Source organism: Mustela putorius, unplaced genomic scaffold (genome assembly GCF_011764305.1).
Source record: "Mustela putorius furo isolate JIRA1106 unplaced genomic scaffold, ASM1176430v1.1 tig00003850_pilon_pilon_pilon, whole genome shotgun sequence".
In the NCBI taxonomy this organism is placed as follows: domain Eukaryota; kingdom Metazoa; phylum Chordata; class Mammalia; order Carnivora; family Mustelidae; genus Mustela; species Mustela putorius.
Genome location: NW_025422002.1, coordinates 10002219 through 10063166, shown reverse-complemented (window position 1 = coordinate 10063166; position 60948 = coordinate 10002219). Strand labels below are relative to the sequence as shown.

At 46.5% G+C, this 60948-nt stretch overlaps 3 protein-coding genes across 21 annotated transcripts in view; 1 reads left to right on the top strand and 2 right to left on the bottom strand.

Moving 5' to 3' along the window:
* Nucleotides 1-688: 688 nt before the first annotated feature.
* On the bottom strand, nt 689-12556 carry LOC106005449 (DNA oxidative demethylase ALKBH2-like). The gene is made up of 3 exons (XM_045063274.1): nt 12119-12556; nt 10512-10711; nt 689-1392 (listed from the first exon to the last, which is right to left on the bottom strand). Exons 2-3 carry the CDS (start codon nt 10514-10516, stop codon nt 1086-1088), a joined length of 312 nt encoding a protein of 103 aa, XP_044919209.1. The 5' UTR covers nt 10517-10711; nt 12119-12556; the 3' UTR covers nt 689-1085.
* An 8-nt stretch (nt 12557-12564) lies between these two features.
* On the top strand, nt 12565-42119 carry LHFPL4 (LHFPL tetraspan subfamily member 4). 2 transcript variants are annotated; one of them, XM_045063273.1, is made up of 4 exons: nt 12565-12793; nt 13695-14194; nt 37301-37537; nt 40047-42119. In XM_045063273.1, the coding sequence occupies exons 2-4, from the start codon at nt 13789-13791 to the stop codon at nt 40145-40147; spliced, it is 744 nt and encodes a 247-aa protein (XP_044919208.1). In that variant the 5' UTR covers nt 12565-12793; nt 13695-13788; the 3' UTR covers nt 40148-42119. The 2 variants fall into 2 exon arrangements, with proteins under 2 accessions (XP_044919208.1, XP_004738748.2); XM_004738691.2 differs by lacking the exon at nt 12565-12793 and having other exon boundaries at nt 12870-14194.
* Nucleotides 42120-57188: 15069 nt separating this feature from the next.
* SETD5 (SET domain containing 5) overlaps nt 57189-60948 on the bottom strand; it is an 84311-nt gene continuing 80551 nt past the window's right edge. For all 18 annotated transcript variants that reach the window (XM_045063256.1, XM_045063254.1, XM_045063262.1 and 15 more), the window contains 3 exons: nt 60854-60948; nt 60258-60346; nt 57189-59871 (listed from right to left, as the gene is read on the bottom strand). The exon at nt 60854-60948 is cut by the window's right edge and continues 39 nt beyond it. In XM_045063256.1, the coding sequence (XP_044919191.1) occupies nt 59263-59871; nt 60258-60346; nt 60854-60948 (793 nt within the window). In that variant the 3' untranslated portion in view covers nt 57189-59262. The remainder of the gene's footprint in view (nt 59872-60257; nt 60347-60853) is intronic.

Here is a 60948-nt window from a genome sequence, read left to right as displayed (position 1 = left end):
AGTCCTGGATGGCCTCTTCTTCCAGGAGAAGTCTGTTTCATCTGCATTGGAAATTTGTTAGGTGCAGCCGCCTTCATTCATGATCTCAGCAAGATCTCCTGGAGCACTTGCTGCAGCTTCTGTATCAGCACTTGCGTCACCTTGTACTTTTATGTTAAGGAGACAGCTTCTTCCCTTAATCCTCACAAACCACCCCTGCCGGCTTCACACTTCTCTTCTGCAGCTTCCGCACCTCTCTCAGCCTTCACAGAATTGAAGTGAGTGGGGTCTTGTTCTGGATTAGGCTTTGGTTTAAAAAATGTTGTGACTGGTTTGGTCTTCTACCCAGACCACTAAAGCTTTCCTCGTATCAACAATAAGGCTGTTTCACTTTCTTATCATTCATGTGTTCACTGGAGTAGGACTTTTCTTCAAAAATTTTTCCTTTGCATCCACAACTGTTGGGTATAAAATGCCTAGCTTTTTGGCCTGCCTTGGCTTTTGACATGCCTTCCTCCCTAACTGAATCATTTCTAGCTTTTGATTTAAAGTGAGATGTGTGACTCTTCCTTTCATTTAAACACTTTAAAGTCTTTGTATAGTTATTAATTGGCCTAATTTCAATATTGTTGTGTCTCAGGGAACAGGGAGGCCTGAGTAGAGGGAGAGGGATGGGGAATGGCCAGTTGATGAAGCAGTCCAAAACACATACAACATTTGTTGATTAGGTTTATTGTCTTAAAGGTTCTTAGTTCATTGGTGCTAAAACAGTTACAGTTGTAACACCAAAGATCACTGATTTTAGGTCACTGTAACAAATATAATAATGAAAGAGTTTGAAATATTGTGAGAACTAGCAAACTGTGACATAGACACATGAAGCAAGCAAATGCTGGTGGAAAAATGGTGCCAATAGAGTTGCTCAAAGGGTTGCCACAAATTTTCAGTTTGTAAAAAATGCATTATCTACAAGGTGCCATTAAGCAAAGTACAATAAAACAAGACATGCCTGTACTTAATATCCAAATCCTACTAGTAAATTTTATTCTCTATTGGCTTTATTTTTAAGATTTATTTATTTATTTATTTATTATTTATTTATTTTTTTACTTTTTAGCAGGCAGAATTTTGCGAAATGTCAGATTGACCCGTGGAGCTAGAATCTTCTTTCGTATGGGGAGACTGTGGTACCAGTGAGTGTTGGTCGGGTGGTTCATCATGAGCAAACTCCCGTGCGCCAGCTGAAGCCGAACCACCTCTACCTTCCGGGTGGGCTTTTTCCCCCGGGAATCCTTATGCCGGAAGAAGAAGTCTCTGCAGGCCCCGAAGGAGACAGAGGCTATGGGGCTCCCAGGAGCCAGTTCTCGTTCATCGTCTCTTTGCTCCCTGATGTGGTCACGGCCGTCCTTGTACCTGTTGACAAGCACAAAGTTGAAGGTCTCTCCTGTCACCACAGAGATCACAAGTAGGCAGAGAGGCAGGCAGAGAGGAGGAAACAGGCTCCCCGCTGAGCAGAGAGCCCGCTGAGCAGAGAGCCCGATGCGGGACTCGATCCCAGGACCCTGAGATCATGACCTGAGCCGAAAGCGGCTTAACCCACTGAGCCACCCAGGCACCCTCTCTATTGGCTTTTACATGTAACTATCCATCCCTCTGTCTTTCTATCCATGGATTAACCCATCTTATTTTTTATGCATTCCAAAGTAATTTGTAATCAGTTTCCTTTCCCTTAAAGACTTTATTAACTGAAGTTGACTAACTAGTTGCAAGTTTTTCTTTTGAAATAAATTTTGCAGGCAATAAAATGCACAAATCTTTAGTGTACATTTGCTGAGTAACCAACTTATGTAACCAAGATTCTCAGCAAGATATAGAATGTTCCCATCACTCCATTAAGTTCTTTCATGTCCTTTCACAATCAGTCATAATGAGAGATTTTAATATACTTCTCAGACAAAAAAAAATACTAATGATTTATAAAATGTGAACAAGACAATTAATAGGCTATAGCTAATAAACATACAGAGAATTTTCTTCCATTAACTGAGAATGCACATTCTTTGCAAGCACACAGAGAACATTTATGAAAATAGACCATGTACAAGGCTACAAAGGGATTTTTCATGAATTTCAAAATATGAGTATTCCACAGATTATATTATATATAATAGATATCTGTGATATCTATAAAGATATATAAATATCTTTATATATATATAAACAAAGACATTTATTTATTTATTTATCTATCTGACAGAGAGAGGGGTTTATTTATTTATTTTAGAGAGATAGAAAGAGAGTACAAACAGGGGTAGGGGGAGAGGGAGAGAATCTCAAGCAGACTCTGCACTAAGTGCAGAGCCCAACACAGTACTCAATCTCATCACCCTAAGATTATGACCTGAGCCAAAATCAAGAGTCAGAAGCTTAACCAACTGAGACACCCAGGTGCCCCAAGATATGGTTTTTATGAGGATTATTGCAGGAGGGAACATTGGAGAGAAAGCTAATTCATACCATTGTAAACAAAAAAGCAGCCGGGGGCGGTATTTGGGGCACTTGGGTGGCTCAGAAGGTGAAGCCTCTGCCTTTGGTTCAGGTCATGATCCCAGAGTCCTAGAATGGAGCTGTCTGTCAGGGTCCCTTCTCAGAAATAAATAAAATCTTTAAAAAAAAAAAAAAAAAAAGATGCTGCCTTTAGGTTGAACATGGTCACATTCACCATCCCACTGGGGAGCCTGAGAAAAGTAAGGCCAGGGACACCCGGGAGGCTCAGTTGGTTAAAACTAATGATGTACTGTATGGTGAATAACCTAACACAATAAAAAAAAAATAAATAAAGAGAAAAAATAAAAGTAACTTGCAAATTAAAAAATATTTTAGGGGGTGCCTGTGTTCCTTAATGGGTTAAAGCCTCTGCCTTCAGCTTGGGTCAAGATCCTGGGGTTCTGGAATCGAGCCCCGCATCGGGCTCTCTGCTCGGCAGGGAGCCTCCTTCCTCCTCTCTCTCTCTCTCTCTGCCTGCCTCTCTGCCTACTTGTGATCTCTGTCTGTCAAATAAATAAATAAATAAAATCTTAAAAAAAATTTTTATTTATCTGAGAGAGAGAGAATGAAAGAGAAAGCATGAGAGGGGGGAGGGTCAGAGGGAGAAGCAGACTCCCTGCTGAGCAGGGAGCCCAATGTGGGACTTGATCCTGGAACTCCAGGATCATGACCTGAGCCAAAGGTAGTCACTTAACCAACTGAGCCACCCAGGCACCCAAAAGGTAGCATCTTTACAGTGTATGATCCAAGGAAGGGAGAACCAAACATCTTTTTCTGTCTCTCTGACCACCCCCATTCCCCCATCTCTACTTCCCCAGGGAATACCTTTGACCAGACTAGGTTCAGTTGCCCATCCTGAGGCAAAATCATTAAAGCTTGCTGGGTGGGGCAGTATTATGGACTTTATGTTTGCTTTCCCATCCAAATTCATATATTGAGACCCTAACCTCCAAAAGTGGGGTCTTTTGGAGGTAATTACATTTAGATGAGGTCATGAGGGTAGAGCCCTTGCGATAGGATTAGTGTCCTTCTAAAAAGAGACTACCCCTCACTCTCTCTCTCTGCCACATGTGGAAACAGAAAGAAGGTGGCTATTTGTAATTCAGGAGGAGAGTCCTCACCAGAACCCGACCATGCGGGCACCCTGATCTTCAGCCTCCAAAACTGAGAAAGAAATGTTTCATGTTTAAGCCACAGAGTCTATGGTATCTTGTAATACCAGTCTGAGCTGACTAAAAACAGACAGTATAATTGGCTGGCCTGGGACCCATATCTACTTCTGCCCAGAGAGGGGAGGAGAGGTAGTTTCTTAAAAGAAGCTGAATAGGGGCACCTGGGTGGCTCAGTGGGTTAAGCCTCTGCCTTTGGCTCAGGTTATGATCTCAGGGTCCTGAGTTCGAGCCCTGCATCAGGCTCTCTGCTCAGCAGGGATCCTGCTTCCTCCTCTCTCTCTGCCTGCCTCTCTGCCTACTTGTGATCTCTCTCTCTCTCTGTCAAATAAATAATCTTTAAAAAAAAAAAAGAAGCTGAATAATGGGGTGTCTGGATGGCTCAGTCAGTTAAGCATCGGCCTTTGGCTCAGATCATGATCCCAGGGTCCTGGGATCAAGTCCCACACCGAGCTCCTTGATTGGCTGGGAGCCGGCTTCTCCCTCTCCCTCTGCCTGCCACTCCCCCTGCTTGTGCTCCCTCTCAATTTCTGTCTAATAAATAAATTAAAAATCTCTTTAAAAAAAAAAAAAGAAGCTGAGTACTTTTATCAGAAAAAAGAAAAAGGGAATGCTGGACCGACTGAAAAACCCCACAGAGGGGCGCCTGGGAGGCTCAGTGGGTTAAAGCCTCTGCTTTCAGCTCAGGTCATGATCCCAGGGTCCTGGGATCTAGCCCTGAGACAGGACTCGATCTCTCTGAACTCCCTACTCAGGGAGCCTGCTTCCTCCTCTCTCTCTCTGCCTGCCTCTCTGCCTACTTGTGACCTCTCGTTGAATAAATAAAATCTTAAAAAAGAAAAAGAAAAACCCCACAGATTTTCCATTTTAGCTTTTCTTTTTCTTTCTTTCTTTTTTTAAAGTGAGCTCCACACCTGACATGGGGCTTGAATTCATCTCCCCGACGTCAAGAGTCACATGCCAGTTCTGAGTGAGCCAACCAGACACCCCTGGCTCCATTAAGCTTTATATACACATTTAAGGATTGACTGCTTAATTGACTGCTGAAGAGCTGACTATTTATTTTATTCTTTACAAGCATAAATTAACCTATTTTGTGTGGTAATGCTCTAGAGACTTTATTGATAAGTGAAGAGTAAATTCTACAAGTAAATATGAATTCTTTGCAATTTTCCACAGATCCCTCATTTTTAAAGGATTAGTAAGATTTTATTTTTTAATTTATATTTTAAAATTATTTTTCATTTTTTAATTCTTTATTTTATTTTATTTTTATTTATTTATTTGACAGAGCGACAGATCACAAGTAGGCAGAGAGGTAGGCGGGGGTGGGGGGGGCTCGGTGCAGGTTCCCTGCTGAGCAGAGAGCGGGATGTGGGGCTCCATCCCAGGACCCTGGGATCATGACCTGAGCCAAAGGCAGAGGCCTTAATCCACTGAGCCACCCAGGTGCCCCGGATTAGTAAGATTTTAAAGGCAGAAAGGTCTGAATATCTCCACATCTGAAAATGGACTTTATTTTTTCCTTTTCTTTAGTCTATCTCAGTTTTTTTTTTTTTTTTTTAAGATTTATTTATTAGGGCGCCTGGGTGGCTCAGTGGGTTAAGCCTCTGCCTTCGGCTCAGGTCATGATCCCAGGGTCCTGGGATCTGTCTGTCAAATAAAAAATTAAATCTTAAAAAAAAAACCTTTAAAGATTTATTTATTTATTTAACACAGAGAGAGATCACAAGTAGGCAGAGAGGCAGGCAGAGAGAGAGAGGAGGAAGCAGGCTCCCTGCTGAGCAGAGAGCCCAATGCAGGGCTCGATCCTAGGACCCCGAGATCATGACCTGAGCTGAAAGCAGAGACCTAACCCACCAAGCCACCCAGGCACCCCTCCATCTCAGTTTTTTGAAACTTTAGTGCCTAAGAACTATAGGATGGGGTGGTATACGTGAGAACTTGCTTATAGTACTTCATCGATAATTAAGGGATTTTTAAAGGGTAATTTACACCATATTTCTCCCCAACTGCATTTTTTCTAAAGGTTTTATTTTACTTATTTGAAGATTTTATTTATTTGACACAGAGAGGAAGAGAGAGAGAGAGCACAGGCAGGGGCAGGAGCAGAGGGAGAGAGGGAAGCAGACTCCTGGCCGAGCAGGGAGCCTGACCTTGACCTGAACTGAAGGGAGACACTTAACCAACTGAGCCATGCAGGCACCTCTCTAAAGATTTTATGCAACATGGGGCTTGAGCTCCCAACCCTGAAATCAAGAGTTGTACGCTCTTCCTACTGAGCCAGCCAGGTGCCATCACCCGACCACCACCACCAAACTGCACTTGTTTTAGAATCTAATCTCCTACAAAAGATGAAATCCTCTCTACTAATGTTTATGAGCATCTATTAAGAGACCGACACCCTACATATTTTATCTCAGTTAAAACATGTGAGGCTGGGGCAACTCAGTGGGTTAAGCCTCTGCCTTCAGCTCAGGTCATGATCTCAGGGTCCTTGTATTGAGCCCCTCGTTGGGCTCTCTGCTCAGCGGGGAGCCTGCTTCTACCCCCCCCACCCCACCCCCGCCTGCCTCTCTGCCTACTTGTGATCACTCTCTCTCTGTCGAATAAATGGGTAAAATCTTAAAAACAAAAAGAAAAACAAAAACATGTGAGGCTAAGGGGCGCCTGCGTGGCTCAGTGGGTTAAGCTTCTGCCTTTAGCTCAGGTGGGGGGGGGGTCTCTGCTCAGCAGGGAGCCTGCTTCCCGTCCTCTCTCTCTGCTGGCCTCTCTGCCTACTTGTGATCTCTGTCTGTCAAATAAATAAATAAAATCTTTTTTAAAAAATGTGAGGCTAAGGAGTTATTCAGTTTTATAGACTAGTAAAATGAGGTTCAAGGAATTTACATAACATACTACTCAAACCCACACAGCTATTGGGTATCAGGGTTAGAGTACAACTACCCATTGTCTGACTCCATAGTTCTGGTGCCTCTCTGCAGGTACTCAGGAACTTTGGATAGTTCAATGCGAGTGTTAAATGCATGAGTATTGACCAAGGTAGTCCCAGGTTTGAATCCTGAAACTCCCACTTTTTTGCTATGCGGTAATAATGACAAATCACTTTTGAATGTTCTGCAAGTGATCAGCACTTTTTGTGCACAATATCTCGTTCAAGACTCCTGAAAACTCTCAGAGGGAGAATCTACTATTATCATCATCCCCATTTTACAGATGAGGAAACTGATTAAGAATCTGGGCTCTGGAGCAGGACTTCTGAGGCGAAATCTCAGCTCTCTTAATTGTTAGAGGTGTGACTTTGGGCAAATTGCTCAACTTCAGTGTCCCCCTCTGTAAAATGGGCATATAATAGTACCTACCTGTATTAGTTTGTCAGGGCTGCCATAACAAAATACTACAGACTGAGTGCCTTAAACAAACAGATGAATTTTCTCACCATTCTGGTGGCTAGAAGTCCAAGATCAAGACATCAGAAAGTTTGGTTTCTTCTGAGGCCGCTCTCTTTGGCTTGTATATGGCCACTTTCTTGCTGTATCCTCCACGGTCATCCTGTGGTCTCTGTGTTGTCTGTGTCCCAATATCCTCTTATAAGGACACCAGTGATACTGGATTATGGTCTGCCTGTATGATCTAATTTTACCTTCATCACCTCTTGAAAGTTTTTTTTTATTCTTAAGTAATCTCTATACCCAGTGTGGGGCTCGAACTCATAACCCCAAGGTTAAGAATTGCATGTTCCTCCAACAGACTGAGCCAACCAGGTGCCCCTCCTTCATCACCACTTTATTTTTATTTTTTTTATAGATTTTATTTATTTATTTGAGAGAGACAGTGAGAGAGAGCATGAGCGAGGAGAACGTCAGAGAGCAAAGCAGACTCCCCATGGAGCTGGGAGCCTGATGCGGGACTCGATCCCGGGACTCCGGAATCATGACCTGAGCTGAAGGCTGTCGTCCAACCAACTGAGCCACCCAGGCGTCCCTTCATCACCACTTTAAAGTTGCTGTCTCAGGATGCCCGAGTGGCTCAGTAAGTTAAGCATCTGCCTTTGGCTTAGGTCATGATCCTGGGGTCCTGGTATCAAGCCCATGTCAGGCTTCCTGCTCAGTGGGGAGTCTACCTCTGCTTCCCCCACCATCACTCCCGTTGTTGCTTGGCCTCTCTCTCTCAAATAAAAAAAATAAAATCCTAGGGCGCCTGGGTGGCTCAGTGGGTTAAAGCCTCTGCCTTCGGCTCGGGTCATGGTCTCAGGGTCCTGGGATAGAGCCCTGCATCGGGCTCTCTGCTCAGCAGGGAGCCTGATTCCTCCCTCTCTCTCTGCCTGCCTCTCTGCCTACTTGTGATCTCTGTCTGTCAAATAAATAAGTAAAATCTTTATTTTTATTTTTTTTTAAAGATTTATTTATTTGTCAGAGAGAGAGCGAGCGAGAGCGAGCACAGGCAGACACAGTGGAAGGCAGAGTCAGAGGGAGAAGCAGGCTCCCTGCGGAGCAAGGAGCCCGATGTGGGACTCGATCCCAGGACGCTGGGATCATGACCTGAGCCGAAGGCAGCTGCTTAACCAACTGAGCCACCCAGGCGTCCCAATAAGTAAAATCTTTAAAAAAAAAAATCCAGGGGCACCTGGGTGGCTCAGTTGGTTAAAGCCTTTGCCTTCAGCTCAGGTCATGATCCCAGGGTCCTGGGATCAAGCTCTGCATCGGGCTCTTTGCTCAGCAGGGAGCCTGCTTGCTCCTCTCTCTCTGCCTGTCTCTCTGCCTACTTCTGATCTCTCTCTGTTAAATAAATAAAATCTTTAAAAAAAAAAATCCAAAAAAAAAAAAAAGTCTCCTGTCTCAAAAAAAAAAAAAAAAAAAAGATTCTGTCTCCCTTTGCTCCTCCCCTCCTCCCCTCCCATACATGTTTGCACTCTCTTTCTCTCTAAAAAAGAAATAAAATAATAATAATGACAGTTATCAAAATATCTAAAAAAAAAAATGAAGTCTCTGTCTCCAAATACAGTCACAATCTTAGGTACTGGAGGTTAGGACTTCAACATATGAATTTTGGGGGGAGAAGGGTATATAGTTCAGGTCGGGTCAAAACACTATGTCACAGGGCTATTGTGAAGATCGAATGAAACAATACATGTCAAGAAAGATCAGGAGACTTAGAATGTTGTAAGAGCTTATCCAACATTTGACATAATTGAACACTTAATTTGGGCATAAGAGTATCCAGTAAGTTATCTTTTCTTACTAGGATATTGGCTGGAAGTGCCCTGGGGTCTTCTCTTCTCATCCAGGTGCTCAGTCCAGCATCACCCTTGCCTTATAATCCATAGTCCTCATTTTACTCCCCCAGCTGTTCTATTCTGATCCGGCCCCTCCCTGGGGTCAAAGAGAGGTTCTTTCTGTAGAGCGTTCTCAATCTTTCTTTCTGTAACTGCTCCAAGGTTAGTTTTTAAAACAAGGAGACATTCTGTGCCACCTACTCACAGCTCAGCAAGTGCTTTTCCAATACTGCTGCTATTTCTAATCCTTGGGCAAGCCACTTATTAAAATTTAATGACAATCACTTACATTTATAAAGCCATGTTCAGTTTACAAAGCTCCTTTCCATCCATTACCTCTTTTAATTCTCAATACATCTGTAGGTAGGAAGTATGTTTTTCTCCATTTTACAAAGGAAGAAAATAAGGCTCTGAGGAGTAGCATCATCGTCCAGCAGCAGAGATGGGCCTCAAATTCTGGCTTTTTATTCCATTATGTCAGGAGTAGCTCCCCTATTCAGGCATCCTTCTACAATATAAGCAATCCATTAAACCAGCTCTGCTCTCTTTTGGGAGATATAGTTAAGTTATTTAGGACTATTTTGATTGGAAGGGACAAAACCCCAACTCAAACTGGCTTAAGCAAAACCTGAATGTATTGGCTCACCAGACAGAACAACCCGGAAGGAGGTCTTCAGGCATGGATGGATCCAGGTGTTCAAACTGTGTCATCAGAACCATCTCTCTCCATTTCTTACCTTCCTATTTGTTCACATTATTCTTAGACAAATTCTCTGCTTAGGGTGTCAAAGACAGCCCCCAGTAGCTGAAGCTTATCATTCTTTTAGCTCAACAAATTCAACAGAGAGACAACACCTCTTTCTTGCAAATTTAACAAATGACCAGATATCAATCTCAACTATTTGGGTTGGCTTCTGGGCCCACCTCTGAACCAATCATTGTGTTTAGAACAATGGAGTATTCTCATTGTCCAGGCCTGATCATTTGCCCCTCTCTGGGGAAGAGTATAATGGTGGTGGTGGGGTGAATCTCACCAAACATAGGGACTGAATGAGGGGAAAAGGAGTACCAATGTCAGAGGTGGTATGGATGGTGGACAGATCTCTACAGGGTGGCTTTGCTTTGCAGAGCTGGAATAGAGAAACCAGTGAGGAACTAAGGGCCCAACTCTGCAAGGATCCCAGTTCTTCCCTTGAGAGTGGTAAGTGGGCTTCTGTATAGGTCCCCCCCCCCCCGACTGCCTGGTTTCACAGAGCAAGATAGGAAAAAAAAAAAAGGTGATAATTCATGGCAGAGTAAGGAGAAAAGATGGAGCTTCTGGCTCCAGTAACTTAAGTTGAGAATAGTACCCAAACCAGGAGTATCCACAGAAGGAGACTTTGAGGATGACCCCTTCCCTGATCCCTCCTCCTAGCACCTTCTATCTCCCCCAAAAGTTGTGAGCTCCAGGAGGGGAGGGACCACATCTGTATTACCTACCATCTCATCCCAGGGCTAGCAGTGTTGAGCTGGTACATTACAGGAGACATTTCCTTACTTACTGCATGATGTACAAATGGATTAGGCTGATCAGTCTACTTGGCAGAATCAACACATCTTTGTTCAAGTCAGTCCCCTCTTTGGCCTCTGTTCTCCAGCTGCCAAGATGGGGTGGAGTGGGGGGAAGGTGGAGAATGATACTCTCTCCTCAGCCCCTTGATTCCAGGATCTTAGGATTCTCAGGAAACAGCCAGGATGCCCTCTGCAAGGAACCAGTGGAAGGGGAAACCAAATTTATTGAGAACTCTGTGCTCAGATGAGACGACTTCACATGGATCTGAGTTGCCCAAACTGTGGAGCCCATTTCATGAACCTCATAAGTTTGTTTTAAAATTTGAGAAGGAGAGATGGCAGTTTAGTAGGAGGAACCTAGACTAGCTTATCCTTCAAACAAAACTAGATAACTATCAAATCAGTCTGAATACCCAAGAAGTCAACTGGAGGACTGACAGAACAAACCTCCACAACTAGAAGGAGAGGCCACATCAAGGAAGGGAATTTATAGGAAAATATTGCTTTATGGAATAAACCCAAACTAAAATACATTTTATTTTAAATAAAAGTGGATATTTAATCTCATAGCTAAATTACTGATTATATATTTGCTGAGCTGACTTAAGGGTTCAGAAAATTGTATCAAGAGTTTTATTTTTTTACTTCAAAGCCTTCTTTTATTTATTTATTTATTTATTTGACAGAAACAGAGAGAGAGAGAGAGAGAGAGATCACAATTAGGCAGGTGGGGGTCAGGGTAAGCAGGCTCCCTGCTGAGCAGAGAGCCCGAGGTGGGGTTGGAAGGTTCGATCCTAGGACCTTGAGATCATGACCTGAGCCGAAGGTAGAGGCTTAACCCACTGAGCCACCCAAGTGCCCCACTTCAAAGCCTTCTTAATAAAGTCTTTTTACTAAAAAATAAAATAAAATTTGGGATGGAATTAACTCTGCTTATGTTTTATTGTGCCAAAATGAGGACATTAAAAAAAACACCCTATCATCAAACAAACTTAAGAAAAAATTAACTATCATCAACACTTCGTTAAAAAGGAATTTTTACACAGAAAGCAGGAAGCACACAGTCTCAGGGGGGAAAAAGAACAGTGTCTCTACCCCTGGAAAAGACATTTGGCAACTTTACATAGTTATTTTTTCAGAAGATACATGTACATTTCATCAGACCGGCCCCTGTGCAAGGTTCAGTATTTGGAACCTACTAACAGATTATTTTTCAACCCCACCCCTTGCATCCACGTGCCTGTGAAATGGGGCTTAATCTGCCCACTTTGCAGATGGGGAAACAAAGGTTCAGAGAGCCCCAGTGCAAGGTTACAGAGGTAGTAAACAGCAGTCAGAGTTTGTCTGAACGCCAACCCTCAGAGTCTTGGCAGATCCTAAGCCAAAAGTTATTCCCCTTCAGGGAAAGAAATGACCCACACTGGCTCCCTTGGAGTGCCCCCAGGGTGTTCTTGGCCTGACCTTGGGCCTGGACTTGTACGCTTTGTTCTTTAACACATCTTAATCATGTGCTCACTTCATGCCAGGCACTCCGGAAAGTCCAGGGAGGGAAACCAGCATGTTCCCAGCCACCTTCCCTCTTGTCCCGCATACTCACCCTGGGTCTTGTTCTCCAGGCCCAGCTCCTTCCGCTAGCGGGCAACGAATCCCTATTGCGGGCGTGGGATGCTAACAGTTTTGGGGGTTCCCTCTCCCAGGGGTGTTGGCAGTTTCCAAGGAGACTCTGGGAACCTTCAACGCCTCCAAGACCCAAAGGGCTGAAAGCGTAATGGTGTAACCCGAGGCACTGTGTTAGGTTATAGGAAAGGTAATACGGGAGCAAAGGATCAGTTCAAACCCTATCAAATAATACTCGGTTCGGTCCCTCCCCCATTCTCATGGGCTCTGCGGGGGCCCACAAGCCCCGCAGCTCAGGCTGGAAGAAGGGGGGGGACGCCCAAGCCAAAGGGCCTACTGTGTAAGGGGCTTATTGCTCCGGCTGGGGGACTCCTGGGACCGTGCCCACCCCTTCCCCTGACTGCCAGAACCTGGAGCGCCCCTCCCCCGTTTCGCCCCGCCCCGCACGCCCGAGACGGGAACGCGCCTCCGACAAGCCGCGCCGGTGCACGAGAGCGCGCGCCTCGGCGCGGGAGCGCGCCCCGGGGGAGAACCCGAGCAAGATGGAGGCCGCGCCGAGGCCGCCTCCTGGGCCGAGGCAGCAGCTGCTGGGAGCGCCGAGCCGGGGCGCCTAGGCCGTGCCAGTCCGGGACCCACTGCTCCGGACCGGGCCCAGGTTGGTCTCCCCGCACCCCGTCCCCGCGGCCGCAAGCTGCGCGCGCGTCCGGCCTGGGCGCGGGGCAGCCGCCCCCCACCCCCACCCTCGGCCCTACCCCTGCCCGGCTGCTCCCCAGCACTCGCGGGATAACCTCTGCCCACAGTCCGCCCCTCGAGGCCCGGGCTGCCTGCCGGCCCCAGTCCCTCGTACCCTTGGCCTGGAAAACCTCTCTCCTCAGCCCTGGCCCGCCAATCCTAGGCTTCCCCTAGCTTACATCCAGTCCTGTCTTCTGTGGGACCCCCCCCAGACCCCCGCTTGTGTTCAAACCCTGTAGTCCCGGCCCTCGACTCCCCGCTAGCCTTATCCTGATTCCTCCACTTCGCCCTCCCTGTCCCAGCCCCCATATCACCTTCCCAGTCCCCCAGTATCAGCCCCTCATATCCCCTTCCTATTCCCGCATAGAAGCACCAACCCCCCCTCTCCACAGCGCCTTTCTAGACGCCCAATACCAATCTTCTTTTACCCCTAATACCAGTTCCCAATTTCCTTTCCAAGCTCCATGTATACAGCCCCTCTGCTAATCCCCCAGTACCGGTCCTCAGCCTCCATTCCATCTACCCATGGTTCCTTACTACTCGCCCAGTTCTGGCCCCCAAACCCCTTCCCCAACACCCCTATGACCACTTTCTAGCTGGCCCCCACTTCCAGCTCCCATATTCACATCCCACCCCCCTCATCCCAGCCCCCCAACTTTCACAAGTCCCTTACCTAGGCCTCCAGTTGGAGATCTTTACTCCCCTCAGACACCGCCCCAACACTCAGGACCCCCTCCTGGTCCCTCCATACTACCCCCTAGATACCCCCAGCCCCTCCTTCGAGAGTTCCTTGGCTCAGGGCCGCTTCTCGCGTGCGTCCCCAGCTCCCGCCCGTCAGCCCGGCAGCCCGGCGGTCGGTCCCGGGCCGGCGGCCCCCGCCAGCCGCCGTCGCCGCCGCCGGCCCCGCCCCCGGGCACCATGCTGCCCTCGCAGGAGGCCTCCAAGCTCTACCACGAGCACTACATGCGGAACTCGCGGGCCATCGGCGTGCTATGGGCCATCTTCACCATCTGCTTCGCCATCATCAACGTGGTGGTCTTCATCCAGCCCTACTGGGTGGGCGACAGCGTGAGCACCCCCAAGCCTGGCTACTTCGGCCTCTTCCACTACTGTGTGGGCAGCGGGCTGGCGGGCCGCGAGCTCACCTGCCGAGGCTCCTTCACCGACTTCAGCACCATCCCGTCCGGCGCCTTCAAGGCAGCCGCCTTCTTCGTGCTGCTCTCCATGGTGCTGATCCTCGGCTGTATCACCTGCTTTGCGCTTTTCTTCTTCTGCAACACGGCCACGGTCTACAAGATCTGCGCCTGGATGCAGCTCTTGGCAGGTAGGGGAGGGGTGGGGGTGGGACCCCTAGAACAGGCTCCCAAGACTGGGCTTCTTCCTTCCAGGACCCCTTCTTGGAAGGGTCAGAGAGATTCTGCTCCTCTGTCTAAAGACACACCTCCTTGGCTGTCCCTCAGCAGCCATTGGGGAGGGGATTTATGAGAGAAACACCTTGGGGCAGGAGGCAGAGCCTTAGAGCTAGGTCTTTGAGTTTGTGTGCTTGGATATGGGCAGACTGTAGTTACTGATGGGTTAGTGTTATGTTAGACTGTCTGCGGGTCTCTGAGAGTCTCTTTTGGCTGTCTTAGGGGAAATAATTGCCTGAATGAGGAGTTACTTTAGGAATGAGCAATTTCTATTGTATCAAAAAGAGCATGAGTAGGGGGAATCAGGAGATCTGACTTTGACCTTTATCTTGCTGACATTATCAACTTGGGTGTTTCACTTTACTTCTCTGAGGCTAGGCTTCCACATCTGTAAAACAATGGAGAAGATTCCAAGAACAAATGAAAGAGTATCTTGTAAACTTTGAAGTTCTGTATTAAGATAAAGGAGCTTAGGAAGATATGCAAGTCTATAATGTCTATCCAGTGTTGAAATGTGGGTAGTGGACGGCATGGGGGTCTTGGGAGGGCAATTTCTCCACCTGATACCCCCCACCCAATACAGGAAGGGTTCTGGTGCTATGCCCAATGAGAATAAATCCCTGGAATCCTTTGAGATGTTTAGCTAGAACAGACATCTTGCTCTAAGAACCAGAGAAGGGACCTTTGGGTAAGAGAACTGCTGAGACTGTATTTCAGGATCCGTTAAAGTCCCTACCCCCACCTACCTTTCGATCGAAGGCAGATTTTGAAGATTCAGCAGCTTGGGCATTTGCCTAAGTGCAGGCAGGAGAGAGTTGGGCTGGGGAGAGTGAGGTCAGGATATAGCAGGAACAGGGGAGGAGGACTGGTGAGGTTAGGAAAAGTTTGGAGCCCTCCAGGAATGAGAAAAAGTAGGGAAAATGTGATGATCATATAGTAGAGATGGTTTTTCAAAATAAGCACCTCAGGGCATTCAACAAGTGTGGGCCTCTTCAAAGAGACTCCCTGCAGGAGGTGTTATATCACTTGCTGATGATTCCACTGCTCAAAACATTGTAGGAAATTGTCCTCGGAGAGTGGGGTGTGTTTTCTTGAACATCATCATTGAGGGAAACCTCCATCTTTTGAAGGAGGAATATGATTTTTCAGAAATGGCTGGAAGTCGCTTAGGACCAAGTGTAGAAAATACAATTGTGATCAAATTGAGAATTGTCACTTGGGATGAAAGCCAAGGTATGAGAGCAAAACCATGAGGCTGGTTTGCTTCCCCAAGAGGACCTTTACAAATACAGGGAGGAATTACTGTCCCACTGGAAGAATTTCTCAAAGTCTCAGAAGGACTACTTTGAAGAAAGTGTTAATTCAGATGAGGACATTGTAATGAGCTTGTTTCAAATCTATCTCACTCCGTCTACTTAGATGTGAGTTTTCTAGGATCTTTGAAGGTGAGAAAGGAGAATTGTAGAGTGTAGGGGGTATGTCTCCATATTTCTCTGTGGCACATAGAAGGTAATTTTATGTATTTCTATTCTATTCTTCCTCCAAAGACAAGCTAGAAGGAATATATACCTACCTGGAATCCTCAATCCCTCACCCTTAATTTGGAGTCTGCAGAAGGGATGCTTACCTCTTGGCCTTCCAATTCTCTGTAATTTATGTGGGTTTAATCTTAGGAATTTGATGAAGTGTCCAATAACCCCATGTAATTACAGAATTTCAGGGATCATAGAGATCAGCTCCTTCAAATCCCACCTTCCCCTCCCCCCATTTTAGAGAGAGGAGACTGAGACTAGAGAAAAGGTCTTACCCAAAGTCTCATTGCCAGGAAGGGAGTAAACTAGGTCTTGACTCCTGGCCTGGTGCTCTTTCCCTTGTGTTGTTGTCCTGAGAGCTGTGGAGTTCAGTTAGCAGAGTTGAGCAGTTTATTTCATTTTGGTTAGAGATTTCTGAGTTCTCTGGGTAAGTGAACAATTCACTTCGTTTAATGAAGTGACATTAGGACTGGAGCTAGAGCACTGGACTACGAGTCATGGAATGGGGTCTTGCTTGGCTGATTCTGCCTGAGTGATTCACCCTGCAGTAGTAAGCAATTGTTTTTAGCTTAAATCTCAGTTTTATCATTCTTACAGTGGGAGACTAATCAGTTACATTAGTGGATTCAAGGTATCTCTTTTAGCCTTGTGTGTCTCCTAAAACAGCTCTTTTGCCAAGATCATTCTGTCCAGAAGGTAAGAAATCAGTCATTCTCAGAGGAAATGCAGAGTGGCAAAGGACCTTGTTTATATCAGGAAAGAATTAGAATTCTTGTTCAAGTAAACTTTTATTCAAGTATTTTAGATTCTTCTAAGTGTAGAGCCCTGGACTATTGGGAAAATTCAGAGATACTTATTCCTCGATTTATTCTTTATCTGCTCTGTGATCATCCCTGTGCTAGGGGTGACAATACTGAGATAATCCTGATCCCCAAGGATTTAGGTCTATATGATGAGATCTGCACTCTCAGGAAGTTTACCATCTAGTTGGATCACTAAAAAATGTTCGGCATTTTTTCAGTGACAAGTGGCAGAAATCCAACTCAAAATGGCTTAAATAAATAAAAGTCAAATAAAATAGGGATGGTAGGGTTTTTGGCTCACATAAAGTATCTTTCTTTATGAGTATCTTGCTTCAGGGGTTCCTGGCTGACTCAGTCAGTGGAGTATGGTACTCTTGATCTCATGATTAAGTTTGAGCCCCGTGTTGTATGTAGAGATTACTTAAAAATAAATTTTCAAAAAAAAAAAAAGGTAACTTGCTTTAGGCATGGATGGATCCAGATACTCAAATAATGCTATTGAGAAAATGTCTATTGCCATTTCTTGGTTCCTCTGTGTCAGCTCATTTTTAAAGTCCACTTCTCTCCTAAAGGTGATAAATAAGGCTACTTACAGCTTGGAATTTACATTGCTTTAGCTTAGCAGTGCCTGTGGGAAAAGAACATCTGTTAGTCAGTGGTTCCAGCAAAAGTTCCAGGGCTGATTCTCATTGGCCCATGCTTTGGCCAAGGATTCACCTCTTAGTTATCAATATGACTTTGTCTAAGGCTTCAGCCATATTCCCATCCCTGGAACACATGGACCAACAGTGGAGAAAGGTCAGTTCCTGAAAAGAGAAATCAAGTGTAACCGCTGGTAGGACAGGTGCAGACAGAAAAGCCTCACTCTGGAGAGTCTAAGCACTAATATGTCCTGGCTGTAAGTGCTGGGGAAACCTGGGAGGTGGCCCCTTCACTGGGAGGTGAGGCTTGAGTGGGAGGTGCAGATGTGTATAGGTGCGAGGTGGGGGAGAGCATTCTGAATGGAGAGGAAGATCATGGGCAGAGACACGGAGGTGAGAAAACCACATGTGGCTTGGGGGTGACCTCCACCTAGGGGAGGAGGAGAGGAGAGGGGAGGAAGGAATGACGGAGGCTACAGGGTACAAGTCTCTGAATAGTAGGTAGGCATTTGAACTTTCATCAGCAGGCAGCTCAAAGCTACTACAACTCTTGTTATTATTCAGGAAAAACAGTTAATATTTTCTTAGCCTTTGCTGTATGCTAGACCATGTGCTAGACATGGACATGAGTACTATTACTTAATCCTCACAGTGATATGGAGTAGGTACCGTTATTACTCTTTTATAGAAGAGAACACTAAACCTCAGAGATGAGTCATTTGTCCAAGGTCATACAGAATGTAAGTGGGAGAACTAGGATTGTAACTTGGGCTGTCTGATTCGAAAGGCCAAGGATTTATGAAGGCATTATAGAGGGGCATTAGTGATGGGAGCAGTGTCAGGAGGTTTTAGGCATAACACTCAAATGTTAAGCAGAGAGGCTGAAAACCCAGGTGGCTCTTTGTGGAGTCAGGGGCCAGCTTCTCTGGGTACCTCTGCTACTCTGGACCTGGTCTTTCCCACTTAGTGAGAATACACAAGGTACCAGCTTTGACGTTAGACATTTCCATATTTGTTAGACAGTGCATGTTCATTTGTTAAAGTGACTTGACCAGGGGCACCTGGGTGGCTCAGTGGGTTAAAGCCTCTGCCTTCGGCTCGGGTCATGATCCCAGGGTCCTGGGATCGAGTCCCGCATCGGGCTCTCTGCTCAGCAGGGAACCTGCTTCCCCCTCTCTCTCTCTGTGCCTGCCTCTCTGCCCACTTGTGATCTGTCTGTCAGATAAATAAATGAAATCTTAAAAAAATAAAAATAAAAAAAAAATAAAGTGACTTGACCAAAGGTCACACATCTAGTGAAAGGTGAAGCTGAAACTTAAAACAAGTCTGAATGGATCTAGTTCTTGCTCTTACAACCAAATGAACCTGGGAGAGGATACACAAATCCCAGGACAGAGCCGTCAGCTGTCTGTGCTCAGTGTTCACCCATGGGCTCATGGGGTTAGCCAAGGGAAGGTTGCTGGCTGAAGTAGAGGTTCAAGCTGGAAGCCTGGTTGAGAGTCCGGGGGCATAATGTGGGGTAGGGGTTTAAGAGCAGAGGACTTAGAATTCTCTCTCTGCTCCTTCCCAGTTGTGTGGCCTTGGATAAGTGGGTTTTCCTCTCTAGGTCTCAGTTTCCTTATTGTAAAAGGGAGATTATTGCTATTGTTTTTAAAGATTTTATTTTATTATTTATTTATTTATTTATTAAGATTTTATTTATTTATTTGACAGAGAGAGATGACAAGCAGGCAGAGAGGCAGGCAGAGAGAGAGGAGGAAGCAGGCTCCCTGCCGAGCAGAGAGCCCGATTTGGGGCTCGATCCCAGGACCCTGCGATCATGACCCGAGCCCAAGACAGTGGCTTAACCCACTGAGCCACCCAGGCGTCCCAAAGATTTTATTTTTAAGTAGTCCTACATCCAACGAGGGGCTCAAACTCACAACCCTGAGTTCAAGAGTCCTGTGCTCTACTGACTTAGCCAGACAGGGGCCCAGGGGCGATTACTGTTGTATTTACTTCAAGTGGCAGAAAGAAACCAAATGATGGCTGTGAAAGCACCGAATGTGTTCATAGTGGACAGTGGGTATTCACTAAACAGTCACATCATCTCCGTGACACCGCCTAAGTGAAGAGCAGCTTGTGAGGAGCTCTTGCTGCTCAGGTGGGAGAGTTTGAATTTGCTGGGATGATCAAAGGCCTTGAGAAGTCAGAAACTGCCAACTGAAAAGGGTCTTGCCAATTAGCTGCCCAGCTGCCTCATTTTACAGAGGAAGAAAAAAATCTAGTCCTGGAGAGAAGAAACAAGTTCATGTCACAAAGTGAGGCTCTGCTTCCTACAGAAGGGAGATGATTCGGACCATAATTCATTCAGTACTGAGCACCTGCAGTAGGTCCGGCCCCGCTCGGTGGCTGGAGTCACAGCCCGGGACAGTACAGTGGGCGCTGAGGGAGACCAAATGTGGGGATGGTGGCGGGGGGGTTGGCGATCTGAGGACGAGTACCTTCCAGCCTTCCAGGTGTGTGCCTTCATCACCAGGGGTTTTCTGGGATGGGAGCAGCAAGGTCGCTGCAGGTCACCCTATTTTACCCACATTTCTCCCCATTTCTCTGGCGGTTTGTTTAGGATTTGGTTTGGGAGTCTGTTCACCCAGTGCATCTCTGTCGCATGGGCATGAGCTGCTGAGCACATCGAGGGGATTTCTTTCTTCCCCGGCTCCACTGTCTTTCTTCTTTCCCCACCTGTCCCCTCTTAACTTTTTTCCACTCTCCCTCCCTGCACCCTTCCTTTCTCACATCCGTCCTTTACTGACGGCCTCCTCTGTGTCGGGCACAGAGCTGGCTGGCCTCTGGCAATCCAGAGTAAGAGTCCCCGCTGCCACACAGCTCACAGGGTCATGGGAGAGGCAGGGAAGAAGTCAGATCTTCACTCCTGTGTGCATGGCATGTGAAATGACTGAATCAAGCCGAGAGTATTCTGGGGGCACAAAGGGAACACAGTTAAGGACAGCCAGGGAAGTCTTCCCAAAAGTTCCAGCATTTGAGCTGAGTCTTAGGAGGATGGGCCGGAAAGAGAAGGGCAGCCAGGCAGAAGAGACAGGCGTGAAGATAGAAAATAGCTTGGTGTGTTTTATGTTTTGGGGACTACCAACAATTAGGGCAGGGAGTGGTGAGTGTTCAGAATGGGAAGCTGGACCGTGGAGGCTTCTAAGCCACGGTCGGGAGTTTATGGACTTCATCTGCCAGCATGTATTTTTTTGAAGGTTTTTTGGGGGGAATAATTAATCAGGCACATGATACAAAATTCAAAAGGGAAGAAAGGTAGACAATCAGACCTCAGTCTTCCTTCCTGTCCTCGTTCCCCAGTGGTCCTCCCAGAGTTCTCTGGGGCAGCCACTGTCACCAGTGCCTTTAGTATCTCTTCCAAGAAAGCTCAGAAATAGACATGCAAATGCAAACACTTATTATTATTATTATTATTGCTAAAATGGCATATTAGTTATCTATAACTGTATAACAAATTACTCCAAAACTTAGTGGCTTAAAGCAACAGGCCATTATTTTTTCAGTTTCTGTGCGTCCCAGGAATTTGGGAGCAGCTCAGATGGGCAGTTGTGGTTCAAGGTTGCTCCTAAAGTTACAACCAAGACTGCAGCAGGGGCTGTGGTCATCTAAGAGCATCTGGGGCTGAAGAACCCACTTCTGAGCGCTTTCATGTGTTGGCAGGAGACCTCAGAATGAGTGACTAAGGAGAGAGAAAGGAAGATGCTACACTGCCCCGCTCTCCTTTTTTTTTTTTTTTTTTTGGTAGCGGTTTTATTGAGCTATAACTCTATGCCATATAGGTTATCCATATGAAGTGTATAATTTAGTGGTTTTCAGCATATTTATAGAGTTGTACAACCATTACCACAACCAGTTGTAAGATATTTTCATTACCTCAAGAAGCCTTATACCCTTTAGGTCTCACCCCGGCAAAGCTTTCCCACCCAACCTCCCCAGGCTCTACGCAGGCACTAACTGACTTTCTGTCTCTCTATCTTAGCCTGTTCTGGCCATTTCATAGAAATGAAATAATTCAAGGGCACCTGGCTGCCTCAGTCTGTGGAGCATGCAACTCTTGATCTGAGGGTTGTGGGTTCAAGCTCCGCGTTGGGTGTAGATTTTACTTAAAAATAAATTAAAAAAAATTTTTTTTTAAGATTTTAATTTATTTATTTACTTGAGAGAGAGTGAGAATGACAGAGTTCACAGAGGGACGGGAGAAGCAAACTCCCTGCTGAGCAGGGAGCCCAATATGGGTCTTGATCCCAGGACCTTGAGATCATGACCTGAGCCGAAGGCAGAAGCTTAACCGACTGAGCCACCCAGGAGCCCCTTAAAAATAAAATCTTAGGGACGCCTGGGTGGTTCAGTAGGTTAAGGGGCTGCCTTCTGCTTAGGTCATGATCCCGTCATCCTGGGATCGAGTCCCACATCGGGCTCCTTGCTCAGCGGGGAGCCTGCTTCTCCCTCTGCCTCTGCCTGCCTCTCTGTTTGTGTTCACTCTCTCTGACAAATAAATAAATAAAATCTTACCAAAAAAATAAAAATCTTAAAAAAAAAACAACCCAAAACCCAAACAAATGAAATCCTTCAACATGCAGTCCTTGCAGCTTCTTTCATTTCACAGGATGTTTCCAAGGTTCATTCATGTCGTAGCACCTGCCAGCACTTTATTCCAGTGTTGAAATGTATAGATAGACCACATTTTGTTGATTCATTCATGGGTTGATGGACATTTGGGTTGTTTCAACTTTTTGGCCGTTATAAATAGTGCTGCTGTGAACGCTGATGTACAACTTTCTGCATGGATGCACGTGGTCATCTCTCTTGGGTAGATACTTAGGAGTGGAATTGGTGGCTCAAATGGCAACTCTATATTTGACGTTTTGAGAAACTTCCAGGTTTTCCAAAGTGGCAGCAGTATTGTACATTTCCAGGAGCAGTGTATGAGGGTTCCTATTTCTTCATACCTCATCAGCACTGTTGTTACCAGATGTTTTTAAATTATAGACATCCTACCGGCTGTGGACTGGTGTCTCATTGTGGTTTTGATTTGTATTTCCCAAATGACTCATGGTGTTGAGGGTCTTTTCATGTGCTTATTGGCCATTTGTATATCTTCTTTGGAGAAACATCTATTTAGATCCTTTGCCCATTTTTTAAACTGGGTTATTTTTCTTTTTATTATTGAGTTAAGAGTTCTTTGTATATTTTTGATACAAGTCCCTTATCAGATATATGATTTGCAAATATTTTCTTCCATTCTGTGGCTGTCTTTTGTCTCTCTTGATAGTTTTCTTTGAAATACAAAAGTTTTTAATTTGTACAAAATCCGGTTTATCTCTTTTTTCCTTGTGTTGCTTGTGCTTTTGGTGGCATATCTAAGAATCTTTTACAAATCCAAAGGCACAAAAAAATTTTTTTTTAAAGATTTTATTTATCTATTTGAGAGAGAGAAAGCATGAGAGCTTGAGCCGGGGGAGGGGTAATGGGAGAGGGAGAAGCCGACACCCTGCTGAGCAGGGACCTAAAGCGGGGGGATGGGGAGGATGGGGGGTGGGGGGGATGGTGCTTAACTAACTGAGACACCCAGGCACCCCAACCGATGCAAAAAATGTACCTCTGTTTTTACCAAGGAATTTATAGTTTTACCTCTTACATTTAGGTGTCTGATCATTTGAGTTAATTTTTGTGTGTAGGGTAAGGTTGCATGTAGCTCCCCTATTGTCCCAGCACCATTTATGGAAAAGATGATTCTCTTTCAATTGAATAGTCTTGGCATCCTTGTCAAAACTCAGTTAACCATAGATGCATGGGTTTACTTCTGGACTCTGTTCTATTCCACTGATCTATATGTCTGTCCTTACGCAAGTACCAGAATATCCTGATGACTGCTGTTTTGTAGTGAGTTTTCAAATCAGGAAGTATGAGTCTTCCAACTGTGTTCTATTTTGAAGATTGTTTCGGCCATGACACTGCCTTTTATGTCCCAATCAAGATATCATATACCATCACGCCACCATACTCTGTTGTTTAGGATTGTTCCACTTTAGTGTATAAAGAGCTATTTTTTCTCAAGAGCTACAAAATACACTTTTGTATAGATTTGTCATCATTTATCTTATCAATACTTAAGTTGTTTACAGGGGCGCCTGGGTGGCTCAGTGGATTAAAGCCTCTGCCTTTGGCTCAGGTCATGATCTTGGGGTCCTGGGATCAAGCCCTGCATTGGGCTCTCTGCTCAGCAGGGAGCCTGCCTCCTCCTCTCTCTCTGCCTGCCTCTTTGCCTACTTGTGATCTCTGTCTGTCAAATAAATAAATAAAATCTTGAAAAAAAAATTAAAAAAAATACTTAAGTTGTTTATAATATTTTGCTATAAAAATATTTCAGTGGATAATGTTGTATATAAATAATTTGACACATATGTGCGTATAAGGACAAAATAAAGACCTAGAGCAGAATTACTGGATTAAATGGTCTGTATATGTACAATTTTGATAGATCCTGCCCTAGTCCCCTCTGTAGGAACTGTACAGAGTTACCCTCCCAGCAGCAATGTATAGAAGTACCTGTAACCCCACTCCCTTGTCAACGGAGTATGTTACCAGATATTTTATTTTTGCCAACCTGATGCGTAAAAAAATACTCTTAGAGTAGTAATTTGCCCTTCTCTAATTATGAGTGAAGTTGATCACCTTTTATATGTATCCTTTTCTAAAAACATTTTGTTTATTATTTGTCAGAGAGTAGAGAGATAGAGTGAGTGCACAAGCAGGGGAGAAGCAGGATCCCAGCTGAGAAGGGAGCCCGATGTGGAACTTGATCCCAGGACCCTGGGATTATAACCTGAGCCAAAGCCAGCTGCTTAACTGACTAAGCCACCCAGGTGTCCCTACATATATATCATTTATATAAACTGTCAGCCTATATATATATATTTTTTTAAATATATATATTTAGATATATATTTATATAACAAGAGGGAGGGGCAAAGGCAGGAGAGAATCTCAAGCAGACTCCACACCTAACACAGAGCCCAATGTATATATTTATAAATATATAAATATATATATTTAAATATATATATATATATTTATATATATTTATTTATTTCTATCAAGTTAATGGCATTTTCCCTCTTGGATATGTGAGAACTTCTTGTGGGGCACCTGGTTGGCTCAGTCAGTAGAGTGTGTGACTCTTGACCTTGGGCTTTTAAGTTTGAGCCTCATATTGGGTACTGAGATTCATTAAAAATGAAATCTTTAAAAAAAGGGATCTTTTTGTATATTAAGAAAGTTAACTCCTTGTCTGTGATGTGAGTTACAAATATTGTTCCCAGTTGATCTTTTGACTTTGTCTATGGATGTTTTCCCCATGGTGAAGCTTGTTTTTTCTCAACATATTCTCATCAATATCTCAAATTGTCAGTTCTGTCCTGGGTTTAGTGTGGTATCTAGAACAGCCTTGAAGTGTTTTGAGCTGGGTGGGGGGGTATATATCACATCTGGCTATCAGTGGAGAGAGTGATTTGGAGGAGTTGGAGGGGTCAAGAGAACAAGGACTAAAGTATTCTCGTTCTGAAACCTCTCATTTGTGTCTTTTTCTTCTCATCCCCATATTATGTTATTCATCATTATCAACCTTACTTTAATCCCAGAGAAGTTTAATGGTATAATGAGAGCCCTGGACCAGGAGTCTGTGCCTGGCATATAGTCGGTGCTTAATAAGTGTCTGTTGAATGAGTGAATGATGACATCTAATTTAAGTCCTAGCTCTACCCTCCACTCCTTTGGAGGCAGCATATTCAGTGGTCAGACAACCTGAGTTCGAATGCTAAGTGTGGCATTACCAGCTAAGTGTCTTTAAGAAGGTTACACAATTTCTGAGTCTCAGTTTTCTCATCTGTAAAATAGGGATAATAATAGTAACTACCTCAGGGGCTGTTGAAACATTGATTGTGAATATTGTACAGACTTGGCACAAAGGAGACCCTCAAGAGCTGTTAGCACTTATTATTAGCTGGTGTGTGACTTGGATCAAAAAACACTCTGGCTCCCTCATTCCATTGTCTGTGCTACAATAAGGGAGGACAGATGGAAGAGTGGGAAGACTGAGAAGATAAGCCTGAAGAGGCAGGTAGGGCTGGCTATGGAGAGCTTTCAAAGTTGCGTCGTGGAGTTTGGGTCTTATCCATATGTGATGGGCATTTGCTTTTATTCTTTGTTTTTAAAAAAGGATTTATTTATTAATTTATTTTGCTAGAGAGAGAGAGAAAACAAGAGGGAGGGGCAAAGGCAGAAGGAGAGAGAATCTCAAGCAGACTCCACACCTAGCACAGAGCCCAATGCTGGGCTCAATCTCATGATCCAGAGATCACAACCTGAGCCAAAAACCAAGAGCCAGATGCTTAACTGACTGAGCCACCCGGTGCTCTATGGGCATCCGCTTTCAGGCATGGGAGTCACCAGGCCCAGATGTTGGATTGGCCCAGAGTAAGATGACGGAGGTGGCTGCTGCAGGGGTGGACTAGATGGAGGCCTGATGGGAAGCAAGGAGCCTGTGGTCCTTGTGAGAGGTGCCAAGGCAGCAGGGAGAGAGGAGGAGGAGGAAGGTGGGAGACCTGTGTGGGAGACCAGCGGCTGTCCGGCAGGGAGGGCCAGGCAGGTGTTACAGATGACTCCAGGTTTCCTCCCTGGATGACTGGCTCCCTCGACTGATATTCCCAAACACGCAGGAGGTAGATCGGGTCAGTTTGGGAAATGTCGAGTTGGCAGAACCTCTGGTGTGCAAGAGGAAAGGTCTGACAAGCAACTGGTATTCAGGCTGAGAGCCCAGGGCACCGGTCTCCACTGGAGACAGAGATGTGAGGCACCATCGAAGGAGTCTAAGAGTGGGTGAAATTGCCCCGTGGAGAGTATGTGCTGGGAGAAGGGGAGAGTCTAGAAACACCGGCTTTTTCCAGAAAAGAAGCCAGAGCAGCTGCTCAGATTAGCAACTGAGAAACGGAGAAGGATGGCCTTGAGAAGGACACATGCCTGGAGGAAACAGAGGGAGACCCAGAGGGACATAGCCATCTGGGAGGGCCTGGTCTGAGCTGAGGGCACCAGACAGGCTATGGGGAGAGCAGCAGGAGACTTCTGACCAGACCAGAAAGAAGATGGGGCTGGGGGGAGCCAGGACAATGGGGATGCATGGATGGGGTGATTCAGAGGTTATTAAGAGGCTATGGGCTCCGCCGTAGGCTGGGCCTGGGGCTGGGGAAGTAAATACTGAATACAGTTCCCAAATGATAACCGCACAAAGTGATGGTAATCTGTGACACCAGATATAATTATTTGTCTTCTTTTTGGGGGGTAAATTTTATTTTAATTCCAATATAGTTGATGTACGGCGTTCTACTAGTTTCATGTGTGCAGTATAATGATGTGACAGTTCCATACATGACTCAGTGCTCCCTGCGATAAGTGTCCCCTTAATCCCCTTCACGGATTTCACCCATCCCACCCCCAATTATCTGTTTTCTGAATAGTCCCCCTCCTGAACTGTAGTGTCCTCAAGATCAGGAACCAGGAACTGGGGACTGGATTACATTGGAAGGGCTTCCCGGGAGGACGGAACAGTCCACACAAAGGCCTCCAGGTGGGGCTGAATTTGACAGGTCTTCAGGGACAGACAGGAAGCCAGTGTGGGCCAGAGTGTAGGGAGTGGAGGCCTAGTGGCCGGAGGGAAAGGTAGGCGGCCTGTGGCAGCGCTTTGTTCTGAGTGCCCGAGCTTTTGGAGGGCGCTGAGCAGGGGCGTGGCACCATCCATTTCTGAAAGTTCCCTGTGGATGCTGAGCAGAGAACCGCTGATAATGGGGTAATTGTGGGAGCTGAGAAGGAGTTAGGAGGCCACTCTGGTCCTCCAGAAGGGAGATCATGGCAGCTTGGACACATGGGTGCAGTGGAACTGGAGAGGAGAGGTCGGATCCTGGATATTTTTGGAGGTCAAGTTGGTTGACCTTGGGAATGGATTAGATGTGGGGGTGAGGGGAAAGGGGAGTCAGGGTGCCTCCTAGCCTCTGGGTGCTGGATGGGGGATGGTGAGCCCAGGCACAGGCGTTCCGATCCCCAGCATCCCGGGTTGGTACAGGCATTAAGGTTGGGCCTGGACCTTCAGTGAGTTGGAGGTGACTGTTAGGAGAGGCCCGGTCTCCCTTAGAAGAGCAGGGCCTGCCCTGGGGAAGTAGAGCCAGCACTCAGCCTTGGTAGTGAGGGGCCTGTAGACACCCTCCTTCCCTTAGCGGGGCTCAGCCTGTCAGAGGTTTTCCCTACAGCCCCCTAGGGCCAGGGGTGCTGGGGAAGCAGCGCCTTGGAAAGCGGTGGTTCCAGTGTGGACAGATTCTTCACTGGGCTCCCCTCAGCCCCACACGAAGCCTGATCCTTTCCTTAACCCGAGGGAGGGACTCACAGGGGACACAAGCAGCTGGCCATGAGTTCTGTGCTGCGTTACTGCTCTGTGTGCCCCCTCTTTTCTAAGACCTTTACTGCTTTGTAAAGTTATCATTGTTCTTTGTAGAAAAACTGGGGACTATAGATGAGCAAAATTATATCCATAATCTCACACTCCCAGAATCAGTCATTCTTAACTGCCTGGCCCACAGTCCGAACGGTGGAGAGTACTAGTTACCAGCAGATTCTGGAGCCAGGCTCACTGGGTTCAAACTTGCCAGCTGGTTTTGCAGCTTACCAGCTGTGTGACTTTGGATAACTGGGATAACTTCTCTGTGCCTCAGTGTCCTCATCTCTAAAAAGAAAATAATAATGCAGATTATTGTGTGGATGACATAAACTGAAGTACATAAAGTCCTATAGTGCCCAGCATGGTAAATGCTGTTTGACTGTTTGCTCTAACTGTGAGTGTTTTCTCCCTGAAGAGAAATTATATTGCACGTTAATTTTTACAGCCTCTGGAAACCTAACATAGCATAAGTATTTTCTGTATCATTAAAACTTCCTCAATGGCTACCTGAGGAGATTCATATTCCAAGTTTCAGAGCTGAGTGACATTCTGTGACAGGAAAGAACTGTATTCCCATATTGCTGGATATTAAATTGTTTCTTTCTTTCTTTCCATTCTTCCTTTATTATTTTTCCCTCTCCTCCTTTCTCTCTCTCTTTTAAAAATTTTTATTTTTAAGGAATATTTTATTTATTTATTTGAGAGAGTGAGCGAGAAAGCAAGAGCACAAGCAGGGAGCAGTAGAGGCAGAGGGAGAAGCAGACTCCCTGCTGAGCAGGGAGCCTGATGTGGGGCTCACGGGATCATGACGTGAGTGGAAGGCAGACTTTTAACTGACTGAGCTACCCAAGTACTCCCCTCTTTTTTTCTTTAAAGATTTTATTTATTTATTTGATGGACAGAGATCACAAGTAGGCAGAGAGGCAGGCAGAGAGAGAGGCAGGCAGAGGGAGAGGCAGGCAGAGAGAGAGGAAGGGAAGCAGGCTCCCGCCGAGCAGAGAGCCCCATGCGGTGCTTGATCCCAGGACTCTGAGATCGTGACCTGAGCCGAAGGCAGAGGCTTTAACTCACTGAGCCACCAGGCGCCCCACCCCTCTCTTTTTTAAAGATTTATTTTTATTTATTTTAGAGAGAGAAAGGGCATGCAGTGTGGAGGGACGGAAGGAGAGGGAGAGAGAGAGTCCCAAGCAAACTCCGTGCTGAGCACTGGGCTGGGGGGCGGCTATGGGGTGATCCCCCCTGAGATCTGAGAGTCACATGCTTAACTGACTGCTCCACCCAGGTGCCCCTCTTCTTTCTCTTATAAGTAATAATGTGACAGACATCCTTGTAGCTTGATCTGAGAGCATATCTGTGAGCATTTTCTTCAGATAAATCCCCGGAAATTGGCAAGGTCAGTCAAAAGGGGTTTTCATTTTTATGTTTTTGTGATTAAGCCATTATTTCTGAGAGTTACATTTGGCCTGTGCGTTGCCATTCTTTGTTGCTTTAATTATTTTCATTCCAAGTGAGTGAGAATCTCTAGTAATAGTCACCTGTTAGCAGACAACTCCCACCTACCTCACAGCTTTGATAGGTAACTCTTCACATGGTTCTGAATCCAAAATGTGCAGCAAGTTGTCAGTTTAGTGTCTCCTCCCCTCCTGTCCTCTTGCCACTCTGTCCCCCTCCTGGAAAGTAACCAGGGTTCTCAGGGTCTTGTAGGCCCTTCCAGAAATAGTTTGTGTCCATGCAAGAAAACAGTCCCCCTCACCAACCCCCGCACACACTCACACCCCCCCCCCCCCCCGCAAATGCTAGCATCATTTTGCATCTGTTGCCCGGGACCTTGCACTTCTCTTAGCACATCCATGCGCCATCCCACAGCAGCATGTAAAAGGGCTTCCTTCCTCCCTTCCACGACTGCTCAGCGTGCTATCCCGTGGCTGTGCTCTAACCAGTGATTTCTTGGTTATTCTGAGGTTTACTTCTTTTTTTTTTTTTTAAGATTTTATTTATTTATTTGACAGAGAGAGATCACAAGCAGGCAGAGAGGCAGGCAGAGAGAGAGAGGAGGAAGCAGGCTCCCTGCTGAGCAGAGAGCCCGATGCGGGGCTCGATCCCAGGACCCTGAGATCATGACCTGAGCCGAAGGCAGAGGCTTAACCCACTGAGCCACCCAGGTGCCCCTCTGAGGTTTACTTCTTACCCACTGTGGTATACAGCCTTTTATAAAGTCAGGTTTTATTGCAGTATAACACATTTAGAGAAAAGGACAGAAAATGTCCCCTCTGTGGCTCAGAGAATTTCCACAAAGCGAACCTGTCTGTGGAAATAGCATCCAGATCAGGAACCTCATGTCCCCTTCCAGTCACTACCCACAAAGGTAATCACCTGTCTGATTTTCCATCCTGTGGGTGAGTTTTGCCTGTCATTGAACTGTGGGATCACACTTTTTCTCAACTGTGTGGCTCTAAGATGCAGCAAATTTGTTCCTCCTCAGGCAAGATTCTGCGCTCTGAGTGTCCTCACCCAGCCTCAAAGAGGTGCCCTCTGGCTGTGTCCTGACCTGGTAGGGGTGCGAGGAGCAGGATCCCTGCTGTCTCCCCTTATAAGGGCACTAATCCCATAGTGAGGCCCTACCCTCAAGACCTCCCCAAACCCAAATTACCTTCCAAAGGGCCCACACCCAAATATAGGGCTTCAACACGTGAATTTCGTGGGGACACAATTCATTCTAGGGCAAACCTCTGTGGAGTCTGCCCAGGGACAGAAAGCCCTGAGGACACGCAGTCTGGCCCCCAGAAAAGGGTAACCACTGTGGTGTATCATGCATGAAGGGGGCAACTGAGCCAAAACAGAGGCCTCCCTCTTGGAGTGCCCAGCTTAGCAGATGTCCCTTGAGGATGGTGTAATAGTGTTACAGTGAAATGCTATTAAAAGAACTGAGCATAAAATGCATCATTAAAAACCTTTCTATAGGGGCCCCTGGGTGGCTCAGTGGGTTAATTGTCTAACTCTTGATTTCATTTCAGGTCATGATCTTGGGGTCGCAAGTTCAAGCCCCAAGTTGAGCTTCATGCCCAGCATGGAGCCTATTTAAAACAAAACTAAAGGGACGCCTGGGTGGCTCAGTTGGTTAAGCAGCTGCCTTCGGCTCAGGTCATGATCCCAGCGTCCTGGGATCGAGTCCCACATCAGGCTCCTTGCTCGGCAGGGAGCCTGCTTCTCCCTCTGCCTCTGCCTGCCATTCTGCCTGCCTGTGCTCGCTCTCTGCCCCTCTCTCTCTCTGATAAATAAATAAAATCTTTAAAAAAAAAAAACAACTAAAAAAGCTTTATACGAGGGTACATTTATAGCACAAGCTTTGAAGAAAATAAACACCTGAGTGTATCATACATATGCTCTTCTTAATGCTTCACTACTTCTGGTCTCACTCAAGTTTCATTCCCAAATTCAAGTATCGCTCTTCCTTTTAGTTTCTTAATTTTTAAGAAAAGCTCAAGAGGATTTCATGGCCTGAGATAGATGAAAAAGGATTGGACATAATAAAGGAGTTTTTGTTACAGAAGTAATATATGCAGATATTAGACACATTCAATAGCACAGGATGGCATAGACTACAAAGTGTCCCCAACCCCTCCCTTCCTGCCCACCTCCCAGTCCACACCTCAGAGGTATCCAGCATTAAACTGCTTCCCTATACTTCTAGAAGTGTTTACAGGTATGTAAGCTTCTATGTGTGTTCTTTTTTTTTTTTTTTTAAGATTGATTTGTTTATTTGACAGAGATCGCAAGTAGGCAGAGAGGCAGGCAGAGAGAGAGGAAGGGAAGCAGGCTCCCTGCTGAGCAGAGGGCCGGATGCTATGCGGGGCTCAACCCCAAGACCCCAGGATCATGAGCTGAGCCGAAGGCAGAGGGGTCAACCCACTGAGCCACCCAGGCGCCCCTATTGTATTCTTTGAAAAATGTTTTTAAATTTCATGAGTAGTATATGAAGACGTTCACTCTGAAAAGCTGAAACATTTAAAGGCTAAAGTCCTATCCCATCCCTGCCCAGAAGCCACCACTCTTATAAATTTAATTTCCATTTCCCCACAATCTTTTACATACATGTCCACAAGGCAGATATATCATGTCATTTTCTGTATTCCCCTTGCTGATTTTCTTTTTCCCTCTCCTTCTCTCATGGCAAAGTCCACATAACATAAAATGTGTCATTTTAGCCATTTCTCAAGTGCATGATGTTGTGTAGCACATCTATCTCCTCATCTTCCAGAACTCTTTTCATCTTTCAAAACTGAATTCCTGTCCCCTTTAAACAGTGACCCCCCCATACTCCTTCCCCAGGCCCTGGCAACCACCATCCTACTTTCTGTCTCCGTGAATTTGACTGCTCTAGGGACCTCATGTAAGTGGGATCCTACAGCCTTTGTCTTTCTGTGACTGGCACATTTCATTGAACATAGTGTGTCAGGTTTCCTCCATGTTGTAGCATGTGTCAGAATTCCTTTCCTTTTTAAGGCTGGATAAATAACATCCCACTGTATGTAGAGATCACCCCCCTGGAAAAAGGCTCATCTCTTTTGTCTAAGAATTCTTTTTCTCAAGAGCTGCCATAACCCATCCCCACTTCACCAGTTATAATTTAGGTTCCTCTTCTCACCTGCTAATTGATTCTCACAAAAGTACTATGAAATGAGTAGGATATCATGACCCCCATCTTACAGATGAAGAAACTGAGGCCCAGAAATGTAAGCTGACTTGGCCTAAAGCTGCACGGGGAAGAACGGGGGTTCCGCTTCCCATCGAGGCCGTGCATGGTGGCCAGTGTCTCATGGCTCCAGGGAGCAAGGCTCAGTTTGGTGCTAGTATATCTTGAACTCCTCTCACACTATTAAGTCTCTTAAACAGAGAGAGAGAGAGCTCAGAGCATTTGGCAGGCAAAAGTATCCAGCTAGAATCTAAGAACATTGTTTTGGTTTCATTATATTTATAGTTTCCTTCTATTTGTGGCAAATGATCCTGGTTTCCTTTTCTATGATAGTGATATAAAGCTTACTTTTTAAGTAAATGCCTCTAAGTTAAAAAGTGAGTCTATTAAAAGAAAAATGTTAAGTAAAGACCTGTCTGGGTTTAAATACAGATCCCACCACTGACTAGCTCTGTGACATGGGATATGAAAGCTGGTTCTTTGGAGCCCGTTTTCTCATCTGTAAAATGAGGATGATGACTTTTTTTGCGGTACAGATTCGTTAGAGCATTAAACCAGATCATGATGTCAGGAGCTCTGTACCCTGGCATGTACTTAAGCATGTCATGCTGTTTGTGAATGTTATTACCACAGCATGAATATTCATATTATTAATTTTGTCACAACCCTTTCAGTCAGTGGACTGTAGGGTGATGGATAGAGATGCCCCACCCAAGGGCCCCTTCCCCTAAACCAGTGGTTTTCAACCAGAGACACTTATGCCCCCCAGAGAACGTTTGGCAATGTCTGGAGACGGTCTTCATGATGACTGAGGGTGGTGGTGCCATGGGCATCTGGCAGGAAGAGGCGAGGCACGATACTGAACCTCCCGCCAGGCATAGGATAGTCCTCATTGTGAAGAATTCTAAGACCAAGTGTCAAAATTGCTTCCATTGAGGAGCCCTCCTCCACATGGCACCCTGCACCTGGGTCTCTGTCTTCCAAGAGAGACTTGAACTCAGACTCCAAAGATCTAAGCCTCAGGTTCCTCATGCAGGGCCTGGGGTTGCTGAAACCCACCTTGCCTGCAGTCAAGCATCTTCTGATGCTTGAACCTCAGCAAAGTCACTTCCTTGTCCTCTGCTGTCTCTGTAGTAATTGCTTTCTCTCTTCCTCCAGGTCCAGGGAAACCATCTGATAGGCTTCTTTTATTTGCTTGACTCCTGGGTGTTTCCCATTCCCCCAGTGGCCTCTGGAGCCCCATAGCCACCCAGTACTGGGCTGCAGAGCAGAGGAGGCAGAGTGAGTTAGAGATGGAGAGGCCCCACCTCCACCCTCTCCCTGCACGCGCTTCTTCTGGGTCTCAACCCCTAGTCCGCCTCCTGGCAAACACTCCTTGACATGCATAACTATTCTGTTTGTGTGTCGACTTGATTTTATTCCTCCCCACACGTCTCTTCTCCTGGGGACCACGCCTCCAGTTTCCCCAGCACCTGCACGGCGCACGCACATAACGCACTCAGGATTTACACGTGCAGTGTAGGAAGGGAGAGCCGGGGAGAGGAGAGGGCGAAGGGGCTAGATCCAGATCCAGGGAAGGAAGAGAAGCGAGAGAAGGAAGAGAGAAGAGAAGGGATGTTGAACGAATGTTAAATGCGGAGAGATCTAACTAGACAAGGGGAGGAGGCTCGAGGGAGACCCCCAAGCGCAATCGAGACAAGCCCGCGAGAGAGTAGGGCCGTAAAGAGACAGATGAAGAACGAGAAAGATAAAAAGGGTGGACCCGAGGAAGGCGCGGGGAGGCACGCGACTGGGGAGAGGCACGTGAGCGGTGAGCGCGAGAGTGCCCGCGAGAACGCGCGGGCGCAGGGCCACGGGAAGGAAACTCCGTGAGCGCTGAGCGGGGGCTGCGGAGCGGAGAGGCCCGCCCTCGGGAGCCTGGCCGCGCTGCTGCGAGCTGGGCATGCGGCGCAGTCTCCATGGAAACGGGGATGCTCCGGGAACGAGAGGAAACGCGGCACGCGGGGAGGGGAGGGGAGGCGGAGAGTCTGGCTGGGTTTGGCCCTTTCTTAGGCTCTTTTCCTCCCCCCAGACTCTCGCTGGAGAGGCGGGAGCGCGCGACCTGGGCAAGAGCCCTCGGACACCCAGGCGCTCCTTCTCTCTTCTCTCCCCTTCCCCTCTCCCCGGGAGTTTGACCCTCCTCCCGTCTGCGACTGGGGCCTGGAGGGTCCTGCAAAAACAAACAAACAAAAAAAAAAAAAAAAAAAAAAAGCACCCAAAAAACAAAAACGGGGAGATGCGCGGGGGTCGACCCTCTCCAGAGGCTCCTCCTACGGAGCGCCGCAGGGCTCAGTCCGTTCTCGTCAGTTTCCCAAACGCCAGCCCCAGGGAGTTTACCTGCCCACAGCTCCCAAATTTATGTCTCCGGCACTGATTCCCCCGCACCCCCACCCCGAGCTTCCCTCTCCATTTGGGTGTCTGAAAGTGCATCTTCAGACTTGTCGGATTCTTGAGCTCCCCAAGCTCATTCCCACCCTAGGGCTTCCTGAATTGGCCGTCCCCTTTGTCGGGAGCTCTCCCCAGCGCATAAGCGACTCACTGTGCTCTAGCGGGGAATCATCTTGGCAGAGGCAAGCACTGGGGAAGCGAGGAAGCCCTAAGTGTGTGTGTGTGTGTGTGTGTGAGAGAGAGAGAGAGAGAGAGATATCACAGTGTCGTGGGAGAGCCCTGCATCAGGATGAGGTGTACAACCTAGGGGTGTTTTGAAGCACTTGAGGGTCAGGTATTAAGTGCTTTAAAAGCTTCCCCACATCAGCCCTTTATACAATGTCAACCTCTTTCCCCAGCTTCCTGGGCTCACACACTATATTCCAACTGGAGAACTAAATTGCCTTAGAAGTCCCACTCCCAGACCTGTGCTGAGGAGGAGGGGAAGGGTTCAGATACATCTAAGGCTCTGGGCAGCCCTTGTCAGAAGGTGGAGAGAAAGATAGCATCCAGATATTCCAAAGCCCACCACCCCCACCCCACTCCCCACCTGTCCTGTCACAAGAGGGCAAATCTTGCGCACTGTCAGACGGGAGTCTGAGGCCTAGGGAGCACTTCCTTGAATGGTAGGTGAGGGAGAGACTGACAAAGCCGAGGGCCGCCTCCCCACCCTGGGAACTAGGTGGGCCTTACAGACAGTGGGCAGAACTGGCCAACACCCCCTTTGTCATCACTGTCATCTGAAACTCAGGTTAAGCACCCCACGGGCCTGGTGTGGAACCTTCCGGTCTCAGACACAGTAACCTCCTTGCTGGTGGGACTGGCAGGCACCAAGAGGGCAGCATCGAGGGTAACTCCCAAGTCAAGGGGCTGGCTGCTCATTGCAAGGCAGAAGTGAAGGTCACTGTCCTTGCTGCTCACTGAACTCCGCCGGTCCTGATTTGCTGGGTGGGCTGTGTGCTGATTGGCTCAGGCTTGGGTCCCACCTATGAGGTTGGGCATTGGGAAGAGCCTACCCATACCACATGGGTCATGGTTGGCTGAGGTGGGTCACTCAAGATAGAGGAAGTGAATATCCAGGAGGGAACAAGGTGGGGGCTATTTCAATAGAAGGCTGCTCTTGGCCTCACCCCTTCTCCTCGCCCTCACCATCTGAACTAAGCTCCGCCCTCTCGAATTATTTCCTTATTTGTGTGACTATTAAAGGTATCATTATGACTAGTTATGATGATAATAACATTTAACTTTTACCTGGAATTTATTATGTCAAGTGTTTACATTTGTTGCCTCCTGTAACCTTTACACTTGAATACCATCATTATCCCCATTTTACAGATGAGAAGACTGAGTGTCAAAGGGCAACGAACTGGCTGGAGGTCACACATCTAGAAAAGAGCCGGGTCAGGATTTGAGCCTCTTTGCTCTAATGGACCTTTCCCCCACTAACTACAAGCTCTGTGAAGCTGAAGTCCGAGTAATGCGCCCGGTCTCTCCCTAGTCTAGTGCCTGGCATCCAGGGGGGCCTCAGTGAGGAGATGCCAGGCACTGGGCTGAATGTCTTACACGCCTTACTTCCCTCAGTCTTCAGCACTACCCCGTGAGGCAGTATTGGGATTTCCAACATAAATAGGGGCATTCCCATGGTGTGCATTGAGTAAGGGCAAGAACTTCCCTTAGTCTGTTCTTTGAGCCAGTGCTCGACTGTGTGAATAAGAACGTGTGTCCAGCGTCCTGAAGAAAAGGAAATGGAGCTCAATAAATATTTCTTAAAAGAATGACAAAAAGATGGGGCGCCTGGGTGGCTCAGTGGGTTAAAGCCTCTGCCTTCAGCTCAGGTCATGATCCCAGGGTCCTGGGATCAAGCCCCACATCGGGCTCTCTGCTCAGCGGGGAGCCTGCTTCCTCCTTTCTCTCTCTGCCTGCCTCTCTGCCTACTTATGATCTCTGTCTGTCAAATAAATAAATAAAATCTTAAAAAAAAATAAGAATGACAAAAAGAAAGAAAGAGCCATGAGGACGGGAGGGAGTAAGCATGGTTGGGATGCTAAAGGGAGCAGAGGAAGGTAACCGTGGTTGCTATTTCCTTGAAGGCTTCCTGGAGGTGTCGATTTGATGGGGGTCATTATGGGGTCCTGGAAAGTTTCTGCTCCCCGAGGCAGGAGGCCTTCCCAGACCCTATAGTTTCTGGAACCCACGGAAGGCTTAACAGGCTCTTGGGTTGAGTGACTGAATGGGAGGGCGCGGCCTGCGGGGGGTCAGTCGCCGGGGGCTGAGGTGGTCCTCTGGCTCTGGGAGTACTCAACCCCTTCTCTCTTTTTCCCTGACCATGGCGGTGCGCCCGGCCTCGCACCCACTCAGCTCTGTGCCTCGTGCTGGGCTGCATGATCTTCCCCGACGGCTGGGACGCCGAGACGATCCGGGACATGTGCGGGGCCAAGACCGGGAAGTACTCCCTGGGGGACTGTTCGGTGCGCTGGGCGTACATCCTGGCCATCATCGGCATCCTCAACGCCCTCATCCTCTCCTTCCTCGCCTTCGTGCTGGGCAACCGGCAAACAGATCTGCTGCAGGAGGAGCTCAAGCAGGAGAACAAAGGCGAGTGCGTGGGCTGGGTCGGGAGTGGGGCCTCCAGGGGTCACCCAGTCCTACAGATGAAGCAAAAACTGGAACAGGTGCAGACAGGCCGACCCCCCTGAAAGCAATTTGACGTTATTCCTCAGATCCGAACACTTGCATGCTTGGGCCCCAGCAAACCCAGCTCTGAGTAGAAACCCATGAGAAATGTGGCAGCAGCTTCAAATAGCAGACCACTAAAAACAACCTAAGTGGCCATTGACAGGACGATGGATAGTAAGTGGTGATATACTCACATCCTGGAATGGAGCATAACTGAAAATGCATGCACTGTAGTTATAGGTAACAGGATGGATACATCCTGGAAACATAGTATTGAGACAGAGGAGAGGAGGAAATCAATTTCCAGAAGATAATAGAGTGATATTTTCATGGAGTTCAGTCAAAAACCAAGAGACACTAATGTATGGTTTGATCATAAGTATATTTATGGTGGTACTGCATTTTTTTTTAAGTAAAGAAACAATAAATACAGAAGATAGGATGATGCTTACTTGTGGTTGGGGTAGAAGAGGGGAGGCCAGGAGCTTGAGATGGGGGTGGGTGTAGGTATGTACAAAATATGGTGGTGGTCTTGCACGGTGAGCCCACACAGGTGCTCCCTACAGTATGCCTTACACCTAGTGTACTGCATATCAACCTTTGTCTATATCAAGTAACATTGAAATCTGATGAAGAAAAAATTTACACATGAGGCCGGAGACTCCAGGCTAACCAGTTATCAGATGTTTATCTATGCATCTTTGTACATTATATGTCCTTTTATAAAAATACAGTAGTGTTATATGCTCATATAATGCAGGATAGGTGTCATCCCAAATGAATTCCTCGCAAGACTGCAAGACCCTAGAGCATGTCTTCAAGATCTTTCTTTATCCTTTTATGGAGAACCCTTTTTATCCAGTGCCTAGCATTACGTCAGATGGAGGAACTGTAACTATTTAACTATTTTCCTTTTAGGGACTTTTAGGGGAGGTTTCCAGGATTTTACTATCACTGACGATGCTACGCTGGACATCTTTGTCTGTGCCTTCTTATACACAGTGTTTTCTTGGTGTTTTTCCAGTAGTGGAATTGCGCACTTAAAATTGTAATGATGGTGCCAGATCGCTCTCCAAGGGGCTGGTCTTCTGAGCCAGGGACCCACCCTGTCCCTGGAGCACCAGGAGGCATGGCATGGCATCCATGGACAGACACCCGTCTCTCTGGGTGTGTGTGCCCTGCCATGAGAAACAGGAGTAGTGGTTTTCACAGTCACACACTTCCTTAAGCTATTAGAATGTGCTGGGTCTGTATTTAGCACTTTCCATTAATTATATTCCTCTCTTGGAGTCTCATCTATAAAATGGAAATAATGGCAGTGAGGGTTATAATCTCATCTGGCAGGAGGTGGTTTAGTATTGTGGTGGAACCCTTGGACTGAAGGCCTCTGAGTTGAAAGCAGGCTGGGGACTGCACCTCCTTGAGCCTTAGTTTCCTGGCTTCCTCAAATAAGGGTGGTGGAAATAGTACCAGTTCACAGGGCTGTCCGATGAGGAAGAAAGATTATGTCTATTAGGGGGCACTTGGTGAATACTCAGTAGAAGCTGTCACTCTTCAAGACCCCACCAGGCAAGCATCATGACCACCATTTTACAAATGAGAAAGGTGAGGTCTTCAGAGGTCCAGTAACTTGTCCAAGGTCATGAAGAAGTGGTCAGGATTTGAACCCAGGTCCAGAGTTGAAAGGCCAGGCTCTTCCTGGCTGCCTCTTTCCTTTCTCAGGGCCCTCCTGGGCTGTTGTGCTACTAACTAACCTGTCTTTCTCTGAGGCTCCTATCCTTGGAGACCCTGACGCCTGGTTGTTTCCCATAGTCTTGATGTGAGGTCAGGGCCTGCCCTCTGGTGGCCGCTTCCAGAAGTGCATGACTAAGAACCACGTGGTCTTTCTGAAGAAAAGGTGTGGGGAGGTGACTGGTGTGAGGTGGGCCCACCCAGCGTCCTCTCCTTCCTCCCCAAAGTGCCCTCAGCTCGGTGTTTAAAGTGATGTGAAGGAGCTCCAGTTTGTCATACCTCAGCGTCGGGGTGTGTGTGTGTGTGTCCCTCATTGGGAGCTCAAGATGAGTGAGCCTCACACTTCAGTTCTGAGCCAGACCTCTGGGACAAAAGTAAAAACACAAATAAATTGCTCTCATTTCCAGAATTTACTATGCACTAAACATTGTGAAAAGTCCTTAGCTGGAATTCTTTATGTTTTTTTCACTCTTGGGAATCACCCTGTGAAGTAGGCTGTTACGGCCGCTGTACAGATGAGGAAATAAAGTCTCAGAAGAGTTGAATGGCTGCTCAGGACCATCCAGCTAACCAGAGGCCTGGCTGGTTTTCCGACTGTGCAGCTCACTCCCCTGTCCAGCTCTGCCCTGAGGAGTGGCTGAGGGGAGCCCCAATGCTGGGTAGTCTCTGACTTTCTCCAATTCTTTCTCTCTCATAGATTTTGTAGGCTCTACAGTAAGCTCCGTGTTGCGGCCAGGGGGTGATGTCTCCGGATGGGGAGTCCTCCCCTGTCCCGTCGCTCACTCACAGGGACCCTGAGGGCCAGGATCACAGCCAAGGAATTGACCTGTCCTCAGCTTGTCCCGTTGCCTGCCCTCTCATCCCTTCATTCAAGCTCCGAGGGAAGACCCCATCCAGGACTGACTGCTCACCTGCTACCTGCCTGTAGCTCCGGGCTTTGAAGAGGTTGGGGCTGGGATGCAGCGTGTGGGAGGGCCCGATTCTGCTCCTCCCTCAACTGACCTAAGGGAGCCAGAGCCCTGGGCTCTTGGCCTTCTCCCTTTCTCTCTAGGCCGGCCCGGGGCCCCCACAGAGTCTCCAGGGGAAGTGGCGCTGCGGTTCCGGTTCCCCAGGCCCCGTCAGTCTGGAGGGCTCCCACCTGGCTGCATCCTTGCCTCCTCTGGTCCCTGTCTCCTACAGAAACTTACCCAGGACACTGGCCCAGGGTGGACCGGACTCTTTCCTGTTTTCTCCCCCCTGATGATGGTTCCATCACATCATCACAGAGTTCCAGGCACCACCTGCCTCCTCGGGGCCTCTCTGCTGCCCGAGCCAGCCTGTTTTCACCTCTCCCAAAGGAGTCTGAGCTGCACCAAGAGAGAAAACACAGGGCCTCCCTGTCAGTTGCTGATGGGGGTCCTGAACAGCCCAGAGTCTGAGGACAGACAGGCTTTGGAAGCAGTAGGAGGCGGCGCTTTGAGTCCTGTCTTGGTGACATCTGACCATGGCAGCTGGGGCTGGAGGGGGCTCAGCCTCGGGCTGGCCTGGCCTTCTCCCTGCTGGGATGTCTCACCAGTTACTGGACCCTTGACCCTGGCCTGTTTTGTACAGCACAGACTTCTTGGCCCTGTTGTCAGGGCTGTGGTTTTGGGAGGGGGGCCCAAGAATGGGGAATTAGGGGATGCATCACCCCTCTACCCCTTCTCGTGCCCCAAACCTGGGCATCTGCCAAGGGCAGAGACTGTCTTGCCTCTTTGATACTTTTTCTGCATAACTTGAACTTGCAGGTCACCTCTGAACAGGGTACCCCCTGTCCCCATCCCCAGGCCTTGTAACCCTATCCCCACCTCCACTTCTTCCTCCTTGCCCACCTCTCGCCTTGCGATATGCCCAGGGTCTACAGCCCAATGGGCAGTGCTTGAAGCTGAGGCATGAGTGTGTGTGTGTGAGCGTGTGTGTGTGTGTGTGAGCGTGTGTGTGTGTGTGTGAGCATGTGTGTGTGTGTGAGCGTGTGTTTATGTGTGTGTGTCGGGGAGCAGAAGAGGAGTCTTTCTCTCCCCCCCCCCCACCGTGGGGGCATCTCCTTCCCCCTTGGCCAGGAGCAAATGAGGGAGATTCCAGGTGTTTCCAAACTTCCCTCATTGCCTGGTAGACCTGGTGGTTGAGTTATGTGGCCGGGGTGTGGAGAGCCCCTTTCAGCCCCCAGTGCAGGTGGCAGGTTGGCTTCATCTAGTGTGCCTACTTCTGTCTTCCAGTACTAGGGGGGAGTACTGGTCCACTGTGTCGCCAGAGCGGGAGGCCTCTGGGGGTTCACTGGGGAAGGTTGTTGTCATCATTTCCTTTGTGGGCCTCAGCCAAAGGAGGGGAGGAAAGCAGCGAGTGCCATGTATTTGCCAATCTTGTGTTCATTTCCGTAGGACTTGGACCTGAGAGGGTTTCCAAGACAGACCCTAGAAATCCTCTGCATGAGACCCCCATCTGGACCCTAACTGGAATCAGATGCTGGGTCCTGGTAGGATTCCCGAAACCCGGAACTCACCAAGTCCTGATGCTCCACCTTCCCGACTCAGTCCTCTTGAGCAAACACCTTTCCCCTGGTGCTCTGGCCTTGGCCCAGTGCTCCCCTCTCTTCCCCCAGGGCTCTACCTGCAGGAAGGGGCTGTACACCAGGGGCCTATGCTGAGTGGGAGGGTCAGGGGAGCCTCCTGAGAGGCAGTGGGGGGCAGAAGTGAGTTCCTCAAAGATCCAAACCAAAGCCCAGTGTTGGGAGGCTGTGGTGGGGGGGGGCTTGGGGGGGTGGGAGGGAGGCAGTGGTTGGGAAGGGGGAGAAGACCGAGGTGGGAGAGAATGAGAGAGGGGAGGGAAGGGGTGGAGAGATGCAGAGAAACGGAGAAAGGAGAGATGTGCAGGGAGCCTGGGGTGGAGGGGGAAGGTGGCCGGGAAAAAGGACTAGGGACAGGGAAGGAGGCAAGTGGAGGGGTGAGCTGTGGGCAGCTGACTGGGGTGCAGGGGCACAGCATGGGGCAGAGGAGGATACAGGAGGCAGGATGCCAAGGGATTGGAGCAGCTGCTGTGTGTGCCCTGCTGCGGGGGGTGGGGGCGCCAGAGTCCTGGGCGCTGGGGGAACGGGAGAACCTCCCCTCAGACACCCAGGCCGCTGCCCACCCCTTTTGGGCCAGGGCGCCACTCGAGTGGAGGTTAGTGGGAGGGGAGTGTGAAGTTAATCCCCTTAAGGGGGGTCCCAAGTGCCTCCCTGTCCCCATGCACTCCGCCAGTTGCTGCCTTTGCCAAGGAAGGGGCAGCCCACGTAAGCACCCAGGAGTGTGGGGTTCGAAAAGCAGGGCTGGGCAGGCTTGTAGGAGTGCAAGGGGAACATAGGGAAGGAAAAGAGGCGGGGTGCGCACCAGAGCCCTGTCCCCGAGGGTTTGGCAGAGGCCGGAGCAGAGCGGGGAAGCAGATGCTTGTTCAGGTAGGGGCTTCACATGAGGCTGGAATGCCACCACCCTGTGGCTCACATGGCTCTCTGGGGGCAAGGAAGCCATTGTGGACTAGGGGAGGTTTGTGGTGTGCCCTAGCCAAAGCAGGCAATTTGGCTTTTGCCCTGGGGAGGAGATGGATGCGGTGAACACTTGCTCCCACCTCAGCATGGCCTCTGGGACTCTTGCTTCTGGAAAGGAAAGAAGCTGACCTTTGAGTGGCCCGTGGAGGCACTCGTCCTTCCGAGTTGTGACTGGATCAGAGGCGTCTGGCACGAGCAGGTTGTTTCTGCTCTGGTCTGGAGAGGCCAAAGCAGCTACAGCCTAGAGGTGGTTGAGAGCGCTGGTTGGTCACGATCTTCTGGGTCTCTAGGATGTGAAAACTTTACTGTTTGGGAACCAGTACCCGGTAAGGAAAACATTGTTTTCCTGAGGGGGTGAGGACCATGGTTAGGATTCATCCTGTTCAGGCCTGGACTGGTTAAGCCAAGAGCTTTTAGATGAGGCTGTAGGGAAGGAAATTCCTTGGTCTCCTTGAGAGTCTTGCTTGGGCACAGGGGAATCAGGCTTCGCCAACGTCCAGTGTGATTGAGACAGGGGAACCTCTCTTTGGAGAAGCTGGGACTTTCCCAGCACGAGAAACTTCCGCAGGTCCCTGCCTGGCTCAGGGCTAGCCTTCGGGTGGGCCTGGAGTTTCCTGAGAAGGGAACAAGGGGGACAGTCCTTCCCAGAGCTCTGACCAGCAGACCTCAGGGGCCTGTGCTGTGTGTCATTAGGATAGCTTGGTGTTGTCTACACCCCATTAGTAAGTTCCGTCTGAATGTGTCCTCGCTGTTCATCGTCCAGTTTGGTAACATTTACTTTGGTCCTGACCCCTTCTGCTGCTGCTGGATTTGAGCTTCAGTGCAGGTGGAATGACGTTCAAATAAAGAAACACTTTATATCACCCATGCTGGCTCCTTCTCTGAGTTGGCCCCTGGGGATGGAGAGGGTCGAGATTCTACTACAAGCCCAGGTTTGGCAGCATATTAACAGAGTGACCACTGTGGCTTAACAAGAGTTTATCTTCCTTTTATAGTAAGTCTGGAGGTAGCCAGACAATGACTGATATGGCCCACACCATTACGAGGAACCCAGGCTCCTCTTTCTGGGCTGTCATTTTCAATCCTGGCTTCCAGTCTCAAGGACACCACCTGGCCCAGCATGGCTGCTGGAGCTCTAGTCACTTGGTCCACATTTCATTTGATGGAGACTAATGGAAATCCCATAGGACTGAGTCACATTGCACACCTAGCTAAAATGTGATCTTTTAATGGGGCAGACTGTCATCCCAGAAAAAACTGCGGTTCAAGGGAGAGAATAAATGGAGCAGGCAGTTGGCAGTCTCTGCTGACTGATTAAACAGGCTTGACTGTGCACTTAGGACTCTGACTAGAACAAACAAGGCTCCACCCTTTTCTGCCTGTGTGGCCTGGACAAGTCCCTTCACCTCTCTCTAAATCCCCATTTAGTAAATGGAATTGACGATAGTGATCTCAGGAAATTGTAAGAAAGGAGGGAATGTGGCTTGCCTGACAGCATCTGGCACACGTTGTAGTGTCCCATATGACAGATTGATTATAATGTCTGCACTTAGGAACTGAGTCTTCACTCAACACTTTTGAGCACTTGGTATAGGCGAAGCACTTAAGAGAACAAAAACAGAGACTCTGCACTTGCTAAGGGTCAGTCTGGCTGGGGAGATAATGATGTAAAAATAATGTAAAATGTGCCAGGCACAGGGTAACGTGGGTGCCCTGTGTAGGGACAACTCAACATCGCTTTTGGTGGGGATAGGTAGAGCAGGAGACCGTTCTACTCGGTCTCCATTGTGGGTGAGTAGGAGTTAGGCAGGCAAAGGTCAGGAAAGCCATTTATGAGTGAGAAGGCAGCTTGGGGAAAGAGCAGGGTAAGAAACAACAGAGAGTGCAGAGAACTAAGAGAACTAAAAGCCTTTTAGCAATGCTGAACTGTAAGGTGCGAGGCAGGGAGGGTCAGAGATTTGTCTGGAGACAGGCAAATCCAGAGGATTAAAGAGCTCAGAGGCTGTGGACAGAAATTTGGATGTTCAGAACAATGGAGGACTGACTTGGGGGGTGATTTTAGCAGAAGAGCAGCATGGTTAGATCTGCATTTCAGGAAGATCACTCTGGTTGCCCTGTTAGGGAGTGGAGTTAGAGGAAGATAATTTTATTTATTTATTTTCTTTTTTCCTTTTATTTTTTTTTAAATTAAAAAAAAATTTAAATTAACATATAATGTATTATTAGCCCCAGGGGTACAGGTCTGTGAGTCGCCAGGTTTATACACTTCACAGCACTAACCATAGCACATACCCTCCCCAATATCCATAACCCCACCACCCTCTCCCTCTCCCCCCAGCAACCCTCAGTTTGCTTTGTGAGATTAAGAGTCTCTTAAGGTTTGTCTCCCTCCCAATCCCATCTTGTTTCATTTACTCTTTTTATACCCTCCAAGCTCCCCAGAGGAAGACGATTTTAATGAAAGAGAAATCATTAGTCTGGCATGAAACAAAGTGGTGGCAGGAGGTCTGAGAGAGGTGAGAAATTTGCTATTTAGGAAGCAGAACTGACACTTGGTAGCTGATTGGCTGTGGGGTAAAAGAGTGGCACCAAGAAGGAGGGATACATTTTCCTTGGACAAAAACGATTTGTCAGGATAGCAGGGGAACAAGATCAGTTCAGTTGAAACTTGCTAAGTTTAAGAAGCATATGGGGGGCGCCTGGCTGGCTGTTGGTTCAGTGTGGGACTTTTGATCTTGGGGTTGTGAGTTTGAGCTCATATTGGGTTTAGTAGAGATTACTTAAAAAAAAAAAAAAAAAAAAAGAATAACATGTGGGACGCCATGGTGAAGTCGTCCAGTAGTCAGTTGACTTAGATGGATCTGGGAGCTTAAGAGAAAGATCTGGGCCAGAAACATGAGGATGCAGGTACTGGATGAAAGGTGACGCACAGAGGAGTTTGCTCAGGGTAACTGTATTGTGTGAAGAACAGAGAACAATGGAGTAAATGTTGGAAAACACCAACATAGAAAGGTCAGGGGAATGGATGTCCGAAAGGAGAGGACACTGGAAGAGTCAGAGCTGTGAGAAAAACCATGAAAATGTGTTAGGAAAACCAAGGATCTAGAGGTCAAGGGAAAAGTCAGCTAGAGGAAATTAGTTCAGAATTAGGGACTGAAAAATGTGCCTACTGGATTTGGAAGGAAGGGGGCCATTGTTGAATTTGAGGCTGTGGAATCTCTTTATACGGAAGAGTTCTGAATGTGTATAGATCATGGCCAGTAAGAGTTTAAAGGTAAGAGAGAGAATGGTGTGCCTTGGTAGCTCAGTCAGGTGCCTGACTCTGGATTTTGGCTCAAGTCATGATCTCAGGGTTGTGGGATCGACTGTACTCAGTTTGGGTCAGATTGGGATTCTCCTCCTACCTTTGCCTCTCCCTCCCCACCCTCCTACTCCCTCTAAATAAAGTCTTTTTAAAAATAGAAATAAAGGTAAAGAAAATTACTAAGAAGAGGTGAGAAGGCCTTTTTGGGGGTAGAGGGAAGTGCATGGTTTAGGGACATCATACCTGATAGTATTCATTTCCTCAGTGTAGCAGGAGGCAAGACTGAAAGGAATGAACAGGGGGTTTGAGACGTGGCAAAAGGAGAGCCTGGGTGGCTCAGGTCATGATCCTGGAGACTCTGAATCGAGCCTGCATCAGCCTCCCTGCTCAGCAGGGAGTCTGCTTCTCCTGTCGCCCCTCACTCCACTTGTGCTCTCTCTCTCAAAAAAAAATTAAATCTTGGGGTGCCTGGGTGGCTCAGTGGGTTAAGCCGCTGCCTTCGGCTCAGGTCATGATCTCAGGGTCCTGGGATCGAGTCCCGCATCGGGCTCCCTGCTCGGCAGGGAGCCTGCTTCCCCCACCCCTCTCTGCCTGCCTCTCCATCTACTTGTGATTTCTCTCTGTCAAATAAATAAATAAAATCTTTAAAAAAAATTAAATCTTAAAAAAGAGAGGGAGAAGTGGCAAAATTTTAGCACTTGCTACAGGAGCTGTCAAAGCCTCAAAAGACTGGGGCGCCTGGGTGGCTCAGTGGGTTGAGCCTCTGCCTTTGGCTCAGGTCGTGATCTCAGAGTCCTGGGATCAAGTCCCAGATCTCAGAGTCCTGGGATCAAGTCCCGCATCGGGCTCTCTGCTCAGCGGGGAGCCTGCTTCCCCTTCTCTCTCTGCCTGCCTCTCTGCCTACTTGTGATCTCTCTCTGTCAAATAAATAAATAAAATCTTTTAAAAAACTTTAAAAAAAAGCATCAAAAGACTGACACACGAACATGAAATTGTGGAAGCACCAACAGACAGCAGGGCAAGCACAGAGGAGGCAGACTGTAGACTGACCGGTAAGTGCCAGGTAAGCAGAGTGTCTTGCAGGAGTTTCACTTCTGCCTTGATAGCCAGGTTGCTTACAGAAAAAAAAAAAAAAGCCATCAATGGGACAAAGGACTGAGGGTTTTGTGAAAGAGCTGAAGGAGAGAAGATTATGGTTGGGAAGCTGGGTGTTTGACCTGAACACTATCACTCACTTTGAGATGTGAGGCACTGAGTAGAATGTCTATCCAAATGGTGAGAATAATGGCAGAAATTGGGGTGCAGAGGAGCCAAAGTCATCCAAGAACCAAAGAGAGTGGTGGGAAGAAGCTACAAACACATTAACCAGACATTGTGTGCATCAATGGAGCAGGCATTTTTTATCTGAGGGGCAAGATGTAGTTGTCTGGGAGCATTTGGGGAAGAACCTTTAGACAAAATGATGTGAGAAAGAGCAGTCTCCACTTAAAAGGGCTGCAATGGAGGTGGTGTCCTAAGGAAAGAACCGTATCTCCATATTTCAGTAAGGGCTTGTCTCTTAAAGGAAAAGGGTATCCAGAGGGCACAGCAGAAAGGTTAGGAGAAAAGGACAGAACAGAGAAAGAACGACCTTGTAAGGCTCAAGAGCACCAAGAGTCAGATTACACAGAAAACTCTCATTCTGGGAAATGACTAAGGGTAGCAAGAGTATGAAGTTGGTAGAATTCATGACTCAAAGCTTCAAATGGAGCTCTCGTTTGAAATCCCTTTCAAGTCCACTTAGGCACAGAGAAAGGACCAGTGATACCAGCACTGAAACAGATCTGGAGATGTTGGAAGGCTCATTTAGGTGTCAAAGCAGGTACAGGAATGCAACCGGAGTGGACTGGAGGCTTCTTCAAATTCACTTATTCATTCAATAAAACATTTTATTGAATGCCTGTTCTGGACTGGTACTGCTAGGTTCTAGAAATACAGGAATAAATCAGACATAGGCCTTGGGCTCAGATGATCACAGGCTGGTTAGCAGCAGGGTTGTTTGCCTTTTGTTTGGAGTGGATAGGTAGGATTCTGGTTTTTGTTTTGTTAAACATGTTGCAGCATAAAACAAATGTACAGGTAGGTGAAATATTATAAAATACCGTACTAGACATTACCATAGGGACAGACCCCTGCTAGTCACCCCAGAAGCCTTTCACTTACAAACACTATCCTCTTCCTTCTCTCCTGAAGAGCAACCACTACTTTGACTTTTTTTTTTTTTTAAGATTTTATTTATTTATTTGACAGACAGAGATCACAAATAGGCAGAGAGGCAGGCAGAGAGAGGAGGGGAAGCAGGCTCCCTGATGAGCAGAAAGCCTGATGCGGGCGGGGCTCGATCCCAGGACCCTGAGATCACGACCTGAGCTGAAGGCAGAGGCTTAACCTACTGAGCCACCCAGGCGCCCCTACCAAAGTAGGGGTAATCAGTTCCCAACTTTTATCTATCTCTATCTATATCTATATACATAGATATAGATATCTATATACATAGATATAGATATCTATAATATATTTTTAAGTATTTATTTGACAGAGAGAGGGAGTACAAGCAGGCAGAGGGGCAGGCAAAGGGAGGGGGTGGGGCAGGCAAAGGGAGTGAGCGAAGCAGGCTCCCCCCGGAGCAGGGAGCGTGATGTGGGGCTTGATCCCAGGACCCCAGGATCATGACCTGTACTCAAGGCAGATGCCCAATGATTGAGCCACCCAGGTGTCCCTCCAATATTTTTGAAAAAATCCATGTAGGGACACCTGCGAGGCTCAGTCAGTTAAGTGTTTGCCTTCGGCTTCATTCATGATCCCAGAGTCCTGCGATTGAGTCCCATGTTGGGGGTCCTTGATCAGCAGGCAGCCTGCTTCTCCCTTTGTTTGCTGCTCTCTCTGCTTGTACTCTCTCTTTCTCTCTCTCTGACAAATAAGTAATCTTTAAAAAAAGAAAAAAATCCACGTAGAAGTGAACTTGAAAAGCTCAAACTCATGTTGTTCAACTGTCAACTACATTGTAAAATTATCACAGTTGTCTAGTCAACTTCCATCACGTTAGTTTTTTTGTGTGTGTGTGTGTGTGATGAGGACATTAAAGATCTCCTTCAGCAACTTGTGAATATACACTACACTATTAACTCTAGTCACCATGCTGTACATTACATCCCTAGGGCATGTTTTTTTCCCAACTGCAAATGTAACCTTTTGATAACTTCCACTCATTTTACCTCTCCCTGATCCTTTGCAACCATCAATCTGTTTCCTATATCCATGAGTTCATTTTTGTAAAAAAAGATTCCACATGTGAGATTATATGGTATTCGTCTTTCTCTGATTTATTTGATGTAACATAATGCCCTCAAGGTCCATCCATACTGCCACAAATAGCAAAATTTCATTCCTTGTTTATGGCTGAATAGTATTTCATTGTGTGTGTACACATACACACACACTCACACACATTCTTTATCCATCTGTCTGTCCATCTATCCATCCATAAATGGAGACTTATGTTGCTTTCACATCTTGGCTACTATAAATAATGCTATGAATACTTGGTGCACACATCTCTAAGTTAATATTTTCATTTCCTTTAGATAAATAACCAGAAGTGGAATGGTGGATGATATAGTTCCATTTTTAATTTTTTGTGGGTTCTCCATATTGTTTCCCACAGTGGCTGCACCAATTTACATTTCTACCAACAGAGAATAAAGGTTCCCTTTTGTCCATATCCTCACCAACACTGGTAATTTGTTTTCTTTTAAATAGCTATTCTAACAGGTGTGAGATGGTATCTCATTACAGTTTTGATTTGCACTTACCCAGTGATTAGTGATGCTGAGCAACTTTTCACATACCAGTTGGCCAAATGTTTCTCTTTGGGAAGATGTCTATTCAGATCCTCTGCCCATTTTTAAATTGGATTGTTTGAGTCAGTAAGTTGTAGGAGTTCTTTATATATTTTGGATATTAACCCCTTATCAGATATATAATTTGCACAATACATTTCCTCCTATTCTGTAGGTTGCCTTTTCATTTTGTTGATACTTTCCTTTGCTGTGCCAACTTTTTTGTTTGATGGTCTCACTTGTTTGTTTTTACTTTTGCTGTCTTTGGGGTCAAATCCAAGACTTGTCAAGGAGCTCACTTCCATGTTTTCTTCTAGTTTCAGGGTTTGAGGTCTTATATTCAAGTCTTTAACCCATTTTTGAGTTAATTTTTGTGTATGGTATAAGATAGAGGTCCAATCTTATTCTTTTGCAGTTTTCCCAATAGTGTCTTTTCCCCATTGTTTATTTTTGGCTCCTTTGTTGTAAATTAATTGACCATATATGTTTGGATTTCTTCTTGGGCTCCCTATTTTGTTCTACTGACCTATGCGACTGTTTTACTATAGTTTTGTAGTATAGTTTGAAATCAGAAAACATTACGTGTCAGCTTTGTTCTTTCTCAAGATTGCTTTGGCTATTCAGGCTCTTTGTAGCTCTGTACAAATTTTAGGATTATTCATTTTTGTGAAAAATGCCATCAGAATTTTGACAAAGAGAACACTCAATTTGTAGATGGCTTTAGGTTTTTAAGAGTTCTTTGTATATTTTGGATAACAGTCCTGTATCAGATGTGTCTTTTGCAAATATTTTCTTCCAGTCTAGTTTGTCTTCCCATTCTCTTGACAATGTCTTTTGCAGAGCAAAAGTTAATTTTAATCAAGCCCAGGTTACCAAGTATTTCTTTCATGGATGGAGGCTTTGGGGTTTTATCTAAAAAGCCATTTTGCCAAACCCAATGTTTTCTAGATTTGCTCCTAGTTGTTTAGTAGTTTTCATTTTGCATTTAGGTTGTGATCCATTTTGAGTTAGTTCTTGTGAAGGGAGTAAGGATTACGTCTAGGTTCCTTTGCATGTGGATGTCCAGTTGTTCCAACACTATTTGTTGAAAAGACTATCTTTTTCTTCACTGTATTGCTTTTGCTCATTTGTCAAATATCAGTGACTATATTACTTTAGGTCTACTGGGCATTCCAGTCTGTTCCATCAATCTGTGTGCGTATTCTTATTCCAATGCCACAGTCTTCATTACTATAGCTTTTTTTTTTTTTTTAAAGATTTTATTTATTTTTCAGAGAGAGAGAGCGAGCGAGAGCGAGCACAGGCAGACAGAGTGGAAGGCAGAGTCAGAGGGAGAAGCAGGCTCCCTGCGGAGCAAGGAGCCCGATGTGGGACTCGATCCCAGGACGCTGGGATCATGACCTGAGCCGAAGGCAGCTGCTTAACCAACTGAGCCACCCAGGCGCCCCTACTATAGCTTTATTAAGTCTTTAAGTCAGGCAGTGTTAATCCTCTGACTTGTCCCTTTGATATTCTGTTGGCTATTCCGGGTTTTTTGCCTGCCCGTTTGTTGATATTCACAAAATAACTTGCTGAGATTCTGATTGGTGTTCTGAATCTATAGATCAGTTAAGAAAGATCCTGATAGGAACCCTTTCTCTCCAGGACCATGGGATATCTCTAGTTTTCCTTTGATTTCTTTCATCAGTTTTGTAGTTCTCTCTATATACCTATAGGTATATAGTTATACCTATTTCATTTTTATTGGTGCTAATATAAACGTATTTTAACTTTAATTGGAATTGTTAGTGGTACAGTAATGCAAGTGATATTTGTATATCAATATTGTATTCTGCAACCTTGTTATAAATGCTTATTAGTCTAAGTTTTTTGTGTTGTTTCTTCCAGATTTTCTAGTCATATCATCTGTGAACAGAATTTTACTTCTTCCTTCACAATCTCTGTACTTCTTATTTCCCTTTCTTCTCCTATTGCATTATCTAGGACTTCAGTACAATGTTCTAGAAGAGTGGACATCCTCCTTTCCTTACCTTATTCCTGATTTTTTAAAAATTTGTCCCCCCTTCTGAATTTTAATGGGAAAGCTTTTAGTTTCTCACCACTAGGTACGTTAGGTGTAGGATTCTTGTAGCTGTTCTTCACCAAGCGGATGAAGTTCTCTTCTATTTCTGGTTTTTGAAGGTATTTCACTTAGAATGTTTATGTACATGTTTTTAGCATGCTCTTATTGTGTGTGGCAATATTATTCTCCTCCTTACTTTCTTATAACTGGGATTTGACGTTGATCCTTCTTGTTACTCATATTGACTAAGATTTGTTGGACTTTCAGAGGAGAAGCATGACTTGGGTCTTTCTAGTTTGAAGGTTCTACAGTACTGGGGCGCCTGGGTGGCTCAATGGGTTGGGCCTCTGCCTTCGGCTCAGGTCATGATCTCAGTGTCCTGGGATTGAGCCCTACATCAGGCTCTCTGCTCAGCAGGGAGCCTGCCTCCCCCTCTCTCTCTGCTGGGCTCTCTGCCTACTTGTGATCTCTGTCAAATAAATAAATAAAATCTTTAAAAAAAAAAAAAAGGTTCTACAGTACTATTTTTAAAGTAACTGTTAAAATGAGGACTGTGCAAACAAGAGCTGTTTATTTTTTAAGGTTATTTAAAAAATCTTATTTGTCAGAGAGAGAGCCAGTGAGCAAGCACAAGCAGGGCAAGCAGAAGGCAGAGGGAGCAGCAGGTTCCCCGCTGAGCAGGGAGTCTGATGCAGGACTCAATTCCAGGACCCTGGGATCATGACCTGAGCTGAAGGCAGACACTTAACCAACAGAGCCACCCAGGCTCCCAAGAGCTGTTTAAATTTATCACCAGATATACTTAGAACTTTACGACCAATTGTTTCTTTCAGAAGTTAACAGTTCAAAGGAAGTTATTTATTTATTTTTTTTTTTTTATTTTATTTTTTTTTTAAAGATTTTATTTATTTATTTGACAGAGAGAAATCACAAGTAGATGGAGAGGCAGGCAGAGAGAGAGAGGGAGGGAAGCAGGCTCCCTGCCGAGCAGAGAGCCCGATGCGGGACTCGATCCCAGGACCCCGAGATCATGACCTGAGCCGAAGGCAGCGGCTTAACCCACTGAGCCACCCAGGCGCCCCTCAAAGGAAGTTATTTAATAACCATTATATTTTTCCTAGAAGAAATACATCCTGGATTTAGTGGGACAATACTAGTTTCACTCTTATTCCAAAACTTCATTTAATGTGGTACCCCTACTCCATCTTTTTTTAAAAGATTTTATTTATTTATTTGACAGACAGAGATCACAAGTAGGCAGAGAGGCAGGCAGAGAGGAGGAAGCAGGCTCCCTGCTGAGCAGAGACCCTGATGTGGGGCTCGATCCCAGGACCCTGGGATCACGACCCAAGCCGAAGGCAGAGGCTTAAACCACTGAGCCACCCAGGCACACCTCTATATCTCTATTTTGATTATCCCACTCAATTTTAATTATATAGTGTGCCTTTTCAGCAGGCATATTTGTCCTGGGTACTCTCTTGGTAAGTGTCTTCTGAACTGACTGCTGTGGTCCCTTCAGACCCAAGCTGTTTTTGGCTGTTGTTCTCAAACTGGCATGCTCAGTTCCAAGTGAGTACTTGTTTTAGAGTTCGGAGATCGATCTGATGCTCCATTGCTTCCTCTCAAACAGAAGGGGATACCATGCAGGTATTGTGGCTATGGCAGCTTGTTTCTACCCACCTTTTGCTTTAGGGCTCACAGGGATATCTAATTTTTTTTGGTAAAGTTACCCAAGATATTTTTGTTTTTTGTTTTCTAAAATAAGCTCTCTGCTCAGTGTAGGGCTTGACCTCATGACCCCAAGATCAAGAGTCGCATGCTCCATTGACTGAGGCAGCCAATGCTTTTAAGTTGCCCAAGGTTTTGTTTTGTTTTCATGGCTGCTCTGTGTGGTCTTATGGGGGAATTTGATAAATACTCATTACTATTATTTCAGAATCTCTGCCAGGTTAAGGTTTTTTTTTTTTTTTTTAAAGATTTTATTTATTTGACAGAGATCACAAGCAGGCAGAGAGGCAGGCAGAAAGAGAGGGGGAGGCAGGCTTCCTGCAAGCAGGGAGCCTGATGTGGGTCTCGATCCCAGGACCCTGGGATCATGACCTGAGCCAAAGGCAGAAGCTTTAACCCACTGAGCCACCCAGGTGCCCCTGCCAGGTTAAGTTGTGAATGTAGGAGCAGGTAAAAGTTATAGGGGGCACAATCTCCTCCAGTAACTGCTTTTCTCCAAGTTGTTCTCTTATCAATCTTTAGCACAGAGTGTATTACGAACTTTGGCTAACTCCTTTCTCTCTCTGAGCCTCGTCGTAGATTATGGAGGCTGATCCACCTCTGACTGACGAATTGATAATCAGGGTAGTTTCAAGGCAAATGGCCTACTCCATTTGGACAATTGTGCATTTTATTTACTTCAGGGTGATCTCTGTTATTAAACAGAAACCTGCACCATCAAACTGATGCCAAAAGGCCAGACTGCTGTTTTAAAGAAATGGTGTGATATACTTGTTCAGCTAGTTAAATGATTAGTTCTAGTCAGTTTCACAGACTCTCTAGTTGTCTCCATTTGTTTCCTGGGAAAACTGCAAAATTTCCATGGCTGTTCACTTCAGTCTGCCATTCAGAAGAGAGAAATCTTGGACAAGTTGTATCCTCCGAAATTCATTAAAAAAAAAGAAAAAAATCCCTGTAAAATGGGAATGATGCCTGCCTTTAACATGGTTAAGCATGAATGAGATAGAATGACATGAATAGAAGAGCCTGGTAAACGGTAAATACCATTTCAGTTGTGTTCTTTAGTACTGTTTGCCTTCCTCTATTTCTACCATATCAAAAGTGCAGCACCCAGCAATATAAAGTACCTGATAACATAGGTAGTTTGCTGTTTTACTCACTTTCATATTCCTTGTACCTTACATGTAGCCTGGCCCATAGTAGGTGTTTAGTAAGTAAGTAAGGAATAGAATGTTCAATTCTGGCAAAAATCAGATGGGCTTATTCATTATCAGAAGCTCTTCAGTACAGCTGAAACACCACACTAGGTCTCAAATTCTCATCTTTAATGTGTCTTTAAAAAGCACCTGGCTTGCTTTTATCCAGGATTGAGACTAAATAAGGCACTATATACGAAAATGCTTTTTAACATGGACCAGGCACCTACTGACTCTAGGCAGAAAACAACTGTGGCTGGTAGAAAGTTATCTAGGTATTCCAGTGGGCATTTCTATTAGAAAGAGTTTTCTTAAGAAAAAAAAAAATTCTTTTTTTAAGGAAAGATTTATTTGGTTTTAAGATTGTGAGAGCAAGAGAGCAAGAGAGAGAGAGAGAGAACACGAGAGACAAAGGAAGGCAGAGTGGGAGGGAGAAGTAGGCTCTCCATGAAGCAAGGAGCCCGATGTGGGCTCAAACCCAAGACCCTTAAGCAGATGCTTAACTGACTGAGCCACCCAGACACCCCAGAAAAAAATAATTTTTGTTATGTCTCCAACTAGTTACTTTCTAAGCTCCTTAAAGAAATGGATAGCATCTTCTCCATCTTTGAATCCCTCCTGCTTATTAGCAAAATGCTGTCAGTCTATCATAGCCCTCAGTAAATATTTGTCCAACAAATGTTAGAGCAAAGTACTGCCACACCAATCCATCAGCAAGCACTGATGTTTACTTGCAAAATGTATCCTGATTCCAACTATTTCACCTTACCCCCATTTATTATCATCTTAGCAGAAGCTGCCATTATATTGCCCCCATGTGAATAACTACTATAGCTTTCCAACTGGATTCCTGGCTTCTATTCATCTCTCCCAGGAGCAAAACAATCAGAGTAATTTTTAAACACTAACCAATCAGAACAAACCATAAACTAGACCATGTCACTTCTGTGCCTAAAATCCTGCAGTGACTTTCCCATTATATATCTTAAAAAAGGTTTATTTGAGAGGGGGGAGCACCAGAGGGGGAGGGACAGAGGGAGACGGAGAGGCAAACTCCCCACTGAGTAAGGAGCCTAAGCAGAGGCTGGGGCTTGATTCTAGGACCCTGGGATCATGACCTGAGCCGAAGGCAGACTGAGCCACCAGGCACCCCTCCCACTGTATTTAGAATCCACATTCTTTAAACTAAACCCACAAGGCTCTGTGTATCAGGAACCAGCAAACTACAGCCTGCAGGCCAAATCTGACTTGCCACGTGTTTCTGTGAATATAGTTTAATTGGAGCATAGGCAAGTATGGCCTGTGGCTGTTTCTGCATTGCAAGACAGAGCTGAGTAGTTTTGACAGAGACCGTAAGGCTTGCAAAGCCTAAATATTTACTATCTGGCCCTTTACGGAAAACACTTTTGCTGACTGCCACTCTAAATGATCTGACCTCCTATCTTCCTAGGTATTTGCTACTCCCTATTCCTGTCCTGGTCATTCACTGTATCAAGTCTATTCCTCCTCAGAGGCTTTTGCATCTGCTCTTCTAATTCTCTAGGAATGATCTTTATTCATATTGACACATAACTGCCTCCTTATTGTTAGGGTCTCTGCTTAGATGTTAAGTCCTCAGAAACCTGTTCTGATCAACCAATCTAGAGTGGCCCCTCAACCTCCTTAGTTACGTATCTGCTATGAAACAATAGCACGGTAATGACTATTTGAAATTATTGACTGGTTTAGTTCTCAACGCACTCTAGAATATAAGCTCCATCAAACCTTATTTGCATATCCCCATCTTCAAATTTTAATAAGCATAAACCCATCACCAAAAACAAATGCCTGATAGTTTTTGAGTGGGAAAGAAGAGGGCCAATAAATAGCTGCCGAATGAATTAAGGCCAAGGTCAGGAACTCCAGTCCAGTTTAAATCAGTCTATAACGTTCAATTTCACTGTTGCTGAATGGTCTTGATACTGGCCTGACTTGAATCATAAAAGGCTGAAGGAAGATCAGTACATATTCCTGGTCCATTATGTGCAAAAACAACTCCATCGAGAGCATATGCCTCTTCAGGTAAGGGTAGAAGTAGGAAAACCAAGCAAGGCAAGATCAGAGAATTTGACAAAGAAGTTCTCAACTTTATGATTATTATGGTTAAGAATTTTATTATCAAAATTATTACATCTCTTGTGAAAGTTCAAATGTTACAGCAAGGTGTAAACACTCCACTTGAGAAAGAAGTGACACTTCTTCCCTTCCAAGAGTTCCCCCCACCCCCCCCGCCCCCACCCCCCCCAGAGGTCTGGTCTTGACAGCACCCTGCCCACACAGAGTGGCTGGGGTCTCTGCACGTGCCAGGCAGGGTGAGGGCCGCCTGCCCGCTGGCCTCTCCCCTTAGCTAAAACCAAGGGGAGAATGCAAACCCCAGCCCAAATGGAGAGACATTTACATACGTTTTATATAATATACAAAGAAACCAGCATCCCAGGCAACATGATTTCCACTCCCAACGCTCTCCCAGACTGATGGGTTTGTGGGGGAAACAACAAAAAGAAAAGTATTCTGCTGAGGTTTCAGCATTTAAAAAAAAAAAAAATCTCCCCTCATTTGAGCAAACACCTGATTTCAATTTTGAAAAAGTGAAATTTTGTAACAGTCACACACAAAGAGAGAAGGCTGTGCATATGATAGTTGTAGGAAAGGATAGAAAAGAAGGGGGATGCAAGAGGCTGGGGACAAAAAGAAGAAAACCAATTGAAAGGAAGGAGGGAGACTCACAGTATTATCTTGTCCAAAAGAAAAGAAGTAAGGTCCACTGCAGCACCAGGGATTACACCTGTCATATATTTGCTACCCCTACCATGGTTATAACTGAATACAAAATTAGATAAATAAAAACACGCCGGATATTACAGTAAACAAGTGAAAGAAAATAAGCTGGCAACCGTATGGAATTTTTAAAAAGATTGTGTACCCCACCTGGGCGGGCTCCAGGGCTCCCACAGGGGCGTACAACAGGCACGATGCACTGATGGGGAGAAGCCAGTCTGCCCGTGTCTCTCATCCAGAACAGTGTTAGGTGTGTGGGTGGCTTTGTAACCCTCTCACCTGGGCCATTCTCAAGTCAGCATCCCCCAAAGAAATGTGGGACATGCCCACACACAATCACAGTCCTGTCGGTGCCACTCCACAAACGTATCTTTCCACTCTTTTACCCTGCAGTCACAAGTGCGTGCTCCCTAATCATGGAGGTGGTCCTATTCACGGGATCGTCAACTCCTGATTAACTGGGAGTAGAAAAAATAAAATTCAAAGAATTCCCAAAACATTTGGGATCCTTACTAATCAAATTTATTGCCAACAGCTGATAAGTAGCAATGCAATTGGCCCATCTCACTTATTTCTCTTTTTTTTGCTTACTTCCTTTCTGGGTTACTGAGCTGTGAGACAGCTTGGGGAGGGGTGGGGGATGGGAACAGCTGGAACTCAGACAATCTACTATGATCATCTGCTCCTGAATCATCAGAAGTTGATGAAGAGCTTTTCTTCAGAGAGCCAGGCACCCCTCAGCCAGAGCACATTCCAAGTTTTGCTATCCCTGCCTATTTCTTGGTGATTTTAAGACAAAGGTAGGGAGAATTCTTGATGGACACATCTTGGCCAGATACCTGCTTTTGGAATGGTTATCACAGGGCAAACATTTCCATACCTACCTTTCTTCTTAAGTGCATAAAAATCCTAATACTACTCAGATGGCTTGGGGCTTTGAGATTGGCTCTTTATGCTTTTTTCCTCTGAAAAGAAAACTTCTTTTTTGGGGGGAGGGTGTGTGTGTGTTTGTGTGTGTGTGTGTGTGTGTAAAAAGATGTCTCCACTGCACAAGTGACTACAGGCTACAGGCAAGGACGGGAGACAGAGGCTTCAACAAGACTCATTGCACTTAGAACCGTTACTAACCGGAACACCATTTGCTTGTCAACAATGTACCCTTAACAGCAGGGAGAAACTTCTTTATAGTCTCTGCTTCAGACAAGATTTACATCTTTCTCCAAGGCCAGAGCCAGTCGCGACCACAAGTCTCGTTTCTTGTCGACCAGACCTAGTCCTCTGGCACCTTTGTACCCTCTTCCCCAGCAATATGCTCGGCCTAGGTTCCAGAGGCAGCTGGAAGGAAGCAGCTATGGGCTCATTCAGTTCTGTTTGCCCAAATCCAGAAGCCCTAGGAAAGTCCTGTCTGAGTCTTGACTCCTGACCCTTGCAGCGGCTGGAGTCGGTACTGGTGCACACCCCCACTCCCACGGTGTGGGTAGTGCTGTGAATTGGAAACCGCAGATACCCTGGAGGCCTGGTAGGCAGCGGACTGCCCAGCACTGGGCAGACTGATAGTCCGTAAGTCTGATGGCAATGACGATCTAGAGTTCTGAGGGAAGGAGGTGGAACTCAGAGTTCCTGTGCTGGACTGGGAGACCGAGTCTGAGGTCGGCGAGTCTGAGGGGCCCTGTGGGGTAGGGCTAGCAGCACTAGAAGGGCAGCTCCTCCTTGGAAGATTGCTGCCAGTGCTGTTTCCAGAATGTGGCTGGCTGCTATAATACCCTGGTGTCCCCGTAAATGGGGCCAACGAGTCTGTGGATACAGGGTGGGCGGGGCTGGAATAGGACGCAGAAGAGAGGGAAGATTCTGAAGAACCGTGAGAGGGGGGATTTCCAGGTCTCAGTGCAGTAGTTCGATAACTGTATCCTGGAGATTGGGTGGGATGTCCTCTAAAGGGGGAGGAACTCTGTTGAAGGAGGCTTTGTGATTCTGTCCGTGGACTATCACACTGCAGGAGCTAGAAAGAGTCAGGAGGAAAAGCATAAGGAGGTGAAAAAGTCCCTATTTAAGCCATTCAGGCTTGTGAATATTTAAAACACCCTACTTTTTCTTCTTCTCCTTCTTCTCCTTCTTCTTCTCCTCCTCCTTCTTCACCTTCTTCATCTTCTTAACCATTTGTTCTTTTTAGGATACCAAAGACAGTAAAATGGCTGTCTCTGATCATTTTATTTATTTTTCTGGCATGATTTATTACCTGAAGGTGAGCAGAGGATGACTTATTTCCAAGGCTGCTGAAACTATATGCAAAGACGGCATCTCAACTGCAAAGGATGGCCAGGATCACAAAATATTGGAACCCAGAATATACTCCTATGCCCAGAGATGAGCAATTTCTCGTCTCACCTGGTAGCTGTATCTGGAAGGGCTGTAAACGGCTGCTCCTTTTGAGAGTGCTGAGCTCAGTGTCTCTGGGCCTTCTCCATCTGCAGGGTCTGGAAGATAATAGAAAATCAAATTGGCTTTCTAGAATTAAGTGAGAAATAGCCATTGTTTATTCAAATTGCCAATGGTATCACCAATCCGTGCTACTTTCTTTTTAACAAATCAAGTGAATGCAGCATGCCAGAGGGGCAAAAGGAGTGGTTAATTATGGGTGATGTTTTAAATGCCTGGTCTGATTCCTGTCTCCTTCTTTCTCTTCATCCTTCATCAAAACGGATTTCTTTGCAGAGAAGAAAGGTATCTCTTGGGAAAAAACAGAGGGGAGCGGGGTTGGGGGAGGCGGGACAGAGAGAGAAAGACAACACTAGATGGATGCAAGATCTTAAGAATGCTGGAGCCCAGAACAATGGAAGCAAGACTGACCTGCAACTTTCTTTCCAGTGGAGCCTCAATGCATAAGAAACTGACTCACTTCAGTCCAGCATTTAGTGAGCATTGTGTAGAGCCTGGCTCGTGTGTCCCTAAACCTGGCTGGCATCAGAAGGCCATGGGCTCACCTGAGTCTTTCTCTGTGATGTTACTCTCCCAAGTGGGAGAAGGCTCTCCTTTTTGGGCCACCCTCACACTGCTTCGGAGGACCTTGGGGATGCTC

Bases quoted from the DNA above. Each gene is read 5' to 3' on its own strand.
- LHFPL4 (XM_045063273.1), top strand. From the start codon at position 13,789: ATGCTGCCCTCGCAGGAGGCCTCCAAGCTCTACCACGAGCACTACATG. The intron at 14,195-37,300 runs GTAGGGGAGGGG...GCACCCACTCAG, and splicing joins CTGGATGCAGCTCTTGGCAG to CTCTGTGCCTCGTGCTGGGC. The intron at 37,538-40,046 runs GCGAGTGCGTGG...TCTCTCTCATAG, and splicing joins GCTCAAGCAGGAGAACAAAG to ATTTTGTAGGCTCTACAGTA.